Below are 72089 nucleotides of genomic sequence, written 5' to 3'. Positions count from 1 at the left end.
GATCCTCCTCATTTACTCCTCCCTCATTCAAATATTCCTCAATCAATCACACTAGCTCAGAGTACAAGCAGCCAAGTCATGGAGATCAAAAGGCAGTCAAGCAAGGGACAATTGAAGAGCTAGTTTATCTCGCGTTTTGGAGCCAAGCCTCCCTATATTTAAGGAAGTCAATAGAGACTTCAGTTGTATAAATAAATAAGCCTAGAGCCTCATTAGGATTCGAATTGTTGCTGTAAAAGCACTAGTCATTTTCGATTTCAAGACTTGTGGAAGACATTGCTATGTAATTTTATGTTTTGATAATGAGAATGAGTAATTCCTTGATCCAGCACTAAGTTAACTCAAAGGGATGAAGCTCTTGGGTTAGGGCCCAACCCTAGTAGAAAAGGCTCCTCTTCTTGTACTTGTATGCTTAGATTGATTTCATAGATTAATGGATGAATTGTCTTTAGAATTATTCCATTACAAGTAGTGTAGATTTGATTAGTTTGCTTCCATTTGTGCTTTACTTCAGAAGTAGTGTAGAAGAGATAAAGGAACATCAGAAAGCCATCAATAGGTGGTTTTGGCCTCACTCCTTCCTTCAGGGATCATGGTTTGAGGAAAGAACTCCTATGCAGCCCCAAAAAGACAGAATTCTACTTTCTCATGGAATTTAGGGTTTAATAGTACTTAGGCCAGCATTTGATCAGTTTGCAAGAGTAGGCTTTAGTTATCATTTCTTATATATTCAATCTTACATTAGATATCATCAATTTTCAATCTTATTCTACAAGTTCTCCTCATGCATGAAGTAGGCAGCTAGCTCATGAAATTCTGCTTTCCTTAGATAATTGAAATTCTTCTTATTTACATGATTTTTGGGTAAATGTCAATGTTTGATGTAGTGTAGGTGTTTTATAAGTATAGAGAGATTTCATAGTCAAAAACCTCATTCCAACTTCATCCATCCATGATCATTCTTTTCTTTCACTAAAACCCTCACCAATTTCATCATTTCACAGGGAAACTTCTCCAAGCTTGTTGAGCAAATCCAACCATCTCCCAACCTTGTTTTTGAGTTTTGAAGTGGTCCTAGGCACTCCCTTGCCTCATTCCATCCACCAACCATCTTCCCTAAGCCTTCCATCACCTTCAACACCCATCCTTTTTCTCTCGATTGTATCCTATAGAAATACAGGGGATCTTGTAGGTTTTGAGGACATCCTATAGAACGCATTAGGACATCATGTAGGTTTACCTATAGTGGCATGTTTTGAGGCCGAATTGAGGAAAAATCCTCTAGGAAGATAAAAAAAGGTTGCCTACTGGTCTCCCCAACCTTCTAACCATTCACCATCATCCCTAAGACACCTGCCACATCACCAAAAGAGATTAGCTTTCATACTTTCACATAAAAAAGACAAAAAGAGAAACAGATTTATTTTACTCATTTACATGCACAGTAGTAGAATGTTTGATGATTTGAATTTGCATGCTTAGTATAGTAGGATTTCATACATGTTAACTTAGCATTATTTTGAAGCATAGCCTCTTAGCAGTTAGTTAGAAAATGGTGTGTTTTGGCATTTGATTTCAGTCTTTTTCCTTACTACAGTAGACAAGATTTCTCTTCGAGTAGATTTCTCTTTCCCTCATTGGTAATCAAGCTTCTTATGAATCCATAGAAGTCTGGTTTGAAAAACCTTAGTGGTCTATCGCAAACTTATCAGTGACAATGAGCAGACATATCACATTTACTTGTGTATACAACACCGTCACCTCCAAGTTTTTACGAACCCCGGGTTGATAAAGTAAAGTTGGTAGCCCCATGAGTTGTAGCATTCTTGCTGCAATACTGGTGCTCATCATAATGTTTTCCTCATGAGACTAAATATAAAATTCATTTAAATATGATTTATATTTAATTGATCATCTACTTTTTCATCTCAGTCATTTCATAAATATCTTAACATCCAAGAGTTTGCCTACCCTGCCCTGTTACAATTACTCTATCAATTTGTAATTGATTACCAAAAGTTTATGAATCCATGCCCAATGGACTTTTCCAGCATCTTTCAACCAAAATTTTGAAAAACACACCTCGAACTTCAATATCTAGCCTAAAATCTTGAAAGAAGAAATTAAACATATAGAGAGAGCCCTCTTTGACGTTGGAAAGGCTAGATCCCAGCTTTAAAAGTGGTTTTTGGTTACTTTTGTAGTTTTCTTCCTAAGCCTAGGAAAATTATAGAGTGCTAACATTCAGGCGACCAAATAGGGGAATCGAAAGGTTTCATCTTCCCTGGGAAAGAATGACAATGACCTAGATCTGGTTGTTGATGGTGGACAACACTCAATAAAATGAAGGTTGAATCATTCATCGGGCGACTCCATTATCAAAGAATCCAAATTGTAGAAAACTCATGGATACTCCACTGGCCGAAGCATTCAGAGCTTAAACTGCTCATCTAGTTGCTTGTCAAAAAAAATGACAGGGTATGTGACAAACCTTATTTCTATTTAAGATTTCAAAGAATATTGGGATATTTGTGATGAAGATTTCTCTAATTTATTGCCTATTTATTTAAAGTCATGCAAATTTGTATATGAAGATAAAATTCACCTTTTAGAGGAGTTTGCTGACAAAATTGAGAAAGATCTTCAAGCTTTAGAAGGTCAAATTCAATCCCACAATTAACAATGTCAAAATCAATCCTTTGAGAACCTTTGTCAGCGAAAACGAGAAGTGGTAGTGCCACCTTTTGATATTGAGATTGAGGAGTTTTTTGAGTCAATGGGTATGATGACTCAGTTGAAATTGTATGATGACAAAGAGATAACAATTGAACTGTCACACACAAATCATGTATTTTTTTATCCCATAGCTATTTACATGGAGGAACTGTTCATTCTAAAGTTTTGATTATGTTTCTGCTATGAAGGCCAAGTCTACAATCAGTTGTGATTGCACTTACATTTTCCATTTTTTGTCTTGCTGAAATGCAGTCAAGGAATCACATCAAGTATGCAACTACTTGATTGGTTGTTTTGGAAATTTTCTATTATTTGATTTTTCAGAGGTATAAGTAGCCTAAAGTAGGTAGGGGTGTGAATAAGCTCAAAATTTTGAGAATCTTTTTCAGCCGTATTTTTCAAACTTCAGTTTGTAGCAGAGTTTTCAGTTTTCAGTGTACAACTCAAATTCCAGTTTGAAGAATGGATTTGGTTCATTTTGAGGATTGGAATACATTACCTGTTCGGTTTCAATTGTAGTGGTTTTAGGTTAGAGCATGTTGCAGGTTTGGGATCAGCCCAATGGATCAGGCTACTAATCTATGGTATGCTTGCCACCTCATAGGGAGAATGCCATCCCCATTGGAGCCACTATTAGGGTCCTATAATATAGGCAATCAAAGTCTGTCTGTCCAATTATTTATTTTGGGAATCTGCTGGTAAAGTTTAGCCTATAAATTCACGAGGTATTATAGTCTAAATTGTCTTTGTACAAAGGTCTCAAATTGGTCAAGTCATTGAAAATATGTGTGTCAAAATAGGTCCATTAGTCTTGATTTGAATTGTAAGGTCCCTAAGGGGTCATCATTGAAGTGTCATGAGTGTCTTGTCATGAGTAGGGTGTCACGAGTCAGGTGAAAATAACCCTTTTCCATTGCTAAAGGATGCAATGTCTCTAAGTTATTTTTAATAGTTTTCATTTTAAATGATATTTAATTTTATAAAATATATATAATTATATTTCTTATAAAAAATTTTATTTAAAATATTAAACTTAATTTAAAAATAACAAATCAACCCAATCTCTAAACTATAGGAACCACATTTATTATCATGCTAAATATGTCATCCAATAATAAATTCACAAGTCAAAATCGAAAAGTCAAATTAAGTTTATGACCCCACCCCACACTTCATACATTAAACTTCCCTAATTCTAAATGCCTCTAGATGTGTGAATAACTAAATCAATGGTTATCAATGGATTTTGGTGGGGGGGGGGGGACCGCGGGGTAGGGTGCTCCTATTCAACTTTTAACCTACCCCCCCCCCCCCCCCCCCCCCCCCGTGGAGAAAAGTTGTTTCACTTTACCATACAACTGTCATCCTCTAGTTCATTTCGGACCCCCACCTCCTCAACTATTTACTACCTACCCCTTGAAAACCATTATTTATATTGATTTAAATTCCCCAGATCTTCATTTGTCATAGTTATGGGTCATCCACAAATCCACACTTCATCGAAGTCCATTTGCTAGGCCACACACTGTTAGTATCACAGTTGGTCACAAGCATTATAGGGTATCTCTATCCGCGGATATTTGTTTATCATGGCAATGGGTCATCCACAAACCCACACTTCATCGAAGTCTATCTACTAGGCCGCACACTGTCAGTATTACAGTTGGTCATAAGCATTACAGGGTATCTCTATCCTTGGATATTCGTTCATCACGGTTAGTGGCTCTTTATATTCAACACAATCTTCTCATGAGGGAAATTCACACAATGGGGACCATTGCTTCTTAAGGAGGGAGGAATGATCTGAATGGAAAATGGCATCTACCCATGGTATTCATCCACCCATGGAATTTACCCACGGTATTCATCCACCCATGGAATTTACCCATGGTATTGTAAGTGGCATCCACCCATGGTATTGTATGTGACATCAACCCATGGTATTCATTCACCCATGGTATTTACCCACCCATGGAATTTACCTGTGGTATTGTAACCAAAAAATGTTATAAGTAACAAGTCGCATTTTGTAAAAGGAAAGATTGTCCACCACAATGTAGCAGTTACAGTTATTATCTGTTTTAATTAAAAGAAGTTTCTTTTTCGTTTTTGAAATAAATTACAGATATAACCATAAACACAAAGATGCAACAAAAATAAAACTTCATTTCATTAATATCAAAGAACTAAAGTATACTTACATACAAAATAGAAATAAACTAGCTCGAGCGATGGTATCTTATCTCTGAGAAGAGATGTGGTGGCTACATGCCTCTGAACTATGTTACAATGAGGATTGAAGGCCTATTTATTATTTAGAAACAATGGAAAACCCCAAAACATCCAAAAACCTAACCCTAGGAGATGAAACACCAAACTATGGGTCCCGTTGGGGTAAATTGGTACATTAACTTCCGGGGGTCGTAACTTTGGCATACGATCTCCGTTTTGATGCACATGATACCTCGTTAGAAAGATCTATTCAAGGACTACAACTTCTGATAGAAAATATTGAGTGGAAACACATATTAGCCACCAGTGATTTTCCAAAAAAATGTCGTTTAGGGCCTGAAAACGGCTCCGAAAGTTCAGGACCTAAAAAACTACCAAAAATAGTAAATTGTGCTACAGTTAAGGAAACTAAGAAAATGAAAGAAACAATGGTAAGTTTCCAAGTGGAATAGGCTAATACCCACCTAGATCATTCCTCCCCCCTTACGAAGCAATGGTCCCCATTGCGTTGAGTTCATCCATGAGATGAGGAAACTTTTGTTGAACTTGGTACCTGGTGAGCCACTTGCCTTAGTGAAGGAGTTGGACTTCTTTGACAACTCGATATAGTTGGATCCTTTGCTGTCGGGTGTTCTTGATATGTGTTTCTGTTATCCAATCAGTTGTGTATTATTCCATGCAGTCTGGATTTAACTCTGTTGGTGTGAGTTGTTCTGCAATGTCGGATGTGTCCAACAATGGTGGAAAGTAGGGCCGAAGGCAGTCCACATTGAAAAGTGGGTGTAGACTAAGGAATGGTTGAATACTGAGCTCAAATCCATTGTTCTCTATTGCCTCTGTGATGGTGTATGGCCCATATTGGAATGGCTGAATCTTGCAGTGGGACCCAGTGAGGTGCTCCTTCTGCAAATGTAGCCAAACTTTGTCACCCACCTAGAACCTGTGTGGCACCTGATGTTGATCATGTCGTTGCTTGTACTTAGAATTGGCTCTATCCAATATGTCATGGACCTATTGGTGGATGTGCTGAATGTGCTCAATGAAGTTGTTTTCCTTGTCTACTTCAGACTAGACATGAGTTGAATGTGCCTGAGTAGCTGTAAATGGTATGGCCACATCAATGGGACATAGTGGCTGGAATCCCAAGCCCACCTACAAAGGGTTGTGGCCGGTCGAGCTATGAAAATCCCAAGTATAGCTATGTTGGACATAGGGGAGGCTCTCATCCCATGCGTGTGGATGCTTTGAGCATTACATCAGAAAAATGTATACGATCATCTTATTGATGGCCTATGTCTGGCCATCAATTTGGGGATGGAAAGTTGCGGACATAGTGAGCTTGGTGTCTAGCATCGACCAGAGATTGCGCCAAAATGTACTGAGGAGCCTGTTGTCCCGATTTGAGATGATAGACCATGGGAACCCAAAGTGTACCCACACTCATTCAAAGAAGAGTTTAGCAATGGCTTCTACTATGATATTCTTCTTGTAGGCTGCCACAATGGCCATCTTCAAGAATCTATCGCCGACCATAAAAACACAGTTGTTACCATGCTTAGAAGAAGGAAGGCCCCACATGTAATCCATGGAGATGGATTCCCAAGGCCGACTAGGGGTAGACAGAAGAGTATAGAGGCCTTGCTTCTTGATGGTCGGTTTGGCAATGTTGCAGGTAGTGTAGGATGTGATGTACTTCCCGACATCCTGTTGAAGATTTGGCCAATAGAAATACTTCTGCAGTACTGCCATTGTTTTCTCGACCTTGAATTGCCCAGCGACCCAACTGTAGTGTGCTTCCCAAAACATCTTGGCACACTCACTTGAAGGAAAACAAAGGTGTCCCAGGTGGCATAACAATGCATCCTAGAGGTGAAAATCTAGAACTTGCTGACCCTCCAAGAGCATTTGGTATGTGCGGCTGAATTCTGGGTCACCTTTGTAGAGAAATGTCCAATCAGAAGTCTCGTGCTCACAAGAGTTGAACGCGGTGGTTAACGCCATGATCAATGGTCGGTTGAGGCAGTCAGTAACATTATTGGTGTTGCCCTTCTTGTACTTGATACTCAAATAGAACTGTTGCAGGTATGTGGACCACTTCTGATAGCGATCATTCTACAACTTCCCTTGCGTCTGTATGAACTGCAGGGGTCGGTGGTCTATGTGGATGACCATTTCCTTCCCCAAAATTTAATGCTTCCATTGTCGGCAGACCTACATAATGGAATACATCTATTTTTTATAAGTGGGATACTTCTAGACTGTGTCTAAAAGTATCTCACTGTGATATGCCATTGGATGCCCCTGTTGAGTAATGATTGCCCTAATAACATAGTCAAAGGCATCTATCTCAATCTCAAATGGTTGTTGTAAGTTTAGTAATGTGAGCATTGGTGCAAAGTAGAGGCGATGTTTCAACTCTGCAAACACCTTCTATTGAGATTCAGAACAAAATAATTTTTCTTTCGCTCCTCCCTTGATGACTTGACTCAAGGGCCAAGTGATATGAGAGAACCCCAACACGAACCTACGATTGAAATTGGCAAGACCGAGAAAGCTACAGAGCTATGTCAAAGTGGTTGGGGTTCGCCAATCCCGAATGATTTGGATCTTGGCTAGATCCACATGCACCCCCCCTTCATCAATAATGTATCCCATATACTGAACCTAGGTCATGCCAAAAGTGCATTTCTCCAAATTGGCACACAACTTGTGTTGCCGCAGTGTTTGGAGAACTTGTTGGATGTGGTGGACGTGCTCTTCCCAACTCTGGATGAAGATCAGTATGTCATCCAAGTATATCACTACAATTGAGTTGGTGAATGGTCACAAGATGTCATCCATCAGCCTCATGAAGGTTGCAGGAGCATTCATCAACCTGAAAGGCATAACCAGCCATTCAAAAATGCCCTCCTTAGCTTTGAAGGCAATCTTCCACACATCAGAGGGTTCGATTGGTACCTGGTGATATCCAGACTTCAAGTCGATCTTGCTGAAATATTTGGCCCACTTGAGTTGGTCCAAAAGGTCATAAATTTGTGGTATCGGGTATTTATTCTGGACAATGGTCTTGTTTAGCACCCGATAGTCAATACAAAGTCTCCAAGTCCCATCCTTCTTTTGTACCAACATGATCGGGCTCCCATAGGGCGATGAACTGCGCCAGATGTGACCTCTCTGTAGCAGCTCCTGAATCTACCTCTTGATTTCATCATTCTCCATAACAGAGCGTCGATAGATTGGTCCATTGAGAAACAACGCACCTGGGGTTAGATAAATGGAGTGCTTGACCTGACAATGTAGAGGCACCCCTCTGGGGGAGGTGAAGATGTTATCGTACTCCTACACGACCTTGTCCATCTATTTTTGTCGTGTGAAGGGGCCCTATCTGGAGGTCGTGGCCACCATCTCCTTCTTTCCCTGAGGGTGTGCCATTAAGAAAATAAATTTCCCAATTTTGCAAATGACCTTACTGCATTGTTTTATAGTAACCAAAGAGATCGTGGTAGGCAGTGCTACCTTCGATATCCTGTACAAATTATTTCCCAAGGTAACAATAACAGCGCGAGGCCTTGACTCATACATAGCATGTCACTTCCACAAGTATGGTTGGCCTAATAATACATCACAAACACCAAGAGGGGCAACATCACATAATACCTCATCCATGAAGGGCTTGATGTTGTATGGAAGGTGGCACTGCTAGCTAACGTGAAGATCCCTTCCTTGGTAAAGCCACTCAATGCTGTACAGTTGTGGGTGTGATATGGTCAGTAAGCCCAGCCGCTTCATGACCTCTGCTGAAATGAGGTTATTTTGGCTCCCACTGTCAACAATGAACTATAGCTGGGAACACTTTACCCACATCTGGGAGTGGAAGAGGCGCTCCTCCTCGTCTGGACCTTTGGGTTCCTCTTTCTGGATCTTCATGGTGGAAATGGTGGTGTTGGGCTCTGCATCGATAATCTGCTTCCCTTTTTCATTCCCTTTATCAGGTTATGACTCAGAGTCGGAACATGCATCTGATTCAGAAGCCTTTAGCTCAGCCACTAGTGACTGTTTGGCCTGACACTCACTTGTGTTGTGAGTGGAACTCTTATGGAACTCACGCCACTTTCCCGTGTCCTTCTTTGGATTTGTGGTGTTGTTCTTCTCTTGCAGCTTTGGCAGGTTGTCCTAGGCCGCTTGCCTTGGCTTTGTCCTTTGTTTTGCAGTTTTGGGGCACCTTTCCCTTGCTTCGGATTCGTAGATCCAAATTCTCACTTTTTCTATTTAAGCTTTTGCTCGATCTTGATAGCATATCCATATGCCATGCAGAGCGAGGAGATGTCCAGGAACTCCATCTCATCCTAGATGTACCTATGTAGGTAGTTGCGGTACTTGAGTACCAAATGTTTCTCAGAATCCTTGATACCCAACTTTGTGCGAAGGGTATGAAAAACATAGGTAAACTCTAGCACGTCTTGGTCCCTTCCCTACCGCAGCATGGTCCATTTTATGTGTTTATCCTCATAGTTCTCGACAGGGTAGTACTTCTCCTTAATGGCATACCAGAATGAATTCCAAGTGGGTGCAGCTAAAAACCATGAGTGCATACTTTCATCCTTCTGCTCATAGTAGGTTTCCCACCAGTCCTTGACATGGGGGGTGACTTTGAGAAGAGAAAAAGTAACCTTTTCCCGACTATAAAAATCATGAATAGAAAAATATCCTTCTAGCATATTTAACCATTTATCTACGATCTCTGCATCTATTTGGCCCTCAAATATGGGAATGTCAAATTTTACTTATACCTTAAAAGGGGTGGTGCCTCTAGAGTGGCTGTTGGATGTGGATGCGTCGTCGGTGGTGAACCATTGAAGGATCTTGGCAAAGTTATCTATTATCGCATTCCTATGTTTCTCGAGGGCCTCCTCAAGCAATATTTTGATAGGATCCCCTGCTCCCTCGTCTTTATTTTCTTCCCCCATGGGCGGCCGTCAGGGTTTGCGAGGCTGATCTTGCAAAGGTTCAACAAGATCGAGCCCTAACTCTTTATACCCTGACCTCGTTGGGGACATGCAAAGAAGGATTGAGAAAGAGCAGACCGTTGTGATACCACTGATCCAAATTTAAACCAAAACACAACAAATTATAGATATAACCATAAACATAGAGATGCAGCAGAAATAAAAATTCATTTTATTAATATCAAATAACTGAAGTATGCTTACATACAGAATGGAAATAAACTAGCTCGGGCGATGGTAGCTTATCTCTAAGAAGATATGTGGTGGCTACATGCCTCTGAACTATGTTACAATGAGGCTTGAAGACCTATTTATTATTGAGAAACAATGGAAAACCCCAAAACATCCAAAAACCTAACGCTAGGATATGAAACGCCAAATTCTAGGCTCGGTTGGGGTAAATTGGTACATCAACTTCCCGGGGTCATAACTTTGGTATACGATCTCCATTTGACACACACGATACCTTGTTAGAAATATCTATCTGAGGACTACAACTGTTGACAACAAATATCAAGTTGAAGAACCATATTTGTCACCGACAATTTTCCAAAAAAACATCATTTAAGGCCTCAAAACGGCTCCGGAAGTTCAGGATCCGAAAAACTACCCAAAATAGTAAATTGTGTTACAATTAAGGAAACTAAAAAATTGAAAGAAACAATGGTGGGGGTCCAAGTGGAATAGGCGGGTGGCCACCAATATCCACCTGGATCATATGAATATATGGCGGGAAAGTCTACGAAGTATGTAAGCAATAAGAGATAAAGGAAAGGAGACTTTTACAGTCATATGTTTATGAAATGAGTTTATGGGTGAAAGACTGAGGTAAAGGGAGGTTGAATAAAATGAGGTAAAATGAAATTTTACAGAGAAGAGAAATATTGTTTTTGCTATGGTATAAAGAGGAGAAATGCACGAAACATAAAATTTGGAAAAATACTTATCCAAAGATTTTACAAGAGTAAAAGGGGAAAGTAAAAGATACTTTACCAACCATGCCAAAATAAGACATGGTTTAAAAAAAAACATGGGAAGGAAATTAGTCGATGGTTGGGTTTTAAAACAAAAGGATGGTTTATAAATCATTTAAAGAAATATTTTGAGATTTTATTTATGAAATTCATTTACATGTTTAAGAAAAATATTTGGAAATATTTATCAAAATATTTTATTCCAAAATATTTTAGGTCAGTGATGAAGTATTTAAAAGATGATGAAGGAAAATACTATGGGGAAAAAATTCAACACATAAGTTTGGTTTAGCTCCAAAATACAAATAATTCATTGATCAACTATGTGGAAAACATAAACATGCATGAAATTATTTTCAAAATTTTGGCTCAGAAATAGAAGTCAAAGGGACAGCTAGTTGATACAGGTGGCATAATTAATCAAGTTTGAAAGGGAAACTAAAAGGTTTTGTGAAAAAAATTCAACTACTCTAGATCCCAAGGCAAAGAATTAGCATTAATGAACCAATTTCTAGATTTGAAGGTTGAAGATTTTCCAACATTTCCAAATTTCCTGCAGTTTTCAAGTGATTGATTTTATCTTTAATTTATTTTTTGGATTTCTTTTTTGCAGAAAAATAGCCACATTCAGCAACAACTTCCCTTCAAAGATTCAACAGAACAGCCAAAATTTGTCCAGAATTCCTATTTTCTAGTTCTGTTTCAGAAATATATATCTTTGTTAGATATTATTTTGTAATCAGTTCCTTTTTGGAATCCAAATTTAGTCCAATACAAAGTTTATAAATATTTTGTAATAAGACTTAGAAATTTTTGGATTATGTATGAAGAAAAGAGCTCTACCTTGATGTAGGTTGTGGATTGTACTCAAAGTAATCAATTTTCAGAAAAACAGAGGCAGATTTGTTCTAGGATTCTTGTGTCAAACAAATGGTGATGTGTTCTCTCATGTAAGATTGTTCCTTTTCTCAGTTTCCATATGAATTTCCTTCTTGATTGTTGCAATAAGATTAAGAGTTGAATTTACTTAAGTGTACTCTTCTCTAGTTTGTTTTTAACAATCATAATGTTTTCCTCGTGAGATTAAATATAAAATTCTTTTAAATATGCTTTATATTTAATTGATCGTCTACTTTTTCATCTCAGCCACAACATAAATATCTTAAGATCCAAGATTTTTCCTACCCTTCCCTGTTACATCTACTCTATCAATTTGTAATTGATTACCAAAATTTTATGAATCCATGCCCAATGGACTTTTCCAGCATCTTTCAACCAAAATTTTGAAAACCACACCTCGAACTTCAATATCTAGCCTAAAATCTTGAAAGCATAAATTAAATCATATAGAGAGAGCCCTCTCTAAAGCTAGAAAGGCTAGATCCTAGCTGTAAAAGTAGTTTGTGGTTACCTTTATAGTTTTCTTCCTTGACCTAGGATAATTGAGAGTGCTAACTGGGAGTACAGTGTAAACGTGAGGCATCCATCATCAATCTGTTGAAACATATATATATATATATATATATATATATATATATATATATATATATATATATATATATATATATATATATATATATATATATATATAAAACATAGGAATTTTGATCTAACAACACTCATTGGTCAGAAAGTCTTCCACTCAAAAGGTGAGTCTTCCACTCTGCTAAAAATTGGTTTCAGGTGTTTATACTCATTAGTAAAAAAGTCTTCCACTCAACTGAGAAAATTAGCTTTTGATGTTTACGTTGAAAGTTCTTTGAGGTATCCTTCCATGCATTTTTTACAACTTTATTCATTTTTCATTAGAATGGTATGAGATATTTATTGTTAATGGATTTTCCACTTGGTGAAACAATTCCTTTCAAAAGTTGTTAGTGAATTTTGAGTGAATAATTTAAATAGCTTTATTTTTTTCATGATAATGGTAAGAGATATTTATGGTTAATGGGGTTCCCACTTAGTAAAACAATTCTTTGAGTCAATAATTTTACTGGCTTTATATTTTTCATGATTCTCAAATGGAGTGAGCATAATTTTTTAATCATTTTATGACGATAAATATGATATATGTTATCTCTTTGTGGACCACCACTCCTCTTGGAATGATGTGTCAAGCACCTAACTTAGGAAAACCTCTAACTCAAATTAAGAGATTAAACATATTCCAACCTTATCCATCAAAGAAAGAAACTTCTAAAATAAATGGAGTCTTATTTGAAGTAGATTCTCTAATCAATCTTAACTTTCCCAAAAAGTTAAACTAGTAAGAGAGGCGAGGGGCATATATTTATGCAAAGCATAAAAACATCGAGGCCATCTACAACACGTGAAAGACAATTTGATGATGAGGTGAAGCCTTTATACAAAGCATATTTGAAAAGACAAGGGGATATATTTTTTGGTAATGAACACAGGATATGTGCCAAACAATGACTGTGTTGCATGATGTGAAGCAGGAACAAAAGAAACAATAATTTTCCATAATAGTGAGAAGTGGGCTATTGATTTTGGCATTGTAAGCACACAACTTGGGACACCTATCCAAATTTTTAAAATATTTCGCGTGTGTGGTGGCGCCCACTCCACAATCAAGTTCATATCAAATATTGTTAGAAGATAATTGATTGTAAGGGATGCCAATCATTTTCATCATTTGAAGGAGGGACTGTGCTCTTATGGGGACTATTGGTGATGAACGAGAGACATTGATTCAAAATATTATTCATTTCTTGTACATTTGTATATCAGTCCAAATACATGGTAAAAACGATGTCATTTGAAAAAACAAGAAAGATAACATAAAAACTCTGGAAGCGCATGAATAACATAAAAAAATGAGAAAATTGAGCAACAACACAGATTCAAATGCATCTTGTTATATATCTAGTTACTACTAAAAATATACCTAAACTTATGCTAATATATTTGAACATTTCACTTAATTAATGTTTATATTTAATCTAGTACCTTAGCTACCTCTCCCGAGTGATCAATATAACCTTTGATCCCACACCACCCCCCCCAACCCCCCCCCCCACATCCTACATAGGTTTACCACACATGATAGATTGATAGAATGGACAAAGCTCACTTTACCTCTAATCTTGTCACTAATAACTCTAAGGTTCACTTTTGCTTCTAATGTAAGAGGATTGTTAGTGTTGGTACATCACATCAAGGATTTTGTTGTTCCCTCCTTGGAACTATAACCTATGGTTTGAATGGGTTTTGGATCCCTAGAACTTATATGCCACCAAGTTCCTCTAAAGGGTCTTGCTCTATAGCAACACATTGAGAACACAATTTACGCCTGGATTTGCTAAAAAATATATGGCTCCTCTTTAGACTCCATCTATTATTAGATTCACCCTTACCTATTCATTACTCCCATGTTGCTTGCTTCTTAAACTTGTTGATAAAATATAATTTACACACGTTAAGTGTCACCTACATTAACATACATAAGAGAATAGATTCCACCAACATATATGAAATGAAAAACCAGTCAAATATTGTGGAAAACATGTGAGCATGCATTTGTTGTATAATGAATTACGAGTGGATTACTTGATAGAAGCATTTCCTATGATGTGAAATGGAACAAAAGCTTGATGCATAACTAAATATTGTGAGTCATTCATTAAGATTTTCTTATGGTTAGAGAGAAGATAAGGTGCACAACAATGAAGTATTTTTTACCATGGGAATATCCTAGTCACAAAAGCTCACGAGATAAGAATTATATATAGTTGATCCCTTATTTATAAGTACCTATATTGTTATTCTATATTTTCCAAGGACCAAGGACATTGACTGCTCTGTGAACTAAAAAGGGATAGAAATAGTTGAATCCATTTATATAGATAAATAATCCCTTCCATGAGGAAAGCACATTAATATCCTAGATTTTCCACATCTCACATTAAATATAGAGAAATGAAACTTAGTACACATGGAGATCAATTCCTAACCAAAAGATAAAACGGGGGTCTTTAGAAAAGTGCCTAGTATCATTATTTTTTCATTAGAAAAAATTGTTTATAGACCCAATGATGTGTAGGGAAATTTAGATATGGTTAATGGTCTTGCTTAATATTAATAACAAGAGAGGACAATAGGAGGATAATGATGAAATATTAATAGTATGGAAGTCAATCATACGGGGAGTCCGACAATGTTGGAAAACCAACAAGATTGGGATGACAAGTTTCCAAACAAAGTTTATTGCTCCTTTAAAACACACCTTAGGCATAATTAAATCATATTTCATAGTATGAAAACTTTGATTATAGAAATTTTGACAAAAAAAAGTGATAGTGAATAGAAGGTACATGGGAAATTTTGACTCAAGGTTTTTTAGGAATTTTAAAAATAATTTCCTCAAGTCATAAAATTGTGAAATCCCCAAATTCATCGCACGTAATATGCAAGGACCCAAATTCCTTCATAATTATTATATTATATGTCATTCGATGCAATACAATATGTTAGTAGGGAAAAAATTCCATCTCATTGGTGAGAAGAAAATTATATTTGTTTTCCTAGTTTTTTCTTTTGGGTGAGGGTTGATGAAGTTTGTGGTGGAGAAATTGAAAAAAATCCAAACAATTCCATCACACTGTCAAGGACAATACCCTTAATACCTCATTCATTTGGCTTACTTTCATAAGTATGTGGAATACAAAAAATATAAACCAAAGGAAGAAAACGTAAACCAACAATATCCTCCTATTACATCACATTGTTGAGGATAAATACTTAACTCCACTCTCATTTGGTTTATTTTCAAAAGTAATGGAACACATAAAACATTAGCTAATTCTCTCTTCATAGTATAATGAAGAAAAATTCCATTCAAGCTACTCTCTTCATAGTATGATGAAGCAAATTTTCATCGAAGTTAATATTGTTAAATCTTTTAGGGAAAATAATTCAGAGAATTCATCCTTCTTCATAAAAACATATTGTGTTATATTCCTATTGGCTTCACCTCCAAAACCAAATCATTTGCTAGAGTATAGCTCAAAATAAAAATCAAGTGTATTCAAATTGGAGCCTTCATAATTTTTTTATCATTGGAAAAATCTAGTACAAAGTTCAAACATGTACAACCTAATTTTAACCCTAATCAATGGGCAACTGTGAGGATTTCAATTAGCAATGCTAAATTTTTACACCCATAAAAATTATTGGGAACTCTACATTGCATATTATGTAGCAATTATGTTAAAACAGACCATAAAAACAAAATCAAATGCACTTCTAAAGAAAAAATAAGGAAATCCATTATTGGAAGATTTCTAACTTATTCAAAACATAAATTCTCAGACTCAATTAGAGCATAAACCAATCAAGCACCCTTAACAAAATTCATGCTAGGTCATCCTCTTCGTCACTAGTTTGTCTTCAGAAGAACTAGAATAGCTTCACTACTAGATAGGTAATATTTTGGGGGAAATGTGGGGAGGAATTTATTTCGAACGTAACACAGTAGGAAAAGTGTCGACAACTCGACACATAAGAAAAACAATTGTGTGTGCATAATCATGATTCACATAATGTATGAATAGTAGATGAAAATCAGGATGGGAGATTGACTATAACTACCATTCCCAACCCAAATATTCATGACCATCATTAAAATTACTAATGCAACCACCAAATAGAAATGGATTAATAATCCTATGAAAATGTTGTTGAAATTACCACTTCATCAAATAATGACACCACTCATCATTGAAATTGCCACCACATACAAATAATGGAGCCACCATTATGGCAGGAATAACAATAAGAGGTCAAACTTATCGTTGTAAAAATGTGCATATGTCGCTGAAATTCCCACTCCATCAAAGAGTGGCACCAACCACTTTTGAAATTTCCAATTTCCACCACATCTAGAGTAATAAGTTAGCCTTACAACAAGCGTAACAATAAGAGGTCAAACTTACCAACGTAAAAATGTTGGACAAATGTCATGCAAGGGGCAAAAGGGAAGACAAAACTTTATTGCGAACAAATTTAGAATGAAATGCATATCGTTGTAGCCCCATGGGGGTAGGTGAGTTGGTAATCACAATGCGGTGAATTTCGTTAGAAATGCTGGCTCCGTACCGAAGGTCACGAGTTCAATTCCCCCGGACTAACCTGGAGTCATGGAGAGGGGTGGGCACAGTTTCCCAGGGTTATAGTGGTAGCGGTTAGAATTGACCCCGTGTAACGCGAGTTGCAAGGCTACTCCAATTTCCGATTCCTCTATTAACAAAAAAAAGAAATGTATATTGTTGTAATTAAGCTAAAAAAATGAAAAATAAATTGTAACAACAAACTTTACTATTTATCAATATTTCAAAAATTAACCAAAGGCATAATATGCATTAGTTTCTTTTTCTTCAGAGCATCATGTGTTCCATTCTTGCTAGACTTCTTGTAATGAAATGAACACAATAAATGTAGAGAATTAATTGCATCATGTGTCCCATTTTTGCTAGACTTATTGTAATGAAATGAACACAATACATATAGAAAATTAATTGGGTAGGATTAACACAAACAAAATGAACTTTGTTTCTCTAAACAAGGATTTGAGTCATGAATCAACAATTAACCTTTAATTATCAAATTTAAAGAATAATTAGGGAAATGAAGAGTTGAATCATAAATTACAATCATTTAAAAAATTATTTCAACCTCAAAAAGAAAGAAATAAAACGAGTGGGAAATGGTTATGATCCTCCTATACTTTTTTCTAAATCAAGAAAAATAACAAAAACAAATAGCCCATCAAATTGATCTGGAAAAATGAAAGTTTTCTAGAGACAAGCTTTAGATGGAAGAGAGCTCACACAAGAGTGACTAAACATTGACTAAGTATGGATGTTATGATGATTTAAAATTGTATTGGTAGTAAAATAAGATAATATGATTGTTTATATCGATAAGTTATTTATTTGTTTAAATTATTTTAATGTTTATAGAGTTCAACTAACAGTATTTTAGAGTTCTTTGCCTCACAAGGGTGTACGATACTTAATTACATAGACTATTGGATTAATGTTTTTACATATGGTAGTTAATTTGATTATATTTAATCATTGTGTTTGTATCGTGTTTTTATGAAGATATATGATGTGTATCAAGACCCACATGTTGATGAGTGAAGTTTCTTATGCTTCATTGCCAACTTCTCTAAATCTCACATGGTGGATGAGATAATGGGACTATGTATGATATTTATTTCCCTAAATTAAACTAGAACTAAATTATATATACAACAGATTTATACACTGAAATAAAAGGAAATTATTTACAACAAAGAATAAATGAAAGAGAGATAATATAAACAACATGTACATTATGTAACTTAACTAAATTGAAATTTGAAAAACACCTAATAAATGAAATTACAAACATATTTTATAATAATACCATGTTATCCATAAGAACACACATGTATGTCTTGAAATATGACACAAATTGACTAACAATTTCAACCACTAATGTCTAAAAATCTTATCATAAAATTTAGTGACATAAAATAAATATTTTCGAGATATATGAAAAAATATATAGCCTGTCAAATGTTGATTTTATTAATAAAAGTACAAGAAAAACATAATTTTATGGTTGATTCCTACACGAATATAGACCATAAATCAATTTTAAAATGTCTAAGATGTAAAAAGACTCATACATAGACACTTGAATGCCAAAAATTAAGTAATATAATGTGGCTGGACAACTTGGACTCTTTCGATAAGATTGAATCAACAATATTTTTTGAAAAAAGGTGCACTATTTAGCACTGATATACAAAATATCAGACCTTCTAACAACACAAAATAATACAAAAAATAAAAAACAATCTTAATTAAACAAACAAAAATTGATAAGCTCACTTTCTTCTTGTCACTTGAAATATTTCTGCTATCACCAAAAAAGGTAAGCCCTTGTACTCAAAAAGAAATTTATCATAGGAAAAATGACGGCTTTAAAAATTATGCATACCTCTTCTCACAATTATTTTCATCCCCCCTTCTATGCCTTTTGCTTGGTTTTTTAGTATTATTGGGTAGTTGGAAAGAAAAACTATTTTATAATTTATCATCTTATTATGTAAAAAACAAATCTATTTAATTTGAGAGAAGGCATTTAAAATGAGTTTTTAATTAATTATAAATATATTAGTAGGTGGAGTCCTCGATTATGTCTATAAAATTTCTTTAGTAAACCTTGTAACTCCCATGAAATAAAACATATGTGAATATGATGTAATCAAGAAACACTATCACAATAGAAATCATCCACATGAAATATCCCAATATCCACCATCATATATAAAAAGCATGTGAAGTAACCCTTGTGTCTCCCATCAATAATATTGTCATAAAATATATAGCATAGTAAAAAAATAATATGCAATCTTGAAAACATGATAATATATCATAGTCTGAAATATGTCCAAGTAAAGTAAAGTAAAAAGCATCATGATAAAACAAGTAACTCATGTCAACTCAGGAGGTCTGCTAGGGCTAGCCATGTAGAATGGTCTTTTTTCCTTTCTCTTTTTCTCCTTGTACCTCCAAATGCATGTCTTGGAATGATATTTCTCTCCCCCCCTCCTTCTATTGTTATAATATCAGTATGTGTATGTGATGAAGTGGCCTCAGAGGGGGAATATGCAAGCATATATGTCATATAAAATTTTCTCAATGTAACATGAGCACAGGAATCAAGGGGATGATGAGCATGTAAATATGTGTCGTACGATAATGCAAAAGGTACCTGAGGAGAAAAAATCGCAAGGTGTACTGAGTGATGTAAAACAGAAGGCCAATGTGCAAAGTCAGATGCAGTCTTGACAAGGTTGGTCTCCCAACCATCATGTTATAATGGTCACTGCTGAGATACATGGGTTCTAGGATTTCCATGATGTTGGGTACAAAAGAGGTGTATTTTGTGAAGCATGAAGTGTAGGAGGGAGGGGAGGAGGACCTCTGAAGTATAAGTGGCTTGTCTGGGTCAACTGATTGAAATCCTCAAATTTTGCATCAAAGTGTATGGAAATAGGATTCTTTTGTTTTTGTACTCTCTCCATGATACATTTTTTTCTAGATTTCCCCATTTGGTTACCCTGAGAACTTTTGCTAAAGAAACTTATAGTGTATTGTGACCAAGGAAATCTATCAAGAAGCCATTAATTATTGAGCATAAATAAATAATCAACAAAATAAAGGATATAGATATAAGTCTTTCGGATTAATCACATTGTTAGGATTTTTTCAAAATAAAGGATCTTTTAAAATCATGTCTCACATAAATGTTAGAGTGTTTTTCATACACACATAAGGGAAAATATATAAAATGGGAGAGGGAATTATTTATGCATGCAAACAAAAAAAAAAATTTGAACAAAATGTTGATAGAATGCATATGACAGGGGACATGACACATTTTTATGCACATGTAAACTATTTATCAAAACATTATGAAACTATGTGCAGAGAGCGATCTGAATGGTGGCGTAAGGTGCTCGTAAAGAGGGTAGACTATTTCCTATTGGTTTACATCACAGGTCGAAGCATGAATGGTATATATCAAACTAAACACACAATAGGTATTTTCATAAACCATGGTGATACACACATAAAACATGTGTAATTGAGTAAATAAAAAACAAAATTTAGAGCTTCTTCTTTTGTTTCTTCATAGTGGCCATGGATATCAACATGGAAGAGAACTTAGATAAATGATTAGGAAAGAATTATAAGAAAATATATAATTGAATTTATCAGGATTCTCATCTGATCCATAAACTACCATGGATATTCCACTTGAAAGTTTGTCACAACAAATCTGATAATATTATATTTAAAATTTGAGATTCAACACTATTACAGTTTTATTTAATTTCTAGATTTGTAAAAATAACTATAATTAGTGCATGCATGTAAAATTAAATCAAGTGGAAAAATAGAGAATGAAAAGATAAGCTCATACACACATAATACACAATATATGCTCTCTGGGAACCCTTTGGGAGAAAACCTAGATGGAAGGTAAGGTTGCTTCACTCTCTTTCTCTATCTGGAAATATGGCTGCAGATACAAAGAAGTAATGTATGTGCCATGTGGGCTTCTACAGTGCACAGATCCTCTCTATGTGCTCTACCTCCTATCTCTCCTCACTATCTTTTCTCAACTATGGAACAAAATTCTCTTGAAAGAATGGAATGCCTCTTCCTCCTAGTGGCCCGGTTATAACACAACCCGATAGCCTACTAGTGGTTAAGTTTGACTACATCAACTCTTAACTAGAGTTACCAAATAGACTCTTATAGAGTCTTTTACATCACAAACACATCGCTAACCCCTTTTCCATGAATAATGGGGGCTGATGTGGCATCCTCCTGAAATATAGGTGTGAAAATAGGAAGGTCAAATTCTGAGTGGCATAACTTTTGCATATAGACTCTGATTGACGTGATTCTTGCATCGTTGGAAAGCTATCTATGTGTAGAATAACATGAAAAGGTGTTGTGCTTAGGAGTAACATTTTACCCCCAAAAAATGTCGTTTGATGCCTCAAAGCGCTCCCGGAAGGTTTCAGACCCTGTTTTGCCAAACTGGGTCTCGCTGCTAAAAACAGTCTCTGTGAGCTCATTCCTCCAATTTTTCCACTCAAAATGCTTCAAGATGGATGACAAAAAATATAATGATACAATTCAGATCAACGTCAGAGCCTGCTTTCTGTGGGTGGTTCTTCCTTTGTTGATACTCTAACCGTCGATGTGTTGCCTTCTGTCTGCTTTTTGGGCCATGACTCCACAATGTTGCCCTTTGTTTTCCTCCCTAGTCATGGCTTTAGAATGCTTCTTGTAGATCAGATCCAAGCTAGTCAAACCTCCTTGTCTTTGGTCATCCCCTGGCTACTTTCAAATCTGATTCACTCTAGTCGATCCTCCTCGTCTACGATCAACCATATCCCATCCTCAATAAATTTGTTGCCCACCTCTTCGACCCCATATCCTCCAATGGAAGTCAAACAATGGGATGTATACACCTAGGTCAAACTTGGTGTTGACCTTCCAGGTAACAGCCTTAATTTCTTGGTTTCCCCTAATAATTCCCATCATGTGATTGATTTCCCTTCCCATTGTTTTTTCTTTGATAATAGTAATAAAATCTTAGATGATGATAATAATAATAAAAATTCCTCCAATAAAAGTTCTCCTCCTTCGTTTAATTTCTCCTGCCATAAGGTTTTCAATAATAAGAACATTAATAATAATAAGAATAATAAGTATTATTATTGTTTATTTTCTTTTGGTAATAAGGTAGTTAATCTTTCTAGTTTTTCCTTTGATCCCCCCCATCTTTAGTCTTCTGGGGAAGGGATTAAACTTTGCACTTGCCCCTAGAAAAATCCCTATGGAAGAGATTATATGTGATATAGAATATGGGATAAGGGACTTACCAGACCACACTAAAGATACCATCAGGCAAGGCTATGTGGTTGTCGTTAGAAAGGAAAAGCCCCCAAGGAGCAACATTAGCAAGCAGGAGTTTGATGCCCTCAAATCCCTAAACCATAACAAGGACACCGTTATTCCAAAGGGTGATAAACGTGGGGCAATAGTTATCTTAGATAGAGTAGATTATCGGAGAAATATGGTGGACCATCTTTGTAACAGTGGAAGCTATAAAAAGCTTAATAAAAATCCCTTAAATATCATATTCAAAACTATTTCTCTTCCTATAAAATCCAGTAGCGCAATCAACTCCTTTAGCCATAAACTCATCGAGAGTAACCCTCTGACTCCTAGGATCTATGGGCTTCCCAAGATCCATAAGGAGGGAGTTCCCCTCATACCCATCGTCAACATTATAGGAGGACCAACCTATCTTCTAGCTAAGTATCTAGCCCAAAACCTTAAACCTCTGGTTGGCCTTACAGAGTCCTTTGTCAAAGACTCTTCACCATTTGCCAATGAATTAAAAGGTATTAAGCTTGATCTTGGGAATCTTGTAAGTTTTCGATGTAGTCTCCCTTTACACTAATATCCCTATTAATGAATCCATTGAGGTCATAAATCGCATTATGGATCTGGATACTACTAAATTAGTCAAAATTTGTCTCACCTCTACTTTCTTCAGCTTTGAGGATGAATTCTATGAACAAACATGTGGTGTTGCAATGGGTTCCCCCCTTTCCCCTATTGTAGTGAATTTGTTCATGGAGGAATTTGAATCTAAATCCCTGGCCTCAACTCAATTCAAACCAAAGCTCTAGAAGAGGTTTGTGGATGACACATGCATCATATGGCCCCATGGTCAGGAAAAACTGGATCTCTTTTTCCAGCATCTCAATAATCAATCTAGCTCCATTAAGTTTACCATGGAATGTGAAATTAATGGGAGCCTTCCTTTCCTTGATGTCCTTATTTCAAAGAAGGTTGATGGTTCTTTCTCCCACCAAGTTTTTCGGAAGAAAACCCACACGGAGCAATACCTTCATGCTAAGTCCCATCATTTCCCTGCTCAAAAGTTGGGTGTTCTAAACACCTTGGCTACTTGTGCATTAAGAGTTTTTTACGAGAACCACCTTAATAATGAAAATACCCATCTCCTGAATGTGTTAAGAAATAATGGATATAGTAGGCACCAATGTCTAAATGCTTTCCTTAAAGATGATAAAGGTCCTAAGGTTAAAAATGAACCTAAAGATCAGAACACAGGGGTGCATCTTCCATTTATCCAAGGGACCACCGATAAGATTGCAAATATCCTAAGGAAACATAAGGTTCCCTCGACCTTTAGGCCCCTAAACACCATTTATAGCTCCTTAAGGTCTGTAAAATACCATGTGGACCCTAAGAACATGAAAGATGTTTATGTCATCCCATGTGCATGTGGGACTCCCTACGTTGGTGAGACTGGATGCTCAATAAATAAAAGGATTCAAGAGCATGCAGTCGACATCAAGCATGGTAGGCCCTGCTCCTCAGCATTAGCATAACATGCTGAGAAGACAAAACACCATATATGCATTTAAGAGGCCCAAGTCATTGCAAGGATTGATCATTTCCATCACTGGAAGTTTAGGGAAGTGTTAGAGATCGAAAGGAGGCCTAGTAATCTGAATAGAGATAATGGATGGAAAATTAGCAATTGTTGGATCCCTGCCATCTCACCTTAGGTTCTATTTTTTGAATTATTTTTCCTTTTTCAAGTTTTTCTTCCCTTCTTGGGTTTTTATCTTTGTTTCCTTTTTTTTCCAGCCTTTTTTTAATTTTATCTTTATTCTGATTCTTGATTATCTATTATTTTTCATTATGTAATCCTTTAATTTATTTTTTATATTATTAATATTATTTTTATTAATTTCTTCATCCCAAATTTCTTTCCCTCTATATCAAATATAGGAACAATCTTTTAATTTGTGATTTATGGATTCTCATTTTAAATATTTTGGCTTGTTCCTTTCAATATTCTATTTCTCAGTCTTTGATAATAATAGTAACTAAAATAATTAGGATAACAAAAATGATTAAGTATTTAATTAATTCAATATGAATTAGTTATAATTTTGACCCTAATATTGATTTATTTATCATTTAATTGGGGCAACCTTCCCCTATTCCTTTGGTTAAATTTGACCCTAATTATTATTTTATTTTTTTGAATTTTTAATTGAATATTCAGATATATTCTTATTTTTAATATTATTTTTATTTCATTCAAACTAGTCGTTTTAATGTAACTGTTAGAGTTGACTTTCTCTTCTTGATGTCATATCAATTTAATATGGTGCCTAGATCTAATTCTTCATCTTGTCCTGATGATGAACCACACTAGATGGTTCGAAACTCATCGACAAAATTTATGCAATGTGATTTTTACCGAAATATGTCTCAAAATCAATGACACTTTAATCAGGTAGATTTGGTCACCTGTGGGTGAATTAAGGGTTGAGGCCCTACATTTTTTTCCCAATATGATTTTGCAAGCCATGGATAGTCTTTGTAAATATCCTAACAAGTAAGAATTTCATTTTGAACATGATTTTGAAAATGGCTAAGGGTAAGGGACGTCGTCGCAACATTGGAGGTGTCAAGTGGTATGGAGTGTAAGTGTGCCCACTATGCACAAATTCTTGATTCTTGATTTTTGACTTTTCTAAGTGGTAAATTCCAAGTTAATTTGGCATATGAAACATTACGTAGGGTCGTGGTGGGTGATTTTGTCAATATTATGCATGCGTCAGGTAAAATAATAACCACAAGATGCTAAAAGATCCCTTTTTGAACTTACGTAATGTGCTACTAAAAGGAATATGGAACATTTGGAAAATTCAACCCAAAATGAAAAGTCACAATCTATACACAACCTCATATTGTACATGAAATAAAATGATTATGTGCCCAATTTTGAGGAATAGACATGTGGGTTGGGAAAGTCACAAAGCATAGCCTGAAAGGTAAAATATTAGAGTGTAGGCTTCAAATGGAACAAGAAACAAAAATGGCATGACATGGACTGCATGCATAAACAAATATGTCATGGCATGTATGATTATAACTTTGCATTGTAAAATAAAACAATTATGTGCCCATCTATGTGAGGTGACATGCGGTTGGAAGAAAGAATGAGCCTCATGTAATTCACTTTTTTTCTTTTTTATTATCGCCAAGGCTTAGCATCTCATGCATGAGTAAAAATAACATAGGGTAACAAAACCCTTCTCGAATTTGCAACGACAGGCTATGAAAAAAACTTGGCTCAGTTTGCAGATGTATATTGAAGCGAAATGGCACAACCTATTTATATTGGCTGAGAATGCTTGACTGGCATTGCAGGTGAGGGTTGAGATGGCATATGACCTAGTACTACATATAGATTTAAACAATAACCTTTGTACATAGTGATATGAAATGTGGGTTGAGGGCTGGCATTTGCATATGAAATGTTTTGTGTGTTAAGCCAAGGTCAAGCGCCTTTGCTTTAAAAAAATTAGGAATGCAGGGCTACAACTTCATCACCTTTGCTGAGAGGTACATAATTTTATTTAAACAAAATACATAAACCCAACTCATATGAGGAATTTCAAAGCCATAAACAATGTTTGAAACCAAATAGAGGCAGCCAGGCTTGCTTTTCTATGTGTGAAGGTAGGTGAATGATTTAGACATTGAAATGAATTGCTCTGGGGTAAAACCACCTAATTTTTGCATTCATTATAGTAAGAGGAAACAAGAGGTAATGAAAAAGGAAGCCATGGAATAAGGATAACTCCTGGAAATATGTCTAACAAACTGAGAAAACCTAAAGTTTGCAATGAAGAACCATTAACTAGCAAGAGTTGAGACCAATTTTTTCTCGTACCTATGACCATCACACTTTTATTTTCCCAAGAGTTGGCTTCTACTGGTTCCTTTTAGTAGCTTAAAGCACCAGGATAGGGTTGGTCACATCTCATAAAAATTTCCAACCATCACATTCATGCTATATGGCTCACATGCTAGTATATATCATATGTGGTGTATATATCCACCTTACAATTTTGCAAACACTAAGTTCTGCATGTATGTCGTGTATGCCCCTACAATAATATATTTTACACCATGCACAACATTGTATACATGTGTTGAAAGTGTTTGACCTGCCAACATTCAAGGGATCTCCCCGATATGAAGTCCCAATTAGACCTCACACCATTTGGTGTAGGAGCCCCATCCAAAATATGACTCAATTGTCGAAGCAGTGGGTGTTGATGATGTGTATTGGCTGCAATAACACATAGAGTGGTGTACTTATGGCTTTGGTGAAACAAGTGTGTGACTCTGTGGAATATCAAGTGCATTTCATGAAGGGTTCTAAAACAATGGAAGGGAAACAAAGCGATCCCTTAGAATCCTGTAATAGTACGCAGCTTAAAAGGAACATATGAGCATAAAGACATCACAAGTTATCCTGAAAAATAGTTCACAAGTTAACTGTGACGGAAATAATACAACAACATGCAGTCAAAAAGATTCATACTAATACAAATGAAATAGTTCATAAGCATTAGTGTAAGTTAAATAACATACATTGAAAATACAACAAGAATATTCCTACTATATTCACAACATATGCATGAAAACATGTCGGCTCTAAAATTTTATTAGAGTGAAAGTTCCAATCATACATATACCATTAATAGACCACTGGCCCTAATAGTGGAACATGAAGTCAACACTTTCTCCTCCAAAGAAATATTCTCCCTCTATGCTAAGCAGAAGCTAAGACTCTCAACAAACCCCCAATCTTTTGATTCTAAGCCTAAGCCTAGCCAAATGCTTGGCTCCCAAAGGCACTTTACATGAGTTATGAGGGTATATTTCTAATAAGAGGGGGTGAATCTTCACTTCCCCTTTGTGACTCTTGGACTTCCCTCATGATTCTTCAAATTATTTAAAAAATGACTCTTCACATTCCACCATTGACACTTGGAATTTCACTTACAAAATAATATTATAATACACTCCTACCTATGTAATACAAAAATGGGTAGAGCCAACTAGACAACCTAATAAGACAAAATAGTTAAGCTTGAGTTTGGGAAAACTCCATCTTGACAACTTCCACTTGATGTATCTCAGTCATGTAGCGGTGACAAGCTTGGTACTGCGCGATGACATCCCTAAACTGTGTGATGGTTTCTGGATGGAAGCGGACTCTAGCCTCCATGGCATCTGGGTACAATGATTTGGAACCGGTTTGAACTTCCTTCTAGAGCAAGAACAACATTGTTTTGTCTTGGACAGGACCACCAATGTACTTCTTCATGTTCTATCTGTTCACTTCTAATTCTTCCTTGTTAGAAATCTATCTAAGCTACTCCAAGTATTCTTTAATCTCCTACCTAACTAGGTTCCTGCATTTGGCTTCAGTGAGTGAGGCAACTGATGGGATCCTATGTGATTTCACCAAGAAATCCACACTATTGTACAAATGGAGGCTTGAATGATAGCAATGAACGAGGCGAGTTGCTTATTGTTCTAGATAAGAATATGCACTCTTTTTTTCTCTAGCTCTACCTATTGCTTTATTTTACTTCCCAAGTCAAGAGGTACCCCTTTTAATTTCATTGACCATTCATGCATGACTGTGATGGCTACTTACAGAATCTTGAGAGTTTTGACAAAATATCTACACTTTTGTTGCAAGCCATGCAAGTGGACAACTACTTTATGCACAATAAAAATCTCCTCATAAATACTCTCCATCATCTCTCTAAAAATCGATACTTCACCAAGTATCGTTGCCTTCAACTCTTCCAGATAGACATGTGTGAGATTTGTGTTCTTAATCTCTGCACAAATCTATTCAACTTCTTTCCTAGCATCCTGTAATTTCTCTGTCATTTTCTTTGATCCAGGTGGATCTCTAAAAAGTACCAATGGCATGGTAAGAAGGCTCAAAACTCAAAGTGGCATAAACTCTATAAACGTAGCATTAGATCGAATTTCTTGTCATCCTGATTCCAATGGTGTGAATGACACTCAAATCTGAGTTCATATGAAGAAGTTAGAGCAAGTCAAAGATCAAGTTTGACTTGGATAGGTGGCAGGAGGAAGTGACATGGAAAAACTCTTAGTGAATGGGGAAGTGCCAAGTGGAAGGTTGTCATTGGTCTTGCATATCATTGATTGCAAAAGGTAGAGGTCTGTGGGTTGAGGAATCGACCCCCAGCACTACCAGGTTACGATTGTGATATCACAATCGTAGATCGGAGGCAAATCAACGGTTTCAAATCGGCCTCGACAGAGTCAGGTTGCGAGGCAATATATTGCAATCACAGTTCACAAAAGGGGAGTAATCATGTGGAGTACCAACCCAGGTTCCCTCCGATTGTGATTTTTGATGATGCTTCGGACCCGATATATTATGAACTATGTTTAATAAGCCTGTCGTGTCCTCTGTTATCACATGGCGCCTATTGTAAACACTTAGGTTTGTACACCGATGGAAAGCATCAATTGCGATTTGCGATGAGGCTAACTACACTGATGGATGATTCCGCCATTTCAGGTTTAATGTGAAAACAATCGTGGACTGTTTTTCTATGTTTGGCAGGGTTGTTACTACGTACTATTAAGAGGCCCGAGAATCTCTGCTTGAAACAAACCTGCCATCTAATACTTGTGATCTGTTGGGAACTGCTCGGGAATTGAGGGGTTAACAACCAAGTATACATATTGGTTGGTCTACACAGGAAAGAGGGGAGGCTGGCTGATAGTTCAGAACATTGTATGCAGTAGTAATCGGACCTGGTAGCAGGGGTTGAAACCTCACCTTGAGCAGCAGGGAGGTTCTGAGAGGGTGTAGAAAGTCCAATTATCCAAATTGGGTGTTCGGATAGGCATTTTTACACAATGTTTTGCCAGGATTTCGGTGGTACTATTTGTTTCTAAAGCTAGGCTCTCCATTCTTCATCCATCTTCTAGATTGGAGTTATAAGGATTGTAATTGAATGTTTCTTGTACTTTTATCTCTTTTTATGCCACTTAATGAAAGAAGGCCTCCCCACTATTGAGCAGGGCCTGGAGATGTAGTCCAAATAGGATGAACTCTGTAACCAAATATTTGTGTCATGGTTTCTTGCTTATCATGTTATTTCCACATTTTTTTATGTGTTTTTAAGTTCCCTAGTTTATAAGCTCTGTTTCATGTCATTCTGATGCATCTATAAGTAAAAGATCTTGGATCAAGTTTGGTATCAGAGCAAGTATTTGTTAATACGAATTGAATGAGTATATGTTAACCTGGAACAAGCTACGAAATGGTGAAGGAACGCTTAAGTCCTTTGATACCGAATCGGGACATATACAACGAAGAAGAAACATGAAAAATGAAGAATCTCATTGGGAAGAGGAACAAAATTTCCGTAAGGTATTCTACAATATGGCAGAGAAAGTGGACAAGCTGTTTTCAGAGTATGAGAAGGGACTTGGGCACGAGAAGCAAGATTTCGATTACAATAGATCAACAAATCATGAAGGTGGTGAAGAAGAGCCTCCTCCCTCTCCTTCTTCAAGTGCTAGTTCTCATCACTATAATCGTGATTCCAAATATACATCTAAGAAACCATTGTTCAAGCTAGATTTAAAGTTTGACTTGCCCATGTACAATGGAGAGTGTAGTGTAGAAAAACTAATAATTGGATAAGGAAAATAGAGGTCTACTACCGGATTCAGCAAATCAAAGAAGATGAGGCAAAGGTCCAGTTATCATCTCTTCAGATAAGTGACACTGCTCTCGTTTGGTGGGAGAGAAACTTGTAGAAGTGTAGCAAAAAGTTGGGTAACCTTCTTTCCTTTTGGTCCAGTTTTATTTCTACATTGAAAGACAAATTTTACCCTTTGGGTTATAAACAAAAGGCACTAATGGAATGGAAATATCTAGGGCAAGGTAAAGGCCAAAATGTGAAAAGCTTCACTGAATACTTTTGGAAACAAGCAATGAGTTTTGGCATCTCATTAGATTTGCCCAAGACTATAACTAAGTATAATGGTGTGCTACATAGTTACATAAGACACTCATTGTTATTGTTCAAGCCTACTATGGTTCATGTGGCCAGCGTAAAGGCGATTCATCTTGAAAACTAAGGCAAGAATGAAAGAGATGATCAAGCCAAGAAAACATCGTTCAACCCTTAGCATGGAAAATTCCAAAGAAAGGCAAGGGGAAGGCTAAGAAGACCATCACATCCAAGAAAGAGGACGGAGCAACACCATCTTGCATGCATTGCAATACAGAAGGTCATGACGAGGAGAACTGTTGGAAGCTACATCCAAAGCTGAGACCAATGAGATTCAGAGGAAAGGGCAAGAAAAAGACAATGGAAATAGTGCAACAGGACCTTGGATCAAATTCCGGTGATGAGACATTGAACACAGTTGTGGGTGCAAAAGGTACTCCTTCTGTTAGTAATAATTTTGATTCAATGGAAAGTACTAGTTATTTGAATGAGCCTGTAAGTAATGAGAGAAATAGAATTGAATTATTCCACATTAGAGTTATTATAAAACATACAAAGGTGGAAACTATTTTCGATTCAGGTTCCCAAGAAAAATTAATCTTAGAGTCCTTAGAGAAAAAGTTAGGCATTGAAACCAAGCCTCATCCAAGTCCATACCCACTTGGTTGACTAAGCGATCAAGAAAAATTACAAGTAACCAAGCAGTGTAGGGACAAATTTGTTATTGCTTCCTGTTACAAATCCATTTGGGCATATCACTCCCATCATTCAGATCAGTACTTTTAGGGCTCATCAAACCCTAATTCAATTGCTACATGCCCTAGACAAGTCATCACTTTGAATGCCTCCTTCCCTGAGATTTTCTTGGCCTGAAGCCCTCCAGAAATGCCTCCTTGAGGGACCAGCACAACCTTGGTCAGGGTTAAGTGTGCTTCAGTGCAGGTAGGCCCATGTCAGGGTGCTTTCCAGAGCACTTAGGCCCACTTTGACTTGCGCTAGGCGAGATTGAGTGAAATCATCATAGGGTTCTAGGAATATTCTTATCTTCTGGAGCCATCTAGAAGATTCCCACACTTATCATCTCCTATGAGCTCAAAATTGGATAGGGAATGAGTTAAGAAACCTCATATCCTCTCATCCCTTCCTCCATGGAAACTAACTCTAAGTTTGGAAGGCCATTCAATACCCTCATTTATGACCAAACCTGCTCCATTTTCCTATAAATTGAGCACTCATCTAAGTGATCAGGGGTTAGACTTTAAGAATTTGTAAGGAGATATTGTTGGTGTGAGGATTGGCATTGTAAGCAAATATTGTTATGCTACTAGAGTGTTGTGCTATTGATGTGATGTTGGTTGGAACCCAAGTTGGAAGAGTGACAATGGATCAGACTTCATGGTTGTAATTCTTCCTTCTACTTAATAAAGTTGTTTACACCTTTTCCCATATTCTTGCCTTTATGTATGATGATTATATGTGTAAATGCTTTCAATTCCATTTGTTTATAGTAGATAGATATCTTGCTTTGATTGATTTTTGTCCTCAGTTGATGATTGCAGGTACTTGTCAAGTGGATTAAGCGATTTTTCTGTCAAAAAATCATCTTTCCCGTCATAGTCCTCAGAGAGATATTTCCAACGGGCTATCATGCATGTCAAACGGAGATAATATGACCAATTCGAGACCCCGGGAACTTGGCTGTCCAACTCACCCCAATGGGGCCCACAAACTCTTGGTGTTACATCTCCTTGGGTTAGGGTTTTTGGTTGTTTAGGGTTTTCTCTTATTGTTCAATAATAAAAAGGCCCTTGAGCCTCATTGTAATATAGTTCAAAGGCATGTAGCCGCCACATCTCTTCTCAGAGATAAGCTACCATCGCCCTAGCTAGTTTATTTCCATTTCTAGTTGTAAGCATATTTCAGTATTTTCCATTAATTAAATGAACTATTATTTCCACTGCATCTTTGTGTTTATGGTTATCTCTATATTTTGTTGCTTTCCTATTTAAATCTAGATCACAAGTAGGTCCCTTGCCTGATTTATCTTCTATAAAAAAAAGTTTAAGCACTTTAAATATGTTGTTCTAGGTGTAGCTACCCACCTAGGAAAATTGTGTTTATACGTAGATGCAAAATTCCACATAACACTTCCAAATTAGTTGATGAGGTAGGTTAGATGTTGTGCATTTTGATATCTATGTAATTATCTTGGGAAGTTCGTACCTTTATGAAAAAAAGGCAGTTTTATTTCAGCACGAAAATAAATACCACCTCACGAAGGATGGGGTAGAATATATAGTCAGAGCTGATCATACGAAAGTTAGTGCTAGTCTTGTAAGTGCAGGACATATTAAACAACTGGTCAATTCCAGCAAAGGGTGCATGGTCATGGTAGTGAGAGTGAAAGAGGTTGAGACGGCCGACTCTTTCAAAAGTTGTGATCCTGATCATAACAAAGAATTGTTTGAAATTATTTTTGACTATGATGGATTGTTTCAGGAACTGAGAGAATTTCCCCCAATACAGGAAATCCAACATGAGATCCATTTACAATAGGATGCTCCTTTACCGAATATTGGCATGTACGGGATGGTTTCTATCGAGATGGAGGAGATCAAGAAACAGGTGCAGGAGTTGCTAAATGAAGGGGTCATCAGACCAAATTCTTCTTCGTGCAGCTCACCGATCATGTTGGTGCCAAATAAAGATGACACATGGAGAATGTACGTAGACTATAGGGCACTAAAAAAATTATGGTGAAGAATCAATACCCTCTCCCTCACATTGATGAATTATTAGATCAGTAGAAAAATGTTGTCTACTTTACAAAACTAGATTTGCGTAGTGGATATCACAAGGTTAGAGTTGCAAAACAAAACGTTTGGAAGACTACATTCAAAACCAAAAAAGGGTTGTTTGAATGAATGGTGATGCCATTAAAACTATGCAATGCTCTAGCCACGTTTATGAGGGTAATGAATGATCTGTTTAGGCCTTTTCTTGATAATTTTGTGCTTGTATATCTGTACAATATTCTTGTTTATAGTAGGACATGGGATGAACATGTATGTCATGTGAAAAAAGTTCTTGATGTTCTGAAAAATGAAAAACTATATGTAAAGTTGTCAAAGTGTGAGTTTGGGAAGACCTCTCTAGTTTATTTAGGTCACATAGTCAGTAATGGGCAATTGAAAATATATCCCTATAAGGTAGATGCGATTATGAAATGTCTCAAACCCACAAATGTTACAAAAGTCTGAAGATTTTTGGGTGTGGTACAATACTAGAGAAGGTTCATTGAGAACTTCTCTATTATCATAGCCCCCTTACACGCATTGACAAGTGTGAAGTAGGCATTTCAGTGGGGAGGAAAACAGTAGAAATCCTTCGGCACGTTGAAAGAGAAGATCAACACAGAACCAGTGCTAGCCTTACAAGACCTTCAGCAGCCTTTTGAGATTGAAACAGATGCCAGCAGATATGCCATGGGAACTGTATTGATGCGGCAAAGGAAGCATGTATGTTACCATTCAGAGACTTTCTCCCAGGCTGTTGTGAATTATCCCACATACGACAGGGAGTTGTATGCCTTGGTTCAGAGTGTAAATAAGTGGAAACGCTACCTGATTTGCAAGGAGACCATCATCCATACGGATCATCATCCCTTGTATTGCCTTCAATCAAAGACCAAGCTTCAACAAGCTCGTCATTTCATATGGATGGGATTCCTCCAGCAGTTTCATATGGTAATAAAATACAAGAAGGGCATAGACAACAAAGTATCAGATATCCTTTCTCACCCTCCTATTTCTGCATCTGTAGTTTTGAAATGCTTCTTTATTGTTATAAGGTTATGTTGAACAATATGCTAACGATGATGATTATAAAGAGATTTATGCAAGACAGACTCGTGGATTGAAGGTGGACATTTATTATTTGCAGGGAAAAATATTGTATCACCTTGGAAAAATGTGCATACCCATTGATGAAAGGGTTCATCTAATCTGAGAGGCTCATACCTCTCTTGTGTCTCGTCATTTTTGGGTTGAAAAAACTTTATGTCATTTACAGAGGTTTTGTTTTTGGCCTCATATGAAAAACATTGTGAATCATTTTGTAAAGGGTTGTGTGTTGTGTTCTATTTCAAAGCCCTCTAATAGAAAACTTGAGCTCTACACACCACTCCTTATTCTAAGTCGACCATGGGAAAGTGTGTCCATGGATTTTGTAGGTGGTTTGCCTATGGAAAGGTCATGACTATTTGTATGCCATCGTGGATCATTTTAGTAAAATGTGTATTTTAATGCCTTGTAAAAAGAGGGTCACCGTTGAGAAGATTGCTTATCTTTTCTTTCAACATGTTGGGTCCATTTTGGGTTTCCAACATCTATTGTGCTAGATCAATACTCTCACTTTCTTGGAGAGTTCTGGACCAGCTTGTGGAGAATTATGGACAATAAGATGAAAAGAAGTACGAAATTTCATCCACAAACTGATGGGTAGACAGGGGTCGTCAATCGCATCGTGGTACACTTGTTAATAGGCTATTGTGGAAAACATCCCAAGTTGTGGAATGAACAACTTCCTTATGTGCAACATGCATACAATCGAGTAGCACATTCATCCACACAAAGCTCACCATTCGAGACATGTTTTGGTTACCTACCAAGGGATCCCTTAGACATGGTCTTTGGGAAAGATGAGGATGGAAATGGATGAGATGATAGGGAAAAATCACGGAATTTTATTTAGCAGATACAAGTGATTCATCAGGAAGTACATGAGCATTTGGAGAAGAGTCGAGCTCGGTATAAAATTAGACATGATAAGCACCAAGTTGACCATCAGTTTCAAGTTGGGGACAAGGTATGTCTCCACATCAGCAAGGATAGAATGAAGGGAGAAGGGAAGAAATTGAGACCCATTCGATATGGTCCCTTCACCATATTGGCAAAGATTGGAGACAATGCTTTTCATCTTGACTTTCCCGCTTATATGAAAATGTACTCAGTAGTGAATGTTGAAAACTTGAAGCTTTATGAACCTCCATTGATTATTGATACCGAAGAGGTTTCACGGATTCCTACAATGGACAATTTTGCACCAAAGTATCTAGAAAATTTGCCTGAAGATATCATACTCGACAGGAAAACCAAAACTTCACGATGGGGAGATGTGGAGTACTTTCGTGTTGGCTTCAAAGGAATGCATCTGAGTAAATCTCGATGGATGGAGAAAGAAAAAGTGAGGGAGCAATTTCATCACTTGCCAATAGATTGAAAAGGCTTTTGGTGGTCCAAAAGCTCTTAGTGGGGAGGATTGATCCAGGTGGATCTCTAAAAAGTACCAGTGGCATGGTAAGAAGGCTCAAAACTCAAAGTGGTGGAAACTCTATAAACGTAGCATTGGATCGAAGTGCTCGTCATCCTGATTCCAACAGTGCGAACGACACTCAAATCTGAGTTCATATGAAGAAGTTAGAGCAAGTCAAAGATCAAGTTTGACTTGGACAAGTGGCAGGAGGAACTGACGTGGAAAAACTCTTAGCGAATGGGGAACCGCCAAGTGGTAGGCTGCAATTGGTCCCGCATATCACTGATCGCAAAAGGTAGAGGTCTACGGGTTGAGGAATCAGCGCCCAACACTATCGGGTTGAAATTGTGGTATCGTAATCGCAGATCAGAGGCAAATCAGTGGTTTCAAATCAGCCCCAGGCAAGAAAATTTATGATGTGATAATCGCATATTGCAATTGCAAAGGGAACGACATTACAGAATCAACCCCAACAGAGGCAGGTTGTGATGCGATATATCGCAATCACATTTCTCAAAAGGGGGGCAGTCGTATGGAGTACCAACCCTGGTTCCCAGTGATTGCTATTTACGATGAGGCTTCAGACCCGATATATTATGAACTGTGTTTAATAAGCCCGTTGGGTCCGCTATTATCACAAGGCGCCTGTTATAAAGGCTTAGGTTTGTATGCCTATGGAAAATGTCGATTGTGATTTGTGATGAGATGAACTGCACTGATAGATTATTTTTTCGTTTGAGGTTTAATGCGAAAATAATTCGTTGATTGTTTTTCTATGTTTGATATGGTTGTTACCGCGTACTATTCACAAACATGAGAATATCTGCTGGAAAAAAACCGCCATCTAATACTTGTCATATGTTGGGAACTGCCGGAGAATTGAGGGGTTAACCAGCAAGTATATATATTGGATGGTCTTCACAAGAAAGAGGGGATACTGACCAATATTTCAAAACATTGTATGCAACAGTAACCCGACCTAGCAACAGGGGTAAAAACCTCACCGTGAGTAGCAAGGAGGTTCTAAGAGGGTTCAGAAAACCTAATTATCCAAATTGGGTGTTCAGATAGGTGTATTTGCATGATTTTTCACCAAGATTTCGGTGGTACTATCTGTTTCTGAAGTTGGGCTCTCCTTTCTTCATCATTCTTCCAACTTGGTGGTATAAGGATTGTAATTGAATTTTGCTTGTACTTTTATCTCTTTTTATGTCACTTAATGAAGGAACGCCTCCCCACTATTGAGCAGGGCTCGGAGACGTAGTCCAAATTGAACGAACTCTGTAATAAAACCTTTGTGTCATGGTTTCTTGCTTATCGTGTTATTTCCACATTTTTTTATGTTCTTTTAAGTTCCCTGGTTTATAAGCTTTGTTTCATTTAATTATGATGCATCTATAAGTAAAAGATCTTGGATCATTCTTGTTCTCGGTTGTCAAATACTTAGTGTTTGACTTTGTTGCACCTGTGAAGGCCAAGTTGGCTGCAACAATGGAATTTATATTTCTACTGGTGTCAGCCACAATAACTCTTTCTCTAAGAAATGCAAGAGAGGCGAGTTAGTTCAAAAAATGTTTTCTCCATGATTGTACAATATTCTTCTGAAGTTTATTGTAAGACAGATGGTATGTGTCCATGACCATATTGTCATCAAGAGGAACCATTTCCTCTTACTCGCTTGGAGCTAACTCTATTATTAGAGGAGGGGGAGACTAAACGATGACCTATTGTGTACTCGACATTAGGTCGACATCTTGATTCTGCAGCTCTAGTTTTGCCTCCATGTCTTCGATCTCAATCAATTCTTCAATCTGTTGAGAAATATCCTTGTCCCGCATATGTTTGTTCTCCTCCTATGACTTTCGGTTTTTCTATTGGTCCTCATCTTGTCTCTCTGTTGTTTCTTCTATGATTACTTTCTACCTTTGTTCTTCTTCCTACTTATGCTTCTATTCTTCTTCTTTCCTCCTCTGCTCCTATTATTCTTTCTACTTTTGTTCTGCTTCTTGCATCCTCTATTTCCTTTTCTTGTCTTCTGTTATGGCCACTTTCATAATAACTAGATTTGATTTCATCTTGCGGCTTCGCTCTCCCCTTGGGTTGTATGAAACCTTCCTCTTTCCCTTTTTGTGCACTGGGTTGCGCACTTCTTCTCGTGCTACCTCTAGAGTAGCTTCCTTCGATGGAGTAACCTACATTGTACCTGCAAAGCTAGCCGAATAATGAGACTTGGAGGAATTATATAAATTCTTCCATTCTTCCTCCTCAAGCCTGTGGAAAGTCTTGCTTAGCCACTAAAAATGGATTCCCGCATAGTGGTATTTACAAACATCCCTCGAATCATACAAATTGAAGTCTAGAGTACTAAATGCAAATTTTTCTATTGCCTTCCCTTCAGTATCCACAAATTTCAGGTTCTTAATCTCATACAATCCGATATGCAAAGGAAATATAGGTCAAGGTGCTTTCTTCTTGCTATGTAGAGAAATTGATAACCCTATGGAGAGATGGTACGCAACTTCTTGCATGACGAGCTTATCGGTGGCATACCTTTGCAAAAGATGTGGTGACTTCTATTCATCGAACATTCTAAGGAAACTTCCATCCTGTGAGGCAAACCAATCTATGATCTACAACACTACTTCCATTGCCCCATGCGACATGCAAGGTGGATCTACCTCAAAGATCATCTTGTATAAGGGAATGAGGAAGTGATCATTCAACTTCTCCATTACTCCTCTATGGTTGCACTCCAAGAGAAACTTACAATAAACATGCACGACATATTCTCGTGGTGTCCAAGTCCAATTCTTGCCAGGGAATTAATTGTGTGCACAGATTGCATCTAATAGATATGTAGACATGAAAAATCTAGTTTGCCCACCCTTGGGAGGATTCAGGGCATTAGCTACATGGATCTTCAATTGTCGAACCAAAAAGTATGGCTAGTTGAACAGTCTTCCTTCACTCACAACCTGGTTCAGAAAGAATTCCCACCCTTCAAGAAAGTTCTTTGTGCTCTATTGACCATAGATTTTGCAACATAGGATGATCAACAACTAATAGGCCCTCCTGAGAGACTTTGTATTGTATGTGTTGGTGGGTGTATGATGGAACTTTTCTAGCTCTTTCACCCAACCTTTGACAATATCCTTCATGCTTAAATAGTTGTTGGTGGCATAGAAATATGAATCCATGAGCGAATCTGGCTTAGGAAGATGATATATGAGATGATAATCTAGTGCCAGAAAAGAAGCAAGCTTCCATCCATTGGTACTGCTAAGAGTCATGGTATTTAGATATGTGTGAGATAGTATCCAGCTAATAACATCTGCACATGGGAATGTCATATATCTACATGCAACCATTTCTAGCCCTGATCTCTGGACATTGACATAAACCTGTCGATCTTCTAGATCTACTTTGAAGGTTCTTGATGAGAATATTTCATTCTCCTTCTGCCAAGTGATATCTGATTCCTTTTCTACAAACAATTGAATATCTGAATAAATTGGCAAGTAAACTAGTGTACACTCAACTGCTTCACCGACACTGCTCTCAGTGGTATCCTTTGAAGAAAATCTCTTAAGTTCCATGCTAATTGTGACTGATGAAGAGAAGTGCTCAACACCTGCAATAATTGTGGGAAGAACATCCACTCATGGCAGACATGAATTAGCTTCAACAAATCAACTGACAAAGCATGATCAATCAATAACCACATGGATTGATGAGATTAATTGTGAAATTCTGGAGGTGAGGGAGAGAGAATGGCTGAGGGAATTGTGCATTGCGTAGTCTCAACAACTAGTGATGCAACTTGACGCTAGAAAATGTGAATGCACAGTCTAGAATGGGTAGACTGACGGAGAGACTGCGCATTGTGTAGTCTCAGTGGCCAAGGGTTTGGCTTGAGCCCTGGAACTTCACATTTCACAATTGGGCCAGCCTGCTACTATACATTACGCAGTCTCAGAGGCCAGGTTGACAGGTTGAGCCTTGGACTTGTGCAATTCCCAGCTGTGCAAGGCAAATTTTGATCAAGCGATGAGAAGATATGCCTAGTGAGGATGTGAGAAACTATCATATCTGAGTGATGGTGAAAATTTTAGTTCATATCTAACTAATTATAGATAGGTAAGTGAAAATCAAATGTATAAAACCAACATTCAAAAGGAAAAACAAACATGCATGGAGAGTCGTTAAAACGATGACTTTCTAATGGGAAAAAACAAGAAAATTGATGTGACACTTGTAAAGGGCAAACCACGGACCAAACCAACACTTGTACAAGCTAATATAAAGTAAAATGCCATAAATCAAGAAGAGAAACAAGAAAAACAACACTCACATAAGTGAAACGACAAAAAGCGACAGAAAAAGTGGCAAAAGATGACAAAAGCAAAACTCTCTCGAAAAAGCGCCGCAAACTCCACCGAAGCCTCCTTGATCTCCTTGGGAATGCTAGAGCTGCAAGATTGAATGTGAAAATGAGATATAGAGGCATCTCTTATATAAATCTGGACTGATTAGAGCTTATGACGTGCATGCCTAAAATCAAGGAAAAAGTGGCACTTGGAGGGAAGTTCCAAAAATAGCAAGTGTGCCACCTTCGCGAAACTAATTATGATTCCCTATTATTTAGGTATGTTATTTTTCTTTTCTTTTTTTCTTATTTTTCAGGAAAAATGGGCATGCACACTTCCAAAATGGATTGTGTAGTTTCTAAGGAATGGGAAACTTCTTAGCTCAGTGCATTACGCAGTTTCTGAGCTCAGTGAAGGGATTGTGCAGTTTATGAGCTTAGTGCTGGGCTGCGATCTAGAACTGTATAGTTCTCAAGATCAAGGCTGAGCTTTCATTCTGGATTTCACAATTTTGAAATGGTATAGTAACATTTTAGAGGGAGTCGGGATCCCCTCTCAGACTTAAGGATGTCATATATGTTCCAAGCCTAAAGAAAAATCTCATCTCTGTAGCAGTTTTAGAAGACCATGGTTATGATGTGATCTTTAGCAAAGGGAAAGCATTACGGAGACACATAGCCACTGGATAGGTGAATCAAATTGGGGTTCAGGTGAAGAACAAGCACAAGTTGGATGTGGAAAATTTTGTTTCATTAAGCAGTAAGGTAGAGAAAGTGTAGAGCCGCGATGTCAGTGAACTTTGGCACAAAAGACTTGGCCATTTGCATCATTGTGCCTTAAATATTATGCAGTAAATAAAAAATGGCCTCCCTAAAGGAGCACTTGAGCAGAAATATGTATGCAAGGGTTGTACCTTGGGGAATTATATAAAATCCATATTCCATGAACGAGAAAGAAAAGCACATGTAGTCTTGGAAAGAGTCCACTTTGAGGTTTTTGAACCTTTCTCGACAGCCTACACTTCCAAACATAAGTACTATGTTATATTTGTTGATGATTCCTCAAGGAAGTGTTGGATCTTCATGCAAAAGAAAGATGAGACATTTTCGAAGTTTGTAGAGTTCAAGGCACTAGTTGAGAAAGAGACCGATAAGAAGGTGAAGGCTCTTATGAGTGAAAATGGAGGTGAGTATGTTTTGAATGAAATCAGGGATTTCTATGTGAAAGAAGGCATTTGAAGAGAGCTAAGAGCACCCCACAACTCATGAAAAAATTGGGTAGCTAAGAGAAAGAATCGCAAAATTGTAGTTGTTGTGAGAGTTATGCTACATGACCAAGGCCTGCCACTTCATTTGTGGGTAGATACATGTAACACAACAGTCTACTTACAGAAATGGAGTCCTCATCGTGTTCTTGGTATGATTACACTAGAGGAATATTTATCAGGGAGAAATTCTGATGTGTCTCACCTTAAGATTTTTGGAGCCTCTATTTACTACCATGTCTCCAAAGAATCAAGGAAGAAGCTTGAGCTGACAACAAAGTTGGGAGTATTTGTGGGTTACAAAAAAACTCCTCACAACTACCGGGTGTACTTACCTTCCCTCATAATGACATTTGTGCAAAGGGATGTAAATTTTGATGAAGAGAAAGTGATGCGGTGCTCTCTTGAGAGGGAGCTTCAGATCCCACTAGAAGAGGATATTTTAGCTCCAAAGGAGGAGCCTCAAGAAGTTGTGGAGAAGCCATAAACTAAGGAGCAGAGAGTGGAGACACCCACTCAAGTAGAACCATCTATAGAATGTAGAAAAGGAACCAAGGAAGCTGATAGACTTGTGCAGGATGCGAGGGAGAATGTGGGAGCTCCTTCAAATTTGTGCAAGCAAAGGAGGTCACCTCAGAGGTACACTAACTACATGGCTCTAATGACCAAGCTTGTAGATGTTGGGTGCAGGAATTACAGTTAAGAAGACTCCTTTCAACACTTAATTTGTCAACCCAGGGTTTCGTACACTTCAAGGTGTAGCAAAAGAAATGCCAAGAAATTATATGAACCTTCTCTAATTGTATTCCCACTTCTTTGATTACAAATTGCAGAATCAAAAGGATAGATCACACGACAATGAATACCAAGAAAACTCTGGTGCTGAATGAAAAGAATGTGCTTTGCAGAAATTCAAATAAAGGAAAATCTCAATTCATCAGGAACAATCTGAATCGATAAAATAACTATTTGAGATTCTCTTCCATATGGTTGTAAGATAGAGGAATGATCCGACTAATCAGGATGCTTGTCTTCCTTAATATTTACCTTCCTGTACCAAGTTGTCATTCTTGTACCGCAACAAGGTTCCTGTAGTGGAACGGTGTTCCTGTACTAGAGCAAACCTTCTATACTGGAAGTATGTATATTGGGTCCTTACTGAAGACCTTGAACTGCATACAAGAGATCTAAGCCTTTTTACTATAGCACTCTGTTCCTATACTCGGAATGTTGATTCCTATACTAGAATAGAGGTTCCTGTACTAGGAAACCAGAGTTCCTGTACTTGGTTTCCAAATCGGTTGCAAGAAATAAAAGTGTGTCAGCTAAGAAAATAAATTCAAGGTGAAAACAAAGTTGTAAAGTGAACTTCTATAAGAAAAATGAACCATTAACTAATCACATGCTTGGAAATTAAAAGTGATTTCACAACCAAAGGAAATTTCTTTTGAAATAAGAAACAACTTTACTTGAAAACTACTTTGACACAAACATCAACAAGCTCTTTCCTGAGATGATTGTTTATTGAATAAACTAGATCTGCAACCTTATACAAATAATCATTTTAACTCAGGGAATCCTTCTGATAAATTCAATATTAAATCCAGCAACGAGTGGAGGTACAAACCCAAATAATGTAATAGTGTTTTAGTGAAAGCTTATGGACATTAATCAAATCTAAATCTGAACTTGAATATTAGAATATGCTTCACTAAAAAGCCAAACACTATTTACAAAAGAATCATAGACCTGCAGAAATAAGAATGACTGACTGCAATGAATAAAGGAAACTTTCAATCTTTCTGAAACGAAAACACACCAGTGCAGGAAGCTATATGTATGTTTTCTTTGTAAAGAAAAAGGAAGCATGCATTTGTAGGAAAAAATGTAAGGAAATAAAAGTGAATGCAAATGAACCACACACACACCTGGATCCAGATCACACAACTTGCAAGAAATTAAATTTCATTAGTTATAGAAAGAATCCAAACATGATATGCTTCACTAACCTTGCATAAAAATAAATCTAACACACCTTTAACAAAGGGAGAACGAGCTGGGTTGGTTGGGTCCTAGCCAACTAGCTCATTTCCCAGTAACGAAATGGAAACTTCAAGCGCTCAAATGGAGTATCACAATGATACCGAGACATAGAACTTCACAACTGGCATGTTCCTTTGTATTAAGTTTCAAAAATAGAAAATACACATTGTGGATCCCCTAATCTAGCCCAGAAATGGCTATACTCAAAAATTACAAATGGTAGCAAAAGTTTAATACAGCATCGCTCTCTAACATCTACATAGAAACCCTATTAAATACATACTTCGGCTCTTGGTCGCAACAAAAAATATAACAACATGATATATTAAGCCTTTTGGCTATTCACAAAAAGTCTAAACAGGGGTTTTGTAGCCGAAGTCCAACCTTCATATCCCACCTTCTTCTCTAAATGTCGAACCCAGAAAGGAAACTGATCTCTTAGCAAGAAATCTGTGCGGTCTACTGAGCTGTCTAGTCCATAAGCGGTGAGTCAAACAAAGAATTGACAGCCTCCTCGAAAGTGCAGAAATGTTGACCGGTACAAGCATGATTCCTGCACCAACCCAATCTTTCACATAGATTAACACTTTGGTTCTACTACATTACTTAGGAAAGGACTATATTAGTTGCAAAGACATTTTAAGATATAAAACATGTAATTTAATGATTAAGTACATATATAACCTTTGAATATGAAAAACATAAGAGGAGTGCAAGAATGTGTGCAATTGGGAAAAAGTACATGAATAGATAGGCCTTTAGGGTTAAAACAGGAGTTAAGGTGGTGTGTTTGGGATAGGATAGAGACCAAAAAGTAGGACAGTTCTATCCACAAACATCCTCTCATCCCTATCCTATTGTGTGTCCTCACACAACTTCACCCTTACCTCTACAAAAAAACACATGGAGACCTTCCTTCAGTCCTATATCTATATGCTAATTCATGTCTTCAACGTCCTCTACTTCTTAGCTCGAGCCTTCTTGACCCGTTTGACCAATTTCCTGAGTCAACCATAGAATTTCAAAGCTCAGAACTTCCACACTCTTTCTTGTCGTTTTCATTGTTGCACTTCCCCTACCAATTCAACATTCTTATTCTTCAGAAATACACCCTATTCTTTCATAGCCTAATTTAAAACTTCGAGTCTATAAATGTGTTGCTTCAGCTCCTCGATCTGACTATTCAAATTGAGAGTGGAATCCTCCTTAACGAATTCCTCCTGCATTAGAATCTTCTCAGCAGTTGATTTGAAGCAAGTGTTGGTATCTTCAAGACCAATATCATCCTGTATATTAATATCTGGCATTTCGACATCATAGGGTGTCTCATCATCCTGCACTTTGTCATCACATTGTATTTCATCTCCCTATTCTTCAGCATTACATTGCACTTCATTACCCTGATCCTCTGTTGGACCCTTCTCTGCACTGACATCTACTGTCTTAGAGGTCTTCCTATTCTTCATATTTCCAACTAATACTGACAAAGGAGTAACATCTTCATCTTTGAGGTATCCTCCACTAAACATTGTGTGAACCACAACATCTGCAAGGAGCGAGAGATTGTTCTCATTCAACGAACTAGGCTGGGAGTCATCTATATTTATTGGAGAGGTTGACTGAGTATTTCCTTCTCTCGAGGAGGCAAACCTCTTCTTAACAGAACTTCTAGTTATTCTCTTCAAAGGGTGAGGGGCTTCGGTTATGGGTGCTTGTTTCTCTTCATACACTGGTTGCTTAGGGAGGGTCTTTTTCTTCTTACTAGTTTGTGGGGTGAGGGTTTTATTTGTCTATTCATATTCTTCCTTCCTACTCTTACCCTTCTTCCCAGGTGACTCCACTATGTTTCCTCGTAATTCCTTCAAAAACCCTTCCCAGGTCACATTTTTACTCTCCAATTCATTCCTAACCAAAATTGGGATCAACCCATAATGATATAGCTTGAACCCAACCTAACTCTCTTGACTTTTCTGAACACCCTTCAACATTTTTTCCAAACTTTTAAGCAAGAATTAAGGAAAGTTAATCAAATTACCAGACTCAAAGTGTAACAACAAGTGGATGTGATATAGGAAGGTTAGGGAATATCATCCTTCACAAGTGAGGAACTTCTGTAGAATGTACAATAGGTGTCTCCACTTCTTGATCATAACAGTTTGTTGCATCCCTTGTTTCCAGTCCACTTTCTGCTTTTTATTGACTATAAATCTACGCCAAGCCCCTTTTTCGAGCTCTCCTTTCTTAAACCATTGTTCGCCTATGGCCACCAGCCCTGTAGCCTACGAAATAGTCTGCTTTATCACTTAAAACTCTAGAGACCCCACCTTGGCTCTACATCCATCAAAGGTTTAGGCAAACTCTAATGCCACGGCCAAATAAAAACCATCAAATTTTAGCAAGAACGAGAGAAATCCTTCTTCCTGCATCATGGATAGGTTATTCTTGTACTCTGTCGTTTGCTCTACTTCCTTCACAGACCATGGTTCAATTCGAACAGGTGCCATTTCTTGTTCGAATTTGCTCAACTACTCAGAATTTGGGAGAGTTAATTAGCAAGGGGGTTCAGGACTGAGAAATTTGAAATTTTCAAATGAACTAGACATTTCTATATTAATCTTATCTTTAACGACCACACTCATGAAAATTTTAGTTCTTGGGAAAGGATATGATATGGCCTGATATAATTGTGCATGCAGTAATAATGATTGGTGGTGGGAGGTGGTAATGGAGGAAATTATGTGAGAAAATGTGAGGTGTTATATATGAGCAGGTCATCATTTAATTATCAGTGGGATTTCCAAAAATGAAAGTTGGATTTTGGGAGATTTTCACACACATCCTTTGATCAACTCATGATTTCATACAAGGCACACATGTTAACTTACATAAAGATAGGTTTTCATAATCAAATGTCCATGTACTTAAAAAAAAATTCCTAATTAGTAACGATGAACAAAGTCTAATCATCCACAAAAGAAAATCATTTCATGACATCATCGTAAAGTAGTGTAGCCAGTTGTGCTTGAGCACGATTTTTGTACCAAACATAAAAAATAAATCCCCTTTTTATCCTTGGACTAAACTTTGGCTTCAAGTGTGCATTCATGCATCGGACATTCCTATACCATAATATACATTATTGCACTAAAGAATTGTTGGTTCCTGCACTTGAACATACATTCTTTCACTGAAGATTACTATTGTTCCTGCACTAGGCACATGTTCTTGTGCTCGAGGCACACAACAGTGCATGTTCCTGCACCTGAGATTTATTGTTCTTGCACTGGAACATACATTCTTGTACCAAGGGACATCACTGTTCTTGCACTAATTGATGTTGCGGAAAATATGAAAAGGTTTTAAAAAAAATACAATCTGTGGGCTGAATCTTGGTAATGACACATGCCTTCTTATCTAATCCATGAATTTTGATCAGATTCTGCAATACAATCTATTAGGGAGAAAATAATTGGGAAAGGAGTAAATTCATAATGGGAAGGAAATTCAACAGGGAGTTCAAGTGTGAAACCACTAAGAGGGTGTATGGAAAAGGGAAAGGGAAAATAAATTTAGGGGAAAAGAGGGAAAAACGAAATTGGATAGGGGTAGTTTCTTTAGAAGAAAGGGAAGGTTCATTTCCATAGGACGAAGAAGAAAAAATAGAAGGGAATTTACGAAAAGGAAATGGAAGAAGGGCAGAATTTCACCTCAAAAATCTGCTTGAATAGTGTCGAACCAAAAGTAAATGCAGCAGGAATTGAGTGTTGCTTGCATAAAAAATTTCATGTCAGTTGTCCCAAACTTGGATAAGGGCTCGATTCCTGCACTTAAAAACCTACTTCTTCTTGGTGACAGTTAGCACATATAAAGATCAAGAAACATTCCCATCTTATTAGAATTTCGATCTTCCTGCTAGCATGCTGATTTTCATGATGATCCTTCTGTGACCATGTCAGCAAACTAATTTTCACAATGACAAGAAGCTTTTCTTTCTTCTATTTTTTGTCATTTTTTTTTCATTTTTTATTTATTTTATTTATTTTTGGAAAGAAAGAATCAGATCTATAATCAGTTGGCATAGTCGCCTACCATCTCTAGCTCAAATTGTTGTTGCACTTGTTGCATGAAGTCTTCCTTTGTGAGGGGTTGAAAATATACCTTGAGTCTATGCCCGTTCACAAGGAATACTAAATTTTTCCCATCAATAGTTTTGATCTCTATAGCCCCATTCTCGAAAATTATGACTTTCATAAGGTCCCATCCAGCGTGTATTGAATTGTCCTTTGAAATGTTTACATCTAGAGTCATAAAGAAGTACCCAATCACCTAGTTGGAACTACTTCTTCCTGATAGAATTTACATGCCACTGTTTGAGTTGTTGTTGTACTAACACATTCTGTTAAACAACATCTCTTCGAAATTCATCTAAATCATTTAATTATAATAGGCGTTGTTGTTGTTCTTCTGAGAGATCTAATCCCAACTGAACTGTTGTTAGAAAAGTTTTTATCTGGAACTCTATCGGCAAAAGAACTTGTTTCCCGTATACCAGCTCATATGGTGTATGTCTTGTGTTGTTCCACCAAGTGGTTCGATAAGCCCATGAGGCTTTAGGTAACCAGCTAGCCCAATCCTTCCTATGCAGATTTACTATTTTGGTAAGGATGGATTCAATCACCTTGTTGGTAGACTTCACCTGGTCGTTTGCGTGCAGGTGATACGGAGTGGAATTCCAATGCCGAATTTTGTATTGACCCATGACTTCCTGTACCAGATTAGAAATAAACTGCAACCCATTGTCAGTAACAATCTCTCTAGGAACACCAAATCTAGTAAAAATTTCACTAAACAAAAATTCAACAACAATTTTTTCTGTAGCAAAAGAAACAGCTTTAGCCTCTACCCATTTTGTAACAAAATTAGTGCAAACCAATATATGCTTTTTATTCATAGATGTTGGATTTATTGGTCCTACGAAATTGATAGCCCATTTTTCAAAGGGCTCAATCATAATCTGAGGACATAAAAGAATTTCATTGGCTTGAATAGGTTGACCCATTCGCTGACAATTATTGCATCGCTTGACATATTGTTTGGCATCCTTAAACAAAGAAGGCCAAAAGTATCCAGCACGTAAGATTTTATATGCAGTTCTCTTATTAGCAAAGTGACCACCACAAGGTTCATCATGGGTAGATTTTAGTATATCAAACACTTCTTCCTCTCTTACACATCTACGAATGATAAGATCTGGTCCAGTGTAAAAGAGGTCTCCTTGGATCCAAGAATATGCAGCACCTTTTAATATGATATTCAGCTTTTCACGAGTGGATAAGTGAGGTGGTGTTTTTCTGATGACTAAATAGGTGGCTATGTCAGCAAACCATGGAGACTTTGTTGACACAGCAAAAATATGTTCGTCAGGGAAATCATCATCAACAGGAATTACTTCACCAGGATTATTCAATCTAGAAAGATAGTCAGCTACAACATTAGATTTTCCTAATCTATCAACAATATTAACATTAAATTCCTGTAACAACATAACCACCTAGTAACTCTACTGCTAGTCAATGGTTTATTCATTAAATATTTTATCACAGAATGATCAATATGCATAAAGACTTCATATCCTGTGATGTATTGTCTGAATTTATTGATAGCAAAAATTATGGCTAAAAACTCTTTCTCAGTCACTGTATAGTTCAATTCGGCAAGTGACAAATTTTTACTAATGAAGTAAATAACATAGGATTGTTTATTCTCTTCCTATCCTAAAGTTGCACCAATGGCAGTATCTGAGGCATCAAAGGAAATGTGGAATGGAAGGGACTAGTCAGAACCTCTCAAAACTAGTGCCTGCACTAATTTTTCCTTTAATGTCTCAAAAGACTGTTGGCAAGTTGTGGACCAGAAAAACTCACTATCCTTAGCTAACAATCGGAAAAAGGGAGTAGCTGTCCTAGAAAAGTTCTTAATGAACCTCCTGTAATAGCCCGCATGTCCCAGGAATCCTTTTACTTCCCTTTGTGTTTTGGGTGCAGGAAGACACAAGATAACTTCTATTTTGGCTGGGTCTACCTGGATACCTTTGTCAGAAACCAAATATCCAAGGAATACTCATGATTTGCACATTAATCTACACTTTTTATCACTCAAAGCAACGTGAGCCTCTTGGCAATGTAAGAGAAATTTTTCTAAGTTTTTGAGGGCTTCTTGGAATGAGTTACCAAACACTAAAAATCATCCATATAGATCTCAATGCACTCGAGATCAACAAAAATAGCCAGCACAACCCTTTGAAAGGTGGTTGGGACGTTACATAGTCCAAAGGAAAGTTCTTGGTAAGGAAATGTACCCCATGGACATGTAAAGGGGGTCTTATCATGATCTGCGGGTGGGATCTGAATTTGGTTGTACCCACTTAAGCCATCTAAAAATGAGAAGTACTTTTTACCAGCAAGGGTATCTAGCACCTGATCGATAAAAGGAACGTGAAAGTAATCCTTGAGAGTGGCTTTATTAAGTTCTCGATAATCAATGCAGATGTGCTATCTCCCATCCTTTTTCAAGACTATTACCAATGGGGAGACCCATTGGCTATCGCGTATAGGATATATAAAGTTAGCATCCAAGAGTTTTTGTAATTCTTCTTTCAAAACATCTCTTAGCATAGGGTTCATGCACCTTTGGGGTTGACGAACAGGTCGAGCTCACTCTTGAATATAAATATGGTGAGTACAGGTTTCAGGAGGTATGCCTTTCATGTCCTCGTAACTCCATGCAAATGCATCAAAGTGATCACGCAACAAATCAACAAGCTGCTCTTGTTGAGATGAGTCTAGGTCTGAACTGATATGTAGGGATTTTCCTAGACTAATTTCAATGAGAGTAGTCTCAGGTTCAAGAGTGCAGGAAGATGCTACTAAGACCGGTGATGAGGAGGGTTGAGAATCCAAATTTCCTTGAAAACCTAGGCTAAATATTTGACAAAACATGTCAAAATTGGGCATTGTGTCCAGGTTATTCAAGAAATCTAGTAATTCACCCTCCTGGGTAGACTCAGTATGATGGTGGATCAAAGAAACAAGTTGAGTCTCCTCATCACTGTTGTCGTAATCTAACCACAAAGTGTCCTTGATCTCCTGAATAGATCTAGCAGGCGAATATAAGGTGACTTTCTTCCTAGAGTCTCCATGTGAAATATACATATCACCAGAGCAACATCCAATGTAAGCATCGACTGTGGCAAGCCATGGTCATCCCAGAATCAAGGGATGTCCACCCACAATATTTTTTGGTTGAAGCACAATAAAGTCCACAAGGTATTCCCAAGAATCTATGGAGACGACCATATCATCCAGCACACCTTTTGGCTTGATTTTTGATCTGTCTGCAAGTTCAATCACAGTAGGGGTAGGACAAATATGGACCAACCCAAGCTGATCCATGGTCTGCCTAGTCATGACATTGATGGACGCACCCAAGTCTATTAACACATTGGGGACAAGGATATTGCCTATCTAAACTGAAACAATCAGGTTTCCAGGATCAGTGTACTTTTCCATTTGTACACATCCTGTCATTAACTTGGTTGCTCGGCCAACAAATTGAATGGTCTATGTTAGTGTCAGTGTCTTCACACTGCCATCAGTGATCAAAATTTACTCTTTTTCATTTCATACTAGGAGTCCCATTCTAATGAGTTGCATTCCATTAGGTCATGGATCAACTGATGGTAGGGTTCATTTCAGTTTTTTCCCTCATGACACATATCTGTTGACCTCTTTTCATACTTTTCAGTCAATGGTTCATGTTTATTTTCAGTTCATTTCATCAATTAGGTCTTAGGTCTTAGGGTTTCAGTCTCATTAGGTATTAGGGTTTTACCATGATTAAATTTCAAGGACTATTGATTAATAATGGTCAACAGACACATGAGGATGACAATAATCATCAGAAAAGTCTTCATCTCTTAATTTGTAAGCTTAATAAAATTTTCAAACAGAGCATTGGTATATTATTTGTAAATTTCATGTAATTTTATTATTTCTCATATGTAATTAATAGTTTCATGCTGCTCCTGGTCACCTGCTGATATTTCCAAGTACATGCCACTGCAAAAGTCAAAGAAATCAAACATCAATTCACTTGTTCAAGCAAAAGATCAAGCATCCAAAAAATAGAGTATTTGAAAAGGCAAATAGACATTACAAAGTGGGTTTTGGAACATTAAAAAATCAAAAGTTGAAAAGCTATATAAAGGCCATCCCTCTCTTAAGTCATTTCATTTTTTGAGTTGAAGTCCATGAGCTAAAAACGCGATTTTGAGTGTTATTGAGCAAAGGGGTGCATTCACTGTATTTTTGGGAGAAATCTAATTGGCTATACGCACCAAAGGCTAGTGCTACGCATAGAGATGGCGCTACGCACCTTGGTAATTTTTGCAGTGTAAAATTGAACTGGCGCTATGCACCAAACCGGCACTACGCACCTTGCAGTTAAGCTCCATATTATTCCAAATTGCATCAATTCACCTCAAAACTTCCAAAATTGCCTCTTTGCAAGTAAGTAACACCATCATTCTTGTTGAAAAGAGGTTGTTGCATCAGTCTTTGGTGGTTTTGTCTCTCAAAAAATCAAACCCTAATTTTCACCAAATTGTCTCATATATTTTAAAAGCTCACTCATTACTGTTGTCCTATATCATCTATTTGTTGTTCCCTAAACCCCATCCCCTCATATATTATTCCCAAAACATCATTCCCTCATACATTTTCCCCAATTCCCAAACCCTACATATACATCCCAAACCCTACACAATTCCCAAACCCTACATATACATCCCAAACCCTACACAATTCCCAAACCCTACTCACTCCCTAAATCCCATTCCCACTTTTGTTCATCCTCACCCATTTACCTATAAAATCTCTTCATACTCATCTTACATTCATTTACCAATTCACCACACTTCATTCACCACAAGAGAAACAACTATACAACAATGGAGAAGGACAGTGAGTATGAATTGGAAGATGAAACCCTTAGTGACAGTTCCAAGGAGAGAGACACATAAGGCAGGAAACCTCATAAGGGAGGAAAACATATTAGAGAGGAGCCCACTAGTTTGAGGGAGCTGCAAGCCTGCCCTTTTGCCATTTCTTGTTTTAGACATCAGTCATGTTTCAGTTTCTGTGAAATGGTGGAAAGGGTTAAATCTCATCATGAATTAGCAAGGTTGTTTGTGACACATTTGGACAACAATGAAGTAAACCTTGCTGGAGTTACATTCACTTTGTCACCAGTTGTTATTTCAGAGGCTATAGGTATTCCAAATGTGGGTGAAAAGTGGAACAAAGGTCAGGACATTGACAAGGAGTACTATGAGCCTTACATCAAGGCTAAATACCATAACAAACTCAAGAGAGTATTTCCCTTTAAATTCTTGGAAGACAGGTTTTCTCCATTGATGAAGATCATCATCAAGTACTTTACTTGTGAAGGTAGGTTCTCCCACTTGTATGCCTACCACATTAGACTACTGATGCATTTCACTAGGGTGAGAATGATGAATATCCCCTACTTCATGTTTAGAAACATTGAGAAAATGGCACTCATTGTAAAGAAGAAATCATACCCCCAACAGTTAACTAGCATCTACCACTACTCTTTGATTAAAATCATTGTTTTACATCAGCTGAACCTTCTCAACATGCCATGGGAAACTTTCATTTCTCATGAAATGTTCAAAGGCCCTCAAGTCTTTTCATCAGTGCCACATGAAGAAGGTGGACCTTCAGGACATGAAAAGGTCCAAGAGACTGAAACTGTTGGAGTGCCAGTATTTGTGACATATGAGAGGGGCACTAGGAAACTTTTTGTAGCTGCCAGGTGAGTATTATCTCCACAAGGAGTGGAAGGGGTCTCGCCTTCATCTTCAGGCCACAGGCAAATGCTATCTCCACAAGGAGTGGAAGGGGCTTTGCCTTCTTCTTCAGCTAAACAGGTACAAGTTGGGTAGCAACACAAGAGTAAAGGTAAAGGAAAGAAAAAGATGCATGAGAAGGATCCTAGTGATGGGAAAGAGAGAGATTTTGTCCTTGTTGATCATGAGGAGGCACAAGGAGTTGATGTCATTGACTTAGATGCTCAAGATCCAAGGACTGTCAAAGACATGATCATAAAAGAACAAGAGGCTAAGATACAAGCCTTGTCAGTCAATTTAGAGAGGGCTAAGTGGGTCATCAAATATCTAGAGCAAGAAAACAAACAATTGACCGACAAGCAAGTCCTCATGGAGTTGCAAATGATCAAGGAGAACAAGCGAAGGGCTAAAAGGGCTCGTGTCAAGTTTACTCCTCTTGAGCAAGAGATTCAAAATGATAGGGAAACATGGCTTGAGAGGGTCAACATACACCTTGAGAGGCTGATTGAGAAGGCCAACAGAGACAAGAAGATGCTTCACCACATGGCCTACCACTACATGACTCGTAGCAAGATCTGCAACATAAGAATGAGGAAGCTTAAGGCTAGGTTGAGGAAGGCCTTAAGGAGAAAAAAGGAGCAAGACAAGTTAAAAATGTTGGCTGAAGCCTCACAAGCACATCAAAGAAATTAATGGTGGTTCCTTCTGCCAAATCTAGGAAAGTTTTGACAAATTTTGGTCATTTTCAATTTTTGAAATTTTGCAACACAGAAATTTTCCCTAGGTGCATAGCGCCACCGGCACTACACTTTTCACTGGAGGAATTTTTAAAGAAATGGATTACATATTTGGATTTAGCATGATGAGAACATCAAACCCAAAAAATCTCAACAATTTTGGAGCAAAACGTGGTCACCAAAAGGTCAAAAAACCATCAAAAAATGACCTCTCTGCCTCTTTTTGGACACACAGAAGCAACCTTGGGAGGTTCCACTTTTGAGGGGGTAAATTACCTCCAAATGCAAAAATTCAAGATGTTCCATAAACTAGACAGGAAGACCTTCCCATGAGCTATCTTGCGCTCAATTTGGTTAAGGGAAAGGCCTCCAAACGTGGTTGTGAATTGGCACTACACACCTGGCCAGTGGCACTACGCATAGAGCCAGTTTGCTCAAAAATCCAAATTTCGCCTAGTTTTTCTACAAGTTGACTTTTTTCTCTCATCTTGGATGAATTTATGATTGTAAATGATGTTATGCTATGTAAATTTAAATGTAATTATAAAATGACCTTAGAGGGTAGATTCATCATTTTGAGGTGGTTTGGAGGTAAATGAATCAGTTTCCATGGTTTTAGAGGCAAGTTGTTCCACTACCTATATTCCTGTTCCTTGTTGGGAAATGGTTATAACAGTTCCTTACCTCTTGGATTTGACCCCTGATGGCTAGCATAGGTGGTTTTGATGTCTATATTATGTATTTTTTTAGTCATTAGCAAAGGTTGGACTCTCTTGGATGCTCTGAGCTACATTGTACATCTTTACAGCAGTTTGGCAAGGAAATAAACCAGGATTTGCAGCTATTTTTGTGGGATACTTGTGGTAATGTGTTTTTGCATAGTTTCTCCTTCTGTTATCAGTGTTTCTCATGTTTTATGTGTGCCAAAATCTAATTCATTCTTCTAAACTAGATGAAATCAAGATAGATAGGTAGAATACATTGGTTACAATGCTCTGCCTTGGGAATCCATTTAGTTTTTGATGTTTTCTACTATTTGAAGAGGACTCATGATCTTTTCATGCCCTCCTCAGCCCATCACCAGTCTTAGACCTACCATCTCATTCAATTTCAAGTGTTAAAACACCTACCTACCTCGCCCCATAGAACACCCTGCATTCCTGACTTGATTTCCCAAACCCAAAGCTGCCTACTCCATTGGATCCAGCAAAACCATAAAAATCAAATGAAAAACCCTAGAGCTACTATACCTAGCCTAAAATCAATATTTGATCCAATCATCTCGACTGAGATTCACAAGGAGAGAGCCCTCTCCCGACCTGGTAGGGCTAGCTACCAGGTTAAGCGTTGTTTGTGGTTACCCTAGAATTGCCTCCCTTCAGCCTAAGATCAATCTAGGCTCTAACAGTCTGAAATTCTATTCTCTTACATCATGGATTTTTTAGACAAAGTTCCCTTATGATTTTCATGCAGATGGGGATCTCTTTAATAACATGAAGCAAAGGGACCTTTATGCAAATATTCCTCAACTCAGAATCCAAACTAGACTTGGGGTCACTCCTCTCCATAACTAGCCTCTTTGGATAGGGAGGCTGGTTTGAAGAAGATGGTAACTCTGATGGTGCAGGAATGGGTTGAATGGTGTCATTGTTTTTCGAATGACCAGGAGTTTCCTCCTCATTTTTCTCCTCAATGATCACCATGGGTTGTTTTTTTTTTTTCTAGTTTGACTACCCTTCTTGATCTCAATTGAAGCTCATGCATCCCAACCGATAAGGTTTGGTAAATAGGAGAAGGGGGTGATTCAACAGAACAGATCGATTTCACCACCTTATTATTAGGATTTGGTACCGGTTGAGCAAGTAGTTGGGGTGGTCGAAAAGGTTGTGGTAAAGGTAATGGTGGCATCAGTTGACTTTGTTGAGGTAGGGGAGGAAAGGATGGTTGTGACATATGGTGAGGTGCATATTTAGGAGGATATGATGAAATCTGTGCAAGATAGGACTGATGTGAATGGTTTGACCCTCTCCATCCTTGTTGCCAGGATTGAGGGGGTTGCCCATACTGATAATGGTTCCCATGTTGCCAAGGTTGAGAGTGATGAGTGTTATAATAGGAATATGGATGTGCATTATGACCAAAAAAATGTGGTGGAGATTGAGGAACCATACCTGCACTTACCTAAGGCCAATTTCTCTGTGCTCCCATAGCATGTAATGGTTCAGGTTCAGAATGCTCTCCTTCAAATACAAATTTTAATCCTAGTATGGAGGGGAATTTCTTGGTGGCATGGTTTTCTGCACAAATCACACATTTTAGATCATTAGGACATTCTCTTAAAAGATGGTCTTTCCTACATTTAGGACAAAAAATAGACAAAGGCTCTTGTTCATCTACCAATTTCTGCTGAATTTTTAAAGAGTCTATTTTCTTTCTAACAGTATTCATTATTTCAATTTTCATATTGTCCATTTTATTCTCTAACCCAATAATCATAGCATCTAAGGATCCAAGTTTACTAGTTCTACTTCGATTTCCTCTACTGGATCTAGGTTGATTCCTTGAAAATTTCCTGCACAAGTCACAAATTTGATCAAAAGTTTTCTGAGCAATATCCCCTTGTCCTAATAAATTCAAATTATGCCTAGAATCTTCAGTAAGTCCACGTAAGAACAAGGTCCTAATAGTACTTATGTCAAATTTATATTTTGACCTCTGTAGGATGTATAAAAATCTATTTAAGTAATCCTCCAAGGTCTCATCATCACCTTGCACAATGGTAAATATCTCGTCCTGCATTTCTCTAGTTTTGAAATATTCTTGGTATTTAGTCAAAAACACCCTCTTCATTTGGTCCCAAGAAGTTACAGTTCTCCCTCCGAGTCCCATGAACCAATGCAAGGTTGAGTCCTTGAGAGTTGCAGGGAATTACTTTAATTTCTGGGCATCTGAAGAGTAATCATAGCTTCTACATAAGATATCAAACTCAAAAAGAAAAGAATTAGGATCTTTGTGCACCTTACCATAGAAATGAGGGAGAGATGATGGTGGAATATTCTTCATTTGAGTAATTGTTTCAGGATCCACTATTGGAAATCCAAAGGTGGATTGTTCCTCAATTACCTGATTCTCTCCAGTTCCCTCAACATGATCCTCGTGCTCTGCCATTTTTGTTCCCCTCATCAAACCACTCCCATTAAAGTGAGAAGGTTGAATATGGCTCAATTTGGCCTTTGGAGCACCACTAGTTTCCTTCTTCCCCTTCTTGGGTTGTGTCACACCTGAATTGTTGTTTCCAGAGTCCAAGTGGACAGTTCCTACGTTATGAGTTTGTTTCTATTTGGACTTTCTACCTGCAAAAGAAGGTCCAATATGAGAAAGAGTTTCATAAATAACAGTGTTCCCTCACCCCTTATTGGGCTTCGGACCTCTGCCCTTTTAGTCATTCATCTTAAAATAAAATCCAAAAAATGACAAAACTTTTAAATTTACAAAAGATATAATCTTAAATCAAATGTTGCAAATGAATAAATAAATCAGCACTATGAAATCTTTCAACAATAGAAGCACATTGCAGAAAAAAAAAATCAGACTTACCCCTACTATAAAGGAAAGAAAACAAAAATATTCTTACCAATCTTTAGAAACACCTCCCTCACAACGGTGCTGAAATGTTGGGTGCAAGAATTGTGTTATGAAATCAGCTCACAAAAAGATAGAAAAGAAAGATCAACACCTTAGAATTCAGCCTCTTCGAGGGGGCAACCTCCTTTACATTACACAAATGAACAATTCTTGGATGATTCAAATGACAAAACCTCCTTTCTATATATAGGAGTCTAAGGGGTCACAATATAGACAAATCCGACCTAACAATAATAATATAAGGGCACAAAAATAAAAATAGTGGGCTTCTATGGGGCACAATAATAACAATATGGGGACACTAGGGCACAACAATAACAATAAGGGATACAATGACAATAGTAATTGGGGAATCACTAGTATTATAGGTACCTAACATGCCCCTCTCCTTCCAAAAAGTGTTGTCCTCAACGCTTGAGTAGTTTTGGATGCTTCTATATAAAATTCTCATCCTCCCATGTGGAATCTTCAATGGGTAAGTTCTTCCACTTAATGAGATACTTTGAAATTGATCGATTTCATAGCTGTCGAGTTCTTGTTTCTTTGACTGCTTCACGTTCCAATATGATTTTTCCTTCCTCATCAATTTTTGGCAATATTGTTTAAACTGGGAGCTTGTCACCTATAACCTTCTTTAAGCATGACACATGGAAAACTGGGTGCACTTGGGAATACCCTGTCAACCTGAGAAATCCTCGCAGATGCTTTATGGATGTGCAGATTTTCCATTTCTTAATCGCTTTAATTTTCCTAGGGTCTACCTTAACACCTTCATGAGATAAAATCTGACCCAAATATTCCACCTCTTGTGCTGCAAAGAAACATTTGGAGCTTTTTGCATATAATTGCTTCTCCTCCAATAGTTTGAGCACCCTGTCAACATGTTGAACATGATTCTTCCAAGACTTGTTGTAGATTATTATATCATCAAAAAATACTGACACAAATTTTCTAAGGAAGGGTTTCAAAATGGAATTCATCAAACCTTGAAATGTAGAAGGTGCATTGGTAAGGCCAAAAGGCATGACCAAAAATTAATAATGACCCTCATGAGTTATAAATGTTGTTTTCGGAATGTCTTCAATATTCATTCTGATTTGATGATATCCTAAATGAAGATCCAACTTGGTGAAGTAAATTGATCCATGCAATTCATCCAATAATTCATCAAAGACAGGAATGGAAAATTTATATTTAATAGTGAGCTTGTTGATCTCCCTATAATCTGGACACATGGGCCATGATCCATCCTTCTTGTGCACCAATACTACTGGAGAAAAGAAAGAACTTTGACTAGGTTGAATTATACCACCCTCTAGCATTTCTGCAACCATACGTTCAATTTCACTCTTTTAGGCATAGGGATATCTGTAAAACCTGATGTTTGGAGGAACACTTCCTGGAATCAAATGAATAGCATGATCATGATCACGAATAGGTGGGAGGCCTTTGGAAGTCTCAAATACCTTGGAATGATTGTCCAAGACTTTTTGGAGATCTGGAGACATAGACGATTTCGATGTGGGAACCTCTAGTGAACATAATTGTGCAATTATGCCTAGTTATTCTTTCTTTAGAAGTTTTGTCATTCCGTTAGAGTTGATTATCCTTCTCGGTTTCCCTGCGATACCCCTTAATTAAACTTCCTTTCCTTCTGAAGAAAATTTCATGAAAATTTCTTGAAAATTAAAAGCTATTATACCCAAGGATTGTAGCCATTGGACTCCTAGTACAACATCAACACCACCCATTGGAATGGAAAGCATTGGGCTATTCAATACATATTCTCCCATGGATAGCATGATATTATGGCACTTTCCTTAGAAATATATGGTTCCTCCACTTGCAACCATCACTTGACACTCTGGTGCTAGATATAGGAAGAAATTCAATTCCTTATCTATCTTACAATGAATAAAATTATGGGTACTACCCAAATCAATCAACATTATTACCTTTTTCTTCTTGATATGCCCTTCTATCTTGATTGTCTGAGGAGTCGTAATTCCAGCCAATTCATTACAAGATATGGTTGGATTCATTTCTTCTTTCTCTAGGGTTTTCTCCTGGTGTATATCCTCTTCTTTTGACATTTCTTCTTCCTTTTCTTCCTCCTCTTCACAATCTATGTAAAATAATTTCTTCTCAGCACACTTATGATCTTTAATGTATTTTCTATCACAACTGTAACAAAGCCCTTTTTCTCTTTTTTCTTCCAATTGTTGTGGTGTCAACATTGTAGGTTGTGGATGGCTAGGGGCAAAAAAACTTCCATCTTTATGATTGTGAGTGGTAGGATTCCTTGTTGCCATGATTTTGCTTTCCATTTTTCTTGCCAACCTAAACGTCTTCTCCAATGAATCAGGTTCCCAAAGGCAAACTTCATTTTGTATGTTATCCTTTAAAGTCCCTATGAACACATCAATCCTATGCTCCTATGGAATATATTTTACCCTTATATTCAATTTTTGGAAGTCCTCAATGTGCTCCATCATTTAACCCTTTTGTTTGAGATTTATCAATTGGCTAAAAAAAGTGTTTTTTTTCTTTTCTTTTTTTTATCCTCATAATGTGCTATCATTTCATCCGTAAAAATAGCCCAAGTGACAATTTGTTTATGAGAGCAAAGCCATCGATACCATACAAACTGATTTGGTTCCAAACATAAAGTTGCAATGTGTACCTTTTGTGTGTTTTGGACATTGTGGAGATCGAAAAAATTCTCCATCTGTAGTATCCATGTTGCAGGATCCTTATCATCAAACTTCCTCATATCGATCTTTGGAACATGGTGGTTCTTCGATCCAACATTAGAGTCTATGAAATCATGATTAACATTTATTTTGTTCTCATCATGTGTTTCCTTTATTACCCTTTTACCATTAGTATGCATTTCTTGTAGAAGTTTTTTCAAATCTTCCATCTTAGCTTCCACGCCTTTCTTTAAATCATCCATCATAGCTTCCACGCCATCCATCTTAGCTTCCACATCATTCATCTTAGCTTCTACGTCTTTCTTTAAACCATCTATATTAGCTTCCATGCCATACATCTTAGCTTCTACGTCTTTCTTTAAACCATCCATCTTAGCTTTTGTTACATTTTGTGCGAGTGAAATTTGTTGCACTTGGTCTTGTAATTTTGATATATCATGTTGCATTTCTTGCTCTTCTTCATGAGTCATGCTAGAGATTCTATATTTCTTACTAGGTGTTCCCATTTTCTTTCTTCGTGGCATCAATTAATGATAATAATGCTTCACTATGCCCTTTGAATTCCTTCAAACTAATTTTTCACACCAAACTTGTTCAAAAATTTAAAAAAACTACACACCTTTTTTTACATTGTAAGAGCTCGATATTGAAACGACTGTAACTTTGTAATTTCAAATCTCCAAGGTTTGAAATTGCGACCTGCAGTATCACTCTGTGCCCTCTTTCCAATGTCACTAGTCTGATCAAAATTGGATTCTCCAAGAAAGAGTTATGCCCCACCTCCCAAGATGACCTTCTTATATACTTTTTCAGTAGAGCGAACTTATACGAAGTGCCATGTGTTACTGTTTAGACCTTAGGTTCTAAAAATTATACCCAAACAAAATACAGTCCATCCTCTTTCTATAACTTCTTATTAAATTTCAATCTCATGCTCAGAGTGAAAGTTATGATGATTTTCCCAAGGTCACATGTTTAGGATGTAATTCGAGAGTCTTTAAAAACCCTAACTTCCTTAGATCATATATCCAAAAATATAGTGAGCCAATATCTAAAATTCAGACCCGAGGTTCAAACCGATTTCTTCACAAATTGTTTTTTTTTTTTAGCTTCTAAAACTTCGTAGAGAAAAAATTATAGTGAAAATTCCACGATGAACTGTTTTAGATGAAATTCGGGATCTTGCAAAAAACCATAACTTCCTCAGATCATATCTCCAACAATATAGTGAGACATGATCTGAAATTCAGACCCAAGGTTCAATGCAATTTCATCTTAAATGGGTTCTTTTTTTATCTTCTAAGACTGCACACAAAAAAAAAAATGGTTATAGCGAAAATTCCACGATGACCTATTTGGAGCAGCGAAACCCTAGAATGCAAAGCTCTGATACCAAATGTTATGAAACCAGATCACAAAAAGATAGAAAATAAAGATCAATGCCTTAGAATTCAGCCTCCTCGAGGGGGAAACCTCCTTTACATTACGCAAATGAACAATTCTTGGATGATTCAAATGACAAAACCTCCTTTCTATATATAGGAGTCTAAGGGGTCACAATATAGACAAAGCCGACCTAACAATAATAATATAAGGGCACAAAAATAACAATAGTTGGCTTCTATTGGGCATAATAATAACAATATGGGGACACTAGGGGCACAACAATAACAATAAGGGATACAATGACAATAGTAATGGGGGAATCACTAGTATTATAGGGACCTAACAAATTGTAGTTAAGTAGACTTCTTTTAACACTTAATTTGTCAACCTAGGGTTTCGTACACTAATTTCATTCTTACTTCTTTTATTACAAATTTCAGAATTGAAAGGATAGATCACACGACAATGAATACCAAGAAAACTCTGGTGTTGAATGAAAAGAATGTGCTTTGAAAAATTCAAATAAAGGAAACTCTCAATTCATCAAGAACAATCTGAATTGATAAAATAACTATTTGAGATTCTCTTCATTATGGTTGTAAGACAAAGGAATGATCCAATTAATCAGGATGCCTGTCTTCCTTAAGATTTCCCTTCCTATACCAAGTTGTCGTTCCTGTACCGCAACAAGGTTCCTATACTGGAGCATTCTTCCTATACTAGAGTGAAGCTTCTATACTGGAAGTATGTATATTGGGTCCTTACTGAAGACCTTGACCTGCATACAAGAGCTCTAAGCCTTTGTACTATAGCACTATGTTCCTGTACTCGGAATGTCGATTCCTTGTACTAGAACAGAGGTTCTTGTACTAGGAAACCATAGTTCCTGTACTTGGTTTCCAAATCAGTTGCAAGAAATAAAAGTGTGTCAACTAAGAAAATAAATGCAAGGTGAAAACAAATTTGTAAAGTGAACTTCTATAAGAAAAATGAACCATTAAATAATCACATGCTCGGAAATGAAAAGCGCTTTCACAACCAAAGGAAATTTATATTGAAATAAGAAATAGTTCTACTTGGAAACTACTTTGACTCAAACATCAACAAGCTCTTTCCTTAGATGACTGTTTATTGAATAAATTAGATCTGCAACCTTATATAAATAATCATTTTAACTCAAGGAATCCTTCTGATAAATTCAATATTAAATCCAGCAACGAGTGCAGGTACAAACCCAAATAATGTAAAAGTGTTTTAGTGCAAGCTTATGGACATTAATCAAATCTAAATTTGAACTTGAATATTAGAATATGCTTCACTAAAAAGCAAAACACTATTTGCAAAAGAATAATAGACCTGCAAAAATAAGAATGACTGGTTGCAATGGATAAAGGAAACTTTCAATCTTACTGAAACGAAAACACACCAGTGCAAGAAGCTATATGTACATTTTCTTTGTAAAGAAAAAGGTAGCATGCATTTGCAGGAAAGAATGTAAGGAAATAAAAGTAAATGCAAATGAACCACACATGCACCTGGATCCAGATCACACAGCTTGCAAGAAATTAAAGTTCATCAGTTATAGAAAGAATCCAAACATGATCTGCTTCACTAACCTTGAATAAAAATAAATCTAACACACCTTTAACAAAGGGAGAATGAGCTAGGTTGGTTGGGCCCTAGCCAACCAACTCTTTTCCCTGTAACAAAATGGAAACTTCAAGTGCTCAATTGGAGCATCACAACGACACTGAGACAGAGAAGTTCACAATTGGCATGTTCCTTTGTATTAAGTTTCAAAAGAGAAAATACACATCGTGGATCCCCTAATCTAGCCCAGAAATGGTGATACTCAGAAATTACAAATGGTAGCAAAAGTTTAATACGACATCGCTCTCTAACATCTACAGAGAAACCCTATTAAATACATACTTCGGCTCTTAGGTGCAACAAAAAATATAACAACATGATATATTAAGCCTTTTGGCTGTTTGCAAAAACTCCTGGTGATGGAGCTAAACTATCTATAGCTATAGTTGGTCATGTAAATTAGGATGGGACAGACGCGAGCAGCAGCAGAGACTCCTCACTGATAATGAGTTTCAGCCGGCCAATCAAAAACACATTCTAGAACTCTTGGTGTCCATGTTACGTATATAGCCTTCCTTCCTTCCTCATACTAATATAAGGTGGCCATCCACCCTTCACCTCCTTATACTTTCTTGTTCTCGGGATGTCTCATCGCCGCGCCGGGTTCATCGCTTCGCAGTTGGACTCTAAACAGGGGTTTTGCAGCCGAAGTCTAGCCTTCATATCCCGCCTTCTTCTCTAAACGCTGAGCCCAATAAGGAAACTGATCTCTTAGCAAGAAATCCACGCGGTCTATTGAGTTGTCTCGTCCATAAGCAGTGAGTCAAACAAAGAATTGGTAGTTGCCTCGAAAGTGTAGGAACACTAACCAGTACAAGCACGATTCTTGCACCAACCCAATATTTCACATAGATTAACACTTTGGTTCCATCACATTACTTAGGAAAGGAATATATTAGTTGCAAATACATTTTAAGATATAAAACCTATAATTTAATGATTAAGTACATATATAACCTTTGAATATGAAAAACATAAGAGGAGTGCAGGAATGTGTGCAATTGGGCAAAAGTACAGGAATAGATAGGCCTTTAGGGTTAAAACAGGGGTTAAAGTGGTGTGTTTGGGATATGATAGAGACCAAAAAGTAGGACAATTCTAGCCACCAACAGTAGATACTAAGCCATCCTCTTTCGAGTAAGAAGTAGAGAAACCTGTTTGGGTTGATGCAATGGTGGAGGAATATGAATCCATTGTAAAGAAAAGTTTTTGGGAAGTGGTCCTAAGACCAACAGATATATCTGGAGTGGGTTCAAGATGGATCTTCAAAGTAAATCATGAAACAAATGGAAGAATAAAGAAGTATATGACTAGATTTATGGCCAAAGGATTCTCTCGAGTTGAGGGAATTGACTATGAGGAAACCTTTTCTCCTGTAGCAATGTATTCATCCATTAGATCAATTTTTGCACTGGTTGTGCATATGGGGTGGAAGATCCACCAAATGGATGTAAAAACAACATTCCTCTATGGCGTTATTGAGGAGGAGGTGTACATCAAGCAACCAAAAGGTTTTGATACATTCAATCAAGAGTCTCATCTGTGCAGACTCAAGCGAGCATTGTACGGTCTCAAACAAGCACCTCGTGCATGGTACACCATGATTGACAATTATTTCACTGGTTTGGGCTTCACCAAAAGTGAAGTAGTTGCAAACCTCTATCATATCTTCGTAGGAGGTAAATTTCTTATTATTGTCTCATATTTTGATTATTTTATTTTAATTGTTAATTAGAAGCTAATCAGTTCTTGCAAGGAGGAACTTGCAAGGGAATTTGAAATGAAGGACATGGGTCTCATGCACTACTTCCTCGAGTTGGAAGTATGGCAAGGCGATGGGGAACTATTTGTTTCTCAAGGAAATTATGCAAATGAGATACTACAAAGATCCTACATGGAGAGTTACAAACCCATGGAGACACCTCTAGCGACCAACTAGAGGAAGGAGGATGCCACTTCAGGTGAAAAGGTGGATGCTACCATTTATCGATAGCTAGTGGGTTCATTGATGCATGTTATGAAAATATGACCGGTGTGCTATGTAGTCAACAAGCTAATCTAAGTTATGGTTAGGCCAACCAAATTTTATTGGAAGGCAGCTAAGCATGTTTTACAGTACCTCAAAGGCTCTACTCATTATGGATTATGGTACAGATAGAAAAAGGGAGTAAATTTGTGTGGCTTCACAGATGCAGATTGGGTAGGGATTCCATCCAACCAAAAGAGTACATCAGGTGGAATTGTCATTGTTGGGTCTGAAGTGGTTTCCTGGTACAACATGAAGCAAAGATCTATAGCACTCAGCTTGGCAAAAGCAGAATACATGGTTGCAAGTAAAGAAACATGTGAGGTTATTTGGATGAGAAAGATACTTGTGGGACAGTTTGGTCAGATGAAGGATCCAACTGTGATCTATTGTGATAATCATAGTTGCATCAAGCTCTTTGAGAATCTGATATTTCATGATCAATCCAAACATATAGATATCCATTATTACCAGTTACTGGACTATGTGCAGGGGCAAATAATTTTGCTACAATATATTCTGACAAAGGAACAAGATGCATACATCTTGATAAAGGCTTTTTTAAGAGGGAAGTTCGAGTTCCACAAGTATAGGATAGTGGTGGTTGATAATCCCTTTCTTGCTGAAAGAGTGCGTTGAAAAATGTAGCAAGAAAGTCTCAATTTGATTTTGCCTTGGTCAAAATGAGAAAATTTTGAAATTCCAACAGAAGACAACTTGGATGTAGTTAAATGAGGTGACATGGCTCTTGTCACTCAGTTAGCTCAGTAAATTCGAGTTAGCAGATTTGGACTTCAGTTAAGCATGTGTGATTGCTAATTTGTTGTAATCAAGTTCAATTATTTCAAGTTGTTTTCAGTTAAATTAGTTCTAACATTGGAGGAACTAGTGGAAGGTTAGTTGTGCTATGGGACAGCAGTTTAACTTAGTGATCATCTAGTTAACTAATCAATCATCCCAAAATAGCTAGTGCATGCAGAGAATTCGAGTTCCCTAGATGTGATGGAGATTCCAAGGCAATGTAACATCAATTGTAGACTAGTCTTGAGTGTACACGTGTTGCATGCAATCAAATGATCAACCTTGGGATTTGCACAAGAATTTTGGAGGAAATTCCTTAATAATAGGGGCCTAATTTCCTCTGAAATTGCGCAAGGAAATAGGGGCTCAAACAGAGTCTGAAATTGACTAAGTCTGGGTCAGAGATTCTCTGTGAGAAGAGAGATAGGTTATTCACTTTTAGGTTGTGCTTGGTCTGAGCAATCAATTGTAATATATCTCTAATCATCAGATTAACGCAAGCAGGCTTAAGGGGTTTTAGCATTTTCTTTCCCCTGGAATAAATATCATGCATGAGTGTTATTTCTTATTTCATGTTTGTGATTGATGTTCTAAATTTTGAATGGAATTTCATAGAGCAGTAGAGTAGGATTGTGTCTTGTGATTTAGATTAAAATTTCACGGGCACTTACAATTCTACACCATAATTTCTACATAACATTATAAATGGATAATAAGTTAGAACAAATGTAGAGTTGTGATTCACATAATATTGTGTTACACAAGAATATATTTATTATTTTCATAATAACAAAAAATATATATAAATACTAATAAAAGTTTACTTTAATAATAATTAGTTAAAAAAATGTTATTGTATGAATAATGAAAAGATCAAAATCTTCTCGTATTGCAATTTTTACAAACTAAAATGGAGAAGAACTTTGGTTATTCGATGTGTGTGTATCAATATTTTTTGTATCTTTACTGCTAAGAAAAATGGTCATGCTTTGTCTTAATTTCCTAAAAGCAACTACATTTTCCCACAAATAATTTATAAGGCTCTCCAAAACAATTACTACATCTCTCATAGTTGGTCGTTCATTAGGAGAAACAAACTGGCCTGTAACAAATAAATTAGGCATGTGTATACATTATTTTCTTCAAATTCATCTCCATCTACCTTGCTAAAAAGGTTGTAGTCAATTATCTCCTTCAATCTATTTGGAAAGGCTAGGTTCATCCACTTGTGCAAGTTTAAGTCTCCATAAAACATGTCACTATTTGGTTGTTTCCCAGCAAGCATTTCCAATAAGAAATTGCCAAATTTGTAAATATCTCCTTTTGTAGACACTACCTCACCCAATCCATACTCTGCATTATAGTTATCCTTCGTCAAATTTTGCTTGGCTAGTGCACACCAAAATGTTGATAAGAAAAACAAGTAAAAATTAAACATTCAAAAATTGCATACCTGGGGCAATTTAGCCCATGGATCCTTTCAAATCAAGTGTTGAAGTGACTCACTATATTATTCATCAATTAATCTTTCAATAACAAAATATGTTACATGTTTGACATGTCTTCATTTAGATGCACATTGTTGGGTTTTAGATCACAATGCACTACTTGCACAAAAGAATCACGATGAAGATATTCGATGGCATGGGCCACATCTATTATAATGTCCAATATTTTTTTTATTCTCAATTCACATACATATTCACAATTTTTGTCATATATATTATGCCACAAATGCTTCTCCAAGCGTCGGATTAGGTGTAACTCGAACAATAATCCTCTACTGTTGCATTTTTCACAAACCAATACATAGAAGAAATCTAGGTAGCCACTGCATGTGCATCATTCCTTTTTGAATTTTTACTACTAAGTAAGTTGTAAATGCTTTGTCCTAATCTCCCATAAGCAACCACGATTTCCCATACATCCTCTCTTTGGCTCTCCACCACCATTCCTACATCATCGTTCGCTGTTCAATTGGTGAATATTTCAAAAAAAGAAAGCCAACCTTTCGAAAACAAAGTAGCCATTTATAAACATCACTTAATTCAAATTCATCTTCATCCACCTCACTAAAAGGAATGAGGTGAATTACTTCCTTCTCTTTGTTTGGAAATATTGAGTTCACCCACTTTTGCAGGTTTCGATCTCCAAAAAACAAGTCACTAGTTGGTTGCTTCTAGATCAGAATTTCCAATAAGAAAATTCCATAGCTATAAATATCTTTGTTGGTAGACATCATCTCGCTTGATCCATACTCTGCATTGAAGTCGACCTTCATTGAATTTTAATCAAAAGTAATATCCACAGACCAATTATATTGAAACATAGTAAACAAAATAAAAAATTTCAATCTAAAATATGTGTTTATAGGTCATAAATTTATTTTTTATAAGCATATCCTTTCATCTATAAAAACATAAAGAGTGGAACTAATTTTTATACAATTAAAAACATTGAGGTTATGAACAAATAATTAAATAAACCAAATGTAGAGTTACAATTCACATGATATTGTGTTACAAAAGTATTTTTTTTTTTTACATTGATGACATGTAGATATAAATACTAATATAAATTTACTTCAACAAGTATAAGTTAAAAAAATGCATTCTATGAATAATAACAAGAATAAAATATTTTGGTATTGTAATTTTCACAAACTAAAATGTAGAAGAACAACAAGCATTTAATGCATGCATATTACTCCTTGTTGCATTTGTATTTCTAAGGAAATTAGATATGCTTCATCTCAATCTCCTAGCCCCAAACAATTTCTAAGGCTCTCCAATACCATTACCATATCTTTCAGAGTTGGTCATTCATTGGGCGAATCTTTTGAGAAAAGAAAACTAACATGTAGCAAAGAAAGTAATTGTATACTTTATTTTCTTCAAATTCACCTCCATCCACCTTGTTAAAAATATTTATGTGAAATTTGTCCTTCACTATGTTTGGAAACACTAGCTTCACTCACTTGTGTAAGTTTAGGCCTCCAAAAAACATGTCACTAGTTGGCTTCTTCCTAGTAAGCATTTCCAATAACAAAATGCCATAGCTATAAATATCTACTTTTGTACACATGCTCTCACTTAATACATATTTTGCATTGAAGTCAATCTTCATCTTGTTTTACTTGACCAATGTGTACAAAAATTGTTGATGAGAAATAACAAGTAAAATTAATGTTCTAAAATGTCATACTTGAGAGAATTTATCCCATGGACCCTTTCAAAGAAAATGTTGAAGTGAGTTAGTAGGGGTTACATTAATTAATTTTTCAATACCAAAATCCATCATATGGTCCATATGTCTTCATCAAAAAGCATGTTATTGGGTTTTAAATAACAATGCACTACTTGAACAAAAGAATCACGATGAAAGCATTCCATGGCATGGGGCACATCTATGGCAATATCTAATTGTGTTATCACTGCTAGTTCACATACATATTCACCATTTTTGTCACCTATATTAGGATATGAATGCTTCTCCAAGCTTTTGTTAGACATAAATTGGAACACTAATCCTTTAAAATGGAGGTTGAACCTTTTATAGAATGTTACATTTTTCTCTAAAACTCTTTTCAACCTTTTATTTTACAACTAGAAAACTTTCATAACAACAAGTGTGTCATCACTCAAATTTCCCTTATAAATTAACCAAAAATCCTCATTTCTAACTAGTTATGGTTGGTAAATCCATTAGTTGTTATGTGAATCTCTTGATATGAAATCCTTTTCTGCTCTAACCTTTGGATAATATGTTGCAAGAATCAACATTTTGCATACACTTATTTCCTTTCCAAATGAATCTCAAAAGTAGAAAACATAGCATAGAAGAAATATCTCCATTCATTAGCAATAATACTCTTTCATAAATGCAAAAATGACCTCTTGTTGTTTGAGAGATAGGTAATTGGAATGTTGATTTTCTAAAAAGGCTAGGATTTCCGATGAAGGACATGGCAATTGTTCTATTTGGAAAAAAACCCTCCTTTTGGAATTTCCCCCATGTGATTGTTGAAAAAAAAAAATCAAATAATGAAGCATCTCCAAATTCTTAAAAGTAATTGGAATTGTCCTTAATAGCGAGCTAGAAGGGAGGTCTAAGTTCATAAGACTATAAATTTCCGATTGAATTTGGAATAGGGCCTAATAAGATATTTTTAGATAAATTCAATGAACAAGTCAATGAACATGACACTTAGAAATTTGAGAAATGAAATCTATGTGATTTACCATTTTGAAATAATAACATATGTATACCATATTCAACTAACCTCTATCCACTTGAAGCTAGAGAGACCAACTCAGCATAAAACCTTATTTTCCATCACTCACTACTTTATCAATAAGAACATAGCATAAAACCTCAATTTCTATATTTCATTGTTTTATCAATAGGATTAAGTATCAAATTGAAGTGGTCATTGAAATACAAAAACCCTTACTACAAGAAGCCAAATATCTACATGGTCAACAAGAGTCCTTTGAAGACAAGAAGGGATGAAAGGTTAAGGACATCTCTCAAACATTTGTGCAATGATGTATGAGGATAGAAAATTTATAGATTATATAGTTATAATATAATTGAAAAAAATCAAAATTACTAAAAATTATAATAAGTCTTAATTTCACAATATCAATTTTCGTACCTTTTAGCATGATTTGTAAATCAAAATTGAATGTTTAAATAATACATTGTATATAGTGTTGAGTCATGAAATGGATATGTAATTACCATTAATCCCATCATCCTTTTCCTTTATTCTTATCTTTTCTATACCTTAATGTGTTAATATATTAAGGAATTACTGTAAGAAATGAAGGAATTATCTACAGTTATGACTTAGCTAATTATTACCCTTCTTTATGCAAGAAAACAACAAAAGGGACAAATGTTGTTCCCTAACGAAGGGACAGCAAAAGATCAATGAGCCAAGGAAGGAACGTGGTGGTTGCGGCCAAAGCTAAAGTCGAATCAGAAGGATCAGCGCGAGAAAGGAAAGGATGTCTGAAGTTGGAAATCAGTTGTAGATCCCTCAGGATCGCGAGATCCTGAGGGATCGCATTTACCCTTTATCTTTTTACCCTTTCTTATGATAAAAGGAGATTGTAAGAAGAAGGGGAAGAATCTTCGTTATTATTGAATTTGTAATTTTAATTACAGACTCTCGTTGTTGAGAGAATACAGTCATATTGTAATGCTACTCATATTCGATGATTAATACATAAGTGTTGTTGTTGTTCCCTCGCATATCTAAAGTAATTTAGCAGTGTTTCGCTGGTGGCTAAGGGCCCGGCCCCTGGTGGATTCTACTGCTTTTTCTGTGCCATACATTTCCAATTTCTGCAAGTGTGATGGTTTGATAAGTTTTCTCGCTTTGTGTGATTTGATCTCTGTCTTTGTTTATTGTTTTCTTGTATTAACAGAATATCTATGCTTCATACGATTTACAGCGTTATTGTTTAATTTAGTTCATCTTCATTTCAGATTGAGTATTTAGATAAATATTCAGCGCAATATAATCAATTGTAACGAGTTTAACTATCACTGTGGGACTCTTAGATTGATATCATTACTATCTGAATTATTTAATAGAGATTGGGTTTGGTTTATATTGAATCAGTTAAGAAGAGACAAGTTATCACTATTGTACTCTCAACTGATATCATTTCGAATTGCTTGAGTAGGGATTGATTACATTTTCAGTAGAAGCTTGAGTTCTAAAGTTCA

This window comes from Pinus tabuliformis, chromosome 1_2 (genome assembly GCF_031772625.1).
Source record: "Pinus tabuliformis cultivar Carrire ecotype Pingquan chromosome 1_2, CPIR1, whole genome shotgun sequence".
Lineage (NCBI taxonomy): Eukaryota > Viridiplantae > Streptophyta > Pinopsida > Pinales > Pinaceae > Pinus > Pinus tabuliformis.
This window is presented reverse-complemented; position numbering follows the sequence as displayed.